Genomic DNA, 63,771 nt, shown 5'->3' on the forward strand with positions numbered 1-63,771 from the left:
AAGAAAGAAAGGAAGGAAGGAAGGAAGGAAGGAAGGAAGGAAGGAAGGAAGGAAGGAAGGAAGGAAGGAAGGAAGGAAGGAAGGAAGGAAGAGAGAGAAAACAAGGTTATGGCCATTATCACCACTTTTTTCCTGTGGCCATGTTAGAAATTTCTTCCCCTTCCCTACAACCTAGCATTCCAGATTAATCATGGTGATCTTTCTCTTCTGAAAGATTGTTGAAGGGCCTCTAGGTAACAGTGGATAGAACTCTAGGCCTAGCTGTGTGATTCTAGATAAGTCACTTAACCCCAATTGCTTAGCCCATACTACACCTCTGCCTTAGAACAGATACTTATTGATTCTAAGACATTATGTAAAGGATTTTTAAAAAAGGTTGCTGATCCCTGCTAAAGGCATCTCTACAGCATTTCTGATTCTGAGTTGTCTATAAAGCCCTCCCCTGGCATTGGTGACATGGGAAACCTATCTCTAATTTCCCTACAGATGACAATGAATCAACCTATCAACAAATATTTATTTAAATTCTTTATAAAGGTGTTTGATGATGGGGGGAAGTCACATCAATAAGTACATATAAAGCATCCTGTTGCTAGGTACTATGGGAAATTCAAAGGTGATGATAGAGTCCCTGCTATTGAAGACCACGTAGGCGCCTCTTCATCATCTCACACCTAGACAATCGCATTCTCCTGTTTATTGATGTCTTTGACACAAGTTTCTCCCCATTCCAGTCCATACTCCACTCAGCTATCAAAGTAATCTCCCTAAAGGACAAGTTCCATCATGAGACCCCCCACCCCTACTCAATAAACTCCTATAGCTCCCTATATAACACCAAGATCAAATATAAAATCTTTTATTTGGCTTTCAAAGCCCTTCATAACCTTGCCCCCTTTTACCTTTCAGGTTTTCTTCCTTCCTTCCACGTACCATATGACCCAGGGACTCTGGCCTCCTTGGTATTCCTCACACAAGACACTCTTTTTCCAGATTCCAATGCATTTTACTGGCTATCCTCCAGACCTGGAATTCTCTCTCTCTCTTGGCTTCCTTCAAGTTCCAGCTAATTTCACCTTCTGTAAGAAATCTTTACCAGACCCCCTTAATTCCAGGCCTCTTCTCTTTGATTATCTCCACTTTTTCCTTTATATGTATTTATATATAGTTGTGTATTTTATTGTCTTTCTCTCCACTACTACCCCCAGTCAGTAGATTGTAAGCTCCTTGAGGACAGGTACTGTTTTTGCCCTTTTTTGTACTCCAAGGATAGTTCCTTGATTAGAGTTTGTGCTTGTAAATGCTTGTTGATCTGATTTGATTAGAATACTGGATTCGAAGTCACACCTGTATTTTAACTTTATCTACAACTTAAAGTAAGACCTCAGTAGAGTCACTCTGCCCTAGTCAAAGAATTTTAAAGTTGGAAGAGACCTTTGAGATCCCTTAGTCTAAACTCCTTATTTAGTAGATGGGAAACTGAGGCACACTCAGAAAGGAGATTAACTGGCAGCTGCAACCTAGTTTTTCTGACTTTTAATCCAGTGTTCCCTATAGCCTACCTTTCTGATCTGACTCTAAGGTCTCCTTTACTTCCTCTTTTTTTTTTTAACCTTTACCTTCTGTATTAGAATAAGGCTAGGCAATTGGGGTTAAGTGACTTACCCAGGGTCACAGAGCAAGGAAGCATCTGAGGTCAGATTTGAACTTAGGTCTGCCTGACTCCAGACAAGGCACTCCACCTTCTGTGCTGCCTAGCTGCCCCAGATCCTTTTTACCTCTAATATTGAGGCAAGGTTTCATGGAAGAGGTAAGATATAACTGGACTTTGAAGGATTGTTGGAATCTGGGTTAGTGAAGACATCTAGCCATTTATGTAGCCCTTTCATAACTTTATAACCAACAGCTCATTTAAATTGATATAATAGTACTAAGAGGAGTTTCAGCATCCCAGAGTTGGTTTTCATAAAATAATATACTTTAAAATCAAGAAAGAGGGACATTGTAAAAATCTTGTTTAATAAAGAGCCTACTGTGACATGTTGCCCAGAAGTTTCCTTCTCTTCTGGTAAATCTTAGAGGGAAGTCTAGACCTATGGCCAAAATTTCTGCTCTGAGTGTGAATGTGGGAGGAAATCTCCAACTCTTCCCTCCTCTCCCCCATTCCCTAGAAAAGACTATTTAGATGTTCAGTCCACCAGCTTACCAAGGGATGGCTCTCTAGGAATGAAGGAATTTTGCGTTGAACATTAATGAATGAAGAATGAAAGTGTATCTTTGTTGTTGTTGTTTTTTATCCTAGGGGTGGTGAAAACTGATGGAGAACCTCTCTCTGGAACCAGAGATCCAAGATGACTGTGGGCCGCCCAGGGCAGCAGGTGCTCCCACAAAGTCCAGAAACAACTTCAAAGACTTGATGGTCAAGCTGACAGAGGGCCAATATGTGCTGTGCAGATGGACAGATGGACTATATTATCTTGGAAAGATTAAAAGGGTAAAACTTGGCACACTCCAGTCCCCAAGACCCAGAGCCCAGTCCCTCAAAATCAGATTCTGAGCTCCAAAACCAGAAAGGGGAGAGGATTGCTGGGAAATCAATTAATCAGCAATTTGATTAAATCATTCCTAATTCCTTATTATCCATGAGAGGTCCCCATAGCTGGAATAAGAATAAAGTAGAACAAACCTAGGTTGTTTATAGTTTTGTACGACTTAGAACTAGAAGGAACATTAGAGGTCCAACCCTCTAGTTTTTTCAAAAGCCCAGGGAGAGAAATTGCTTTCTCAAGATCATAGAGGTAGTAAATGTAAGGGTTGGGAATCCAAACTAAGTGTTCTAACCAAATCTAAGGCTCTTTATACTGTAGAAGGATATCTTTTAGGATAAGATATCTCATCTCACTGGCATAGTCACTTTTTTACCTTTGAGAAGGGAAAGACCTCTGTGGAGAAGATGGAAGAAGGCTTCAATGCCACGGAGAGGATGCCATAATCTATTATTCCTCAGAAAGTCATTGTGAAAATATCTTTCTTATATTTTGACAAGCCCCTCATTGATCAAAGGACAGAAATGTGGCTCAACAGTGAAAATGTGCAAGGAAGCTGAACAGAGAAGTTGTATCAACTGAGGATGATATATCTGAGGAAGTCTTGTATTTGCTTTGGGTTCTTGATGTATCTTTCTAAAGAAAAACCCATATTCTAGGTGTGAAGCTCTCCAGGTTGGAATAATCCACAAATCAGCCCATCAGATAGAGTATGGTATAGTCAAATATCAGAATATAAATTGAGAAATCCTGTTCCTACTTCAAGTCTTTTCTGCTGTGTGAGTCCTAGTTATAGACTTGGCAGAGTCACCCAGAAATCATCTTGATCATTCATATCCTTCTTCTAAATCATTTCAGATTTCTTGGTACTATTTTGTCCAAGGCACCCTTTTGCCTGCCTTTTAGAAAGTTCTCTATCAGGAAACACTTTTTGAGAGCTAGTTGAAATCCCATTTTCTTGGCTAAGCCTTTAAGGTAATCTTTTTAGTCTATACACTGAGCCTTACTAAGGACCAGTGGCAAAGACAGCATAGCATACTGAAGATTGTACTAAATTTGGAGGTAGAGGACCTGGGATAGAATTCTTAATCTGCTGTCAACTCCTTCTAATATTGTCAAATATTTTCCCTCTCTGCCTTTCATTTCTTCATCTACGAAATCAAATGATTTATAAGGTCCCTTCTAGCTCTAAATTTATTTATTTATTAACATCTTTAAAAAGTAAAGTTTATTAATGAAATCATTTTTTAAATTTTTTAATTTTTTAGAATATTTTTCCATGGTTACATGATTTATGATTTTTCCCTCTCCTCTAAACACCCCCTCCCAACCTCCCCATAGCAGATGAGCAATTCCACTGGGTTTTACATGTATCATTGATCAAGACCTATTTCCATATTATTGATAGATGCACTGGGGTGGTCGTTTAGAGTCTATATCCCAAATCATATCCACATCAACCCATGTGTTTAAGCAGTTGTTTTTCTTCAGTGTTTTTGCTCCCACAGTTCTTCCTCTGAATGTGGATAGCGTTCTTTCTCATAAGTCCCTAAGAATTGTTCTGAATCATTGCATTGCTGCTAGTAGGGAAGTTCATTATGTTCAATTGTTCCACAGTGTATCCGTCTCTGTGTATAATGTTCTCCTGGTTCTGCTCATTTCATTCCACATCAATTCCTGGAGGTCATTCCAGTTCACATGGAATTCCCCTGGTTCATTATTCCTTTGATCACAATAGTATTCCATCACCAACAGATACCACAATTTGTTTAGCCATTCCGCAATTGAAGGACATCCCCTCATTTTCCAATTTTTTGCCACCACAAAGAGCGTGGCTGTAAATATTTTTGTACAAGTCTTTTTCCTTATTATCTCTTTGGGGTATAAACCAAGCAGTGCTATGGCTGAATCAAAGGGCAGACAGTCTTTTATTAGCTCTAAATTTATTAAGCTTATTATCCTTATCATCCATGATTCCTTCACTACTTATTCTCCAATTGGACTGAAGCATTGGAAGCCAGCTCAGTTAGGATACAAATGTTCTCTGGTGGTGATACTGTGAACTATTATCAACTAGTTGCCCCTTTGAATGAGTGTTTCTGTGGCAAGTCATGATCAAGAGCATGGATCTGAAGGCAAGGGACCCAGACTGAATAAGTTCAGAGAGAAGAAAAAAAGAAAAGGAGACCTATTCAGGTCAGAGCAATTAAGGAGGGAAGACATGGATGAATCCAGGGCTAGGGCAGGACTTGAGTCTTCCTGGATGCTAGGTCCAGCTCTGCTGCTTTCTAACTCTCTGACATTGGGCCAGATACTTAACCTCTTAGAGTTCATCACAAGGACTTAAACAAATATAAGTAATTCTTATTAAGGGGCTCAGAGCATATGGAAAGAGAGATAGCTTTGTAATTGAGAAGACCAAGATTCAAATATTTCCTGATTCATACTAGCTATGTAGCCCTGGACCTCATTTAACCACTCAATCCCCCAGGCAAAAATCTCTAATATGATAAATTAAAGAAGAGTTGTCAGTCTGCATTAGTAGAGGAAGTTTTCATACATGGAGGTCCCTATGCCAATGAAATCACAAATTCAGACTTCATCATCATCATCATCATCATCATCATCATCATCATCACCATTGTCATTCTAAGGCCAAGTATGAAAGCAGAAGATTCCCTAAGATCATCCTACCTAAGATCAACCTGGGTATACTTGGCAGTTTTGCCTGGGGCTCTCTCTGGTGGGTCTAGACCCTCACTTCTAGTCCCCTTTCTAACCACAGGTCAGCAGTTCCAAGCAAAGCTGCCTTGTGACCTTTGAAGATAACTCCAAATACTGGGTCTTATGGAAGGATATCCAACATGGTGAGTAACCTGAAAGTTTTTCTGTTAGCCCCTGGCCTTCCTCTGTGGACTGATCTCCCAGGATTTCAACTAGGGTTTCCCTCCTGCATTTGTCCTCCCACCTGACATCTTGTTCAATCCCTGGGGTTTTAGGATCATAAAACATAGAATGTTATAGCTAGAAAGAGTCTTATATAGCTAATTCACCCTACTTGTTTTCTCATGATGAGGAAACTAAGGCCTAGAGCTAAGCATGTTATATAATAAGACTAATGATGATAATAATCATCATTATTAAAGAAGTAGAAGCTAGAAGAATGGATGGATCCCTAGACAGGAATTCTGAGCCTGAGAGCCTTCCTCATTTAATGGGTATATATCTAGGAGCTTCACAGGAACAGTAGCACTGAAAGTGAAGAAGTCAGAGGGTTTGCCTAATTGAGGTAGGAGAAGACCTGAGCAGCCTCACTGAGATATATAAAGCTCCATCCCTCCTTCATTCGTTCAACATATACTTACTTGCTAAGGGCTGATTATTCAATTCAGATCACCATGAGGAAGATCATCACCCCGAGCAACACGAAGATTTAGTTTTACATTAGGAAGCTAGAATGGTAGGAGGAGAGAGAAGAGACCGAGCAAAGATAATTCAATGCAGATACTGTCTGATATTGCCTGAGATGCTATGGTTGATGAATGGTGTGATGTCTGGTTAGAGATAGAATGTTAGGTTGGGAAACGATCCAAAAGATGATCTGATGACTTCTAATGCTCTTAGTGATGGAATGGAAAGAGCATTGAATGTGAAATTCAGAAGATGGGTTCAAATTCTAGTTTTACAACCTACTATCTGTGTGACCTTGAATAAGTCACTTCCCTCTTCTGAAATGTGGGAATTAAATAAATTATCACTGAAATTCCTTCTAGCTCTAGATCCTATGATTCCTTCCATTTTATAGTGGAAGAAACTGACACTCAAAGAGAGGAACTCATTTTCTCCAGGATACAAATGAAGTCAGTGCTAGAGACATGACTCCAAACCAAATGTCCTGGTCCCTTAACTGAATCTCTTTCTGCTAATCCATTCCACTCCTAGCTAGTCAGGCACATCAACCTAGGAATCGTATGGCTTACAAAATGTACTAATGGGGGGACTAAGCAAAAACACAACCCCAAAAAAACTGACCCTGAACCACTGGCCAGTTGTTAGCAGGTCCAGTCAGATTCTGAGTGAGTAGAGGAGTGTCTATCTGAAGAACATGGACTTTATACAATCCCTAAGGCCCTAGGCAAATCACTCAACCATATTTGTCTCAATTCCCCATTTGCAAAAAATGAACTGAACAAAGAAATGGCAAACCACTCTAGTATCTTTGCCAAGAAAAAAACAAAGTTTTCATGACCCTTTAAAGGGTCACAAAGAGTTGGATAGGATGGAAACTATCAAACAAGAAAGAAACAGATAATCACTCAACTCAAGAAAAAATCATTTCCCAACCCTTGATCCTACCCTTCACTATCTTACCCCACACCAAAGTTTTTTGCCTTTTTTTTTTTAAATCCAAAGTAATGTTGTTCTCTTCATGTGACTGTAGCTTTTGGAGCTAGAAATAATCTTCAACATCATCTAGTCCAGTTTCTAAACTATACAAATAAACTGAGGTGAAAAGAAGGCAAAGTTGCCAAAGCAACATGTCTAAAGTTTCCCAGCTAGTTAATGACAGGACTGGACAAGAAGGTCAGTCTCCAGGGGTCCCTCAGAGAATCAAGGATTTTATTTTATGTTTTCTCTTTTAAAAAAAAACTTTTTTCTTAGAGTTAATACTAAGTATTAGTTCCAAGGCAAAAGATCAGTAAGAGCTAGGCCATTGGATTAAGTGACTTACTCAAGATCACACAGCTAGGAATTGTCTGGGCATAGATTTAAACCTAGGATTTCCCATCTCTAGGCCTGCCTGTCTATCCACTGAGCCACCTAACTACCCCTACTTTTTTTTTCTTGATAAAGGATACAGATTCATATTATCTGTTCATTTGGAAGTATAAAATAATGCGTTCAAATAAAAAAAACAGATAAAGAGAAAAGACCATTCTTTCCTAACTTTGTCCCAACACTAGAAGTTCACCCTTGACCTTGCCTTTGCTGGGCAGTTGCCTAGGACAAAATGGAGTGGACTTAGTAGATGTAAGGTTGAGCAAATTTGACCCTTTAAGAGCTTCAAGATGATCTAATCCAACTTCACAATGAGAAAATTGGGGCATTTTTCCTGAGTTGTTTTTAATTTAGCATTTATAGGAAACAGGAGTTCAGAAAATACAGTTTAATGCCCTCAGAACCTGAATCTTGAGTTATATCTTCCCTAAAAGATTAGCAGTTCCTTGAGGGTTTTAAAGTTCCATAGCTCCCTAGCAGAGAGCCAGGCTTCTTTTGGTTTCTCTCTTGTCCCAGGGATGGGCATACTTTTAAATGAAAAAATGGGTATTCATTTCTCCATTGTGAGAGCCAATCTAATTTTCAGTTACTTAGAGCCAGATGATTTTGTTTCTATTCCTGGCTCTGCTATTTATGTTATGTGACCTTGAACCAGTCACTTCCATTCTCTAGGATTACATTCATTTCATTTTGTAGGTGGAAAACTAAGCTCTTTGAAGGCTTGGTCTGTTTCATTTTTATCTTTTTAATTCTAGTGTTTACACAAGATATGAGCACAAAATAATTTTTAAAATGAATCAAGATAACGGGTTTAAGAGTTGGAAAAGACCTTAGAGACCATCTGGTCTAACCCCCTCATTTTACAGATGAGAAAACTGAGATCCAGAGGGATACGTGGTTTGCCTGAGGTCCTATAGATGGTAGGATTGGGATATGAACTCAGATACTCTTGACTCTAAATCCAATACTCTTTCAATTGTACTTTGCTGGTTAGATTAAACCCTGTCTAAGTCCCTTTTATCTACATCATTCTGAATTTGCTCTAACATTTGTATTCTAAGGTTCTTTGCAGTTGGAACATTGATTCTCAATGGGAGATTCTTTGTCCTTCATTTCCTGACTCTTCACCGTTATTTTCTCTTTTAGCTGGTGTTCCAGGCGAAGAGCCCAAATGCAACATCTGTCTCGGAAAAACATCTGGGCCCCTGAATGAGATTCTCATCTGTGGAAAGTGTGGTCTTGGTGAGTGACAGAGCTGGAGTCAGAGCTGACAAGGGGAGCAGAACGAGGTCAAATATGGCCTTGTTGAGGATAGAGGGAGCACTCCCTGTAGCTCAGGCCATTCTTTCCTAACTTACTACAAGTCCACCCTTGACCTTGCCTTTGCTGGGCAGTTGCCTAGGACAGAATGGGGAAGACTTAGATGTATAACCTTGAGCAAATTAGATAAATTCTTTGAACCTCAATTTCCTCACATGTAAAATGGGTATAATCATATTGGCATTACCTCTCTCACAAGGCTATTGTAAGAACAGGGCTGTATAAATATTAAGTAGCTACATAAATGTGAACCATTCCAATTGATGACTACACCCCTGACAGGCAAGGTAAAAGAAGAATATACAGAAAGAGACAGGGGATAAAAACAGGTGACAGAATTACAGATGAGTCACATTTCTATAGTATTTTCAGATTTACAAAGCACTTTCTCTGAACAATCCTTCAAAATAGATAGTACAAGTATTTTCCCATTATTCAGAAAAGAAACTTGACACTCAGAGGTTCAATTATTCTCGAGTCACACAGCAAGTAAGTGCTAGAGTGAAGGATTTAAATCCAGGTCTCCTGACATGACATCCAGTGTTCTGTGGTGACCTAGTCCTGGCTCACCTAGGACTGAGGTTGCCATGGTCAGTTCTAATCACTTACTCACATTTCTCCATTTGGTGTAAGACCTCCAGCTCACCAAACAGGTCCCTGTGCTGAAGCCCCAAGATAAGTCCAACCTCTCAGTGAGCTCTCCTGCCAGCCTGGCAACAACCTCAAGCCTCCCATGCCCTCTGCTCCTTCAGAAGGCATTGAAAGCTACCACCAATATGCAGATCCTACTGAAGAAAGGAGATCTCTCAGCCCCAGGTCACCCACTGCTTCCAGGGCATAAGCAAGGGCATAAGATCCAGAGCGAAAAGGTTTTCCAGAGGCCATTTAGGCCAAGGGGCCACAAAAGATGTTCGTTCCGAGGGCCAAATCTGCCAACTGTTTTTGTATGACTTGAAAGGTTTTAAAATGAAAAACCATTCTTAGCTCTCAAGAAGTACAAAAACAGATATTCCAGTTTTATAGATGAGAAAATGGACCGAGAGAGAGAGAGAGAGAGAGAGAGAGAGACAGAGCCAGAGACAGAGAGACAGAGACAGAGAGACACAGAGAGAGAGAGAGACAGAGAGAGAGAGAGCAAATGACTTGTCCATGGTCATACAGGTAGGAAGTAAAGTAACAAAGCCAAAATTGAAAACCAGGTCCTCTCATTTTAATTCTAAACAAATCCTCTTTTGACTATGCTATATTGTCTCAGGTTAGCCCTAGGAGAGAACAGAAAGCCGAGGAGGTGGAGGTACCCATAGGGAGAACATTTTAACAGAATAGAGAAGTACCAGAACTTGAGTCATTGCCTAAAAGTCTCATAATGGAAGACTTGGGCTCCTAGGGAGGAGGCATGGACATGGAAGAGATAGAAGGAAAAAAGAGGAAATTCTCCCCCTCTACCCCATTTAGCTGGTCTTGGCTCTGCCCCCTTTCCTTCCTGCCTGCCTTCCTTAGCACCAGCTTTGGGCCCTCTTGAGACATTATAGGTTGGGTTCTCCTGAAGAAAAAACTGAGAACTGGCCACCTAGGATGTGAGGTCCTGGCTATCAAGGTGTGAACCAGCTTCTTCAATCTTTTTCCTTTCAACCCCTTGCCTGACTCGCCCTGGCTATTCTCTCTGGCTGTCTGCTCCTAAGCAGAATGTATCTCCCAAATCGTAGCCAGATCTCACCAAGCCCCAGGGACCTGGAGATGACATTGAGATCTGAGGTAGAGCAACCTGGGTGAGGAGAAAATACCCAGAACATAATCTGGTGACTCTGTGTATATATGGCTACATACATGTGTATGAGGGTGTATATATATGAGTAGGCTTGTGTGTATGTAAGTGTATATACAAATGTGCATGGATCTGCGCTTGTACTGTGTGTGGTGAGGGTGTGGAGGGCAGAAAATTGGAACAAGTGTGGGTAAGAAGGTGATAACCATCTACTTAATTTGGAAGGATATTGCTTACCCACTGCCCAGAAATGGGTGAGGTGTGAACTGAGTGGGATTAATAATTTCTGGCTTTGTCCAGAGAAGCCCCAGAGTTGGGTTCTAGCTCATCATGGTAGCCAGAGCCTCTGTTCCCAGAATGGTGGTTCCATGAGGAGCTGCCAGCCCATGGATTCCAGCTCCTTGGGGACACTCTCTGCCTTTGCCCCTCCATAGGTTACCATCAACAATGCCATATCCCCACTGCAAGCAGCACTGAAGGGCCCCTGCTAACACCATGGTTCTGCCGACGCTGTATCTTCGCTCTGGCTGTTCGGGTGAGCCCTCAGGCCTCTCTTCCTCTCAGTCTTTTCCTGTTTTCTCTCTTTATTTTCTTCCCCCACTATAAAACCAGAGGGTTGAGCTCTTTCTCTAGGCTCTGACATTCTATGTTCTAAAGTTCTCTCTGGCTCTGATATTCTTTAATTCCATATTTTCTCTTTCCCAGTCTTCTCTTTTTCTGTCTTTCTCTTCTGTGGTCCCTCTCAAATACCTTTTCTCTCTTTTTCCCCTTTCCCACACACAGCGTTGATCTGTGACACTGGTGATTCCCAGACCCCAAGTCTCATTCTTATCATCTCCTCCCCAGATAATCTGGCTCTAAAAGAAGAGCCAACAACTTTTGGGTGGGAATGAATTAACCATTCCAGCTGCCAGCTTTTGAACCACATCTCTTTTATCCATGTACCAATCTCTCCAGGAGATTCCTTAGCATTATTAAGTTCCTCAAGAATGCGGTACTCCTAGATGGCTGGATTGTCCCATCTTCTGTAGGAAGTTTTTTCCTGGTGTCCCCTACTGCTCCGAGATTATCTTCCATAGTACATTTATAGTTGTTTGCATGTCTTGTCTTCCATTAGAATATGAACTTTTCAGGGCAGGGACCCTGTCTGTCTTTTTTTGTATCCCAGCACTTAGCACAGTATCTGGTACATGGTAAGAATTTAATGAATGCTTATTACCTAACTGACTGACTGACTGGCTGACTGACTGACTGACTGACTGACTGTTCCATACATTTGCTGTTGACACACTTGCTAGGGAGGCTCTGGGTTCTCTTAGAACCCTCTGGGGTCCTTGGAATGATTTGTATGCCTTCTCCCCATCTCCTCCCCAGAAAGGTGGTGCGCTGAAGAAAGGAGCCATTGCCAAGACCTTGCAAGCAGTGAAAATGGTACTCTCTTACAAGCCGGAGGAGCTAGACTGGGACTCCCCACATCGGACCAACCAGCAGCAGTGTTATTGCTACTGTGGAGGTCCTGGAGAGTAAGGGCCTGGCCACCTTCCTGGTGACAGCTGGGATTATCGGGAATTTGGGATGGGACTCATGGAGGAGACCTAGCATAAAATAACACTTGGTTGAACTTAGAGCCACAGGTGTTGGCCACCCAAATGCAGAGAAAGAAGGGTTAATGACTGAGATCTCAGGAGGTGCTAGTCCTACTTGTCCTCCGCAGTGGTCAGACCCTCTCCAGAGAATTATTCCAGTCCTTGGCTTCTGAATTCTAATAATCTAGAGTCTCTCCACAAAAGAGCAAGTAGAATGGGTTGAGGACAGAAAGAGGTCTAGAAAACATGTGACATAAGGAAGAGGAAGTCTACATCACTGGAAAGCTAACACCTAGAACAGAAAGTTAATAGAGTCTGACCAGGGGAGAATCTGATTCTGACTGTTTGGAGAACAAGATCAAAGGCACCCCCAAATCCTGTTTTCTCTTTCTCTACCAGATCATACTGACTCTTTTCCCAAGATATTTTTTTCTTCCGATGGTTAGGGAGGGATAGGAACTGGATCTACTTCTATAGACCTTAGTTCTACAAGAATATGATAACCTGAACTGGTTGTTGGAGGAAAAAAATGTAATGAACACATCAAACAAGTATTAATTGATCATCCATAGGTATGCAGGGGCCTCTGCTAACAAGGTAGTGTGTCTTAAGGAATAGAATACAAGAATCTAGAATTGGGAAGAACTTTGAATCCTACTTCTTACCCTAATTGTGTGCCCATTGACAAGTCACTTCTGAGCCTCTTTCCTTACCTGTAAAACAAGGATAACGCCAATACCCGTAACATCTCCTCACAGTCTTGTTGTAAGGCTCAAATGATGTAATCTTAAAGCGTTATATGCAGTCGATTTATGTTGTTACTTTCAGAAAGTAGAAGGATTGTAAGGAAGTAGCACAGAACCTAAATTGAAGACTCAGACTCTTAGAAGAGACCCTATAAGACCCATAGAAACGTTAACCTACGGGACACTGCAGTTTTAAACCTCAGCTGCATATTGTCACCTAGAGAGAGAGGAAAAAATGAAAAGATTGAAGCCAAAGAGATCTGGCTTCTATTCCTTGCCCTATCACTCACTTACTCTGTGACTCTAGGCAATTCAATTCCTTTCTGTGTCAGTTTATTCATTTTTCGAATGGGGTTAATGATATTTATGCCACCAACATCAATGGGGCATTATGAAAAAATCAGATGAAATGAACAGAAAAGTGCTTTTTAAAAGTATAAAGCCAGGTAAGATGTTAGCTTGTAAGAGTAATTATTATTGCTTATTATTGTATTCCCAAGAAAATTGCCTTGGCCCTCTCCTCGGAAAAGGTATCTCTTTGAAGAGAATTTTGGTTACCAAAGCTTCCTGGTATAGATTGGCCGTGTATTACCCAGAAAGGAAGGAATTAAGAAAAGATTTTTGTTTGGGGTTGGAGAAAGAAAGGTTATCCCTGCCCTCACAGCCTTGTCTTTCCCTCCATCCTCCCACCTTATTCCAACTCATCCAAGAGGCAAAAAGCAGGAGGCTAAAGTTGACGTGGGCTTCTTCTCTTCCTAGGTGGTACCTAAGAATGCTTCAGTGTTACAGATGCAGGCAGTGGTTTCATGAGGCCTGTACCCAGTGCTTGAATGAGCCCATGATGTTTGGAGACAGGTAAGAGTTTTTCTTAGATGATCCCTGCTTGCCCCGCCACGGCAGTGAAGGTCCTATATGTTTCCTCCTTTGTGTGCTTCTTTCTCTGGGCAGTTGTGTCTGTGTATGAATGATCTCTGCTTTTCCCATATGGATGTATTTATTTCTCTTTGTACTTTGTGTGTTTATGCCCATGCAGCACTGTGTATCTGCATATCTATCTGTGTATGTATGTATGTCATTGCCTATTTGTGTGATTATTTGTGCGTGTGGTTTCACAAAACATGAACTGTCTTCTCTATGTTCTAACTCGGCAGCCAATCCCTGCTGGAATTCAACAACAGAGACTGAGTGGGAGCTGATTCTAAGGAGAGCCATTAAGTCAATGTGTAGAACTTGTTGATTCCTTGAGTATATTCATTTGAAGTTTCCAAAAAAAGGCTACTCTGCCTCATCTTTTTTTCCTCTGACTAATTTAATTCCTATGAGGCAGCTAAGTGCCTCAGTGGATAGAGTGCCAGACCTGGGGACAGGAGGTCTTGGGTTCAAGTGTGGCTTCAGACACTTCCTTTCTAAGTCAGCCACTGCCTAGCCCTTAGCACTCTTCTGCCTTGGAACCAATACTTAGTATTGATTTTAAGACAAAAGGTAAGGGTTTTTTTTTTTAATTAACTTCTGCCTCCTTGTTCTCAAAAGTCTTTGGGGGCAAGAACTTTTAGATTTCTGAGCACTCTTGGAGCGGACTACTGGTGCTCAGAATGCCAGTCAGCCCTTGCTGACTGGAGGAAAAGTCCCAATGGACTTTTGAAAACATGAAGCAGGGGTTAGACTGAAGGAGCTTGGTCAACTAGTCAGTCAACTAGTATTTATTGAGTGGCTACTGTGTGCCACGTACCATTCTAAGTGCTGGGGATATAAAGAAAGGGGGGAAAAAACTAATCCCTGGTGTCAGAGTTCAGTCTTCTGGGAGCCCATATGCAAACAACTGTATGTGCACCAAATATATTCAGGATAAACTGAGGTGAGTCTTAGAGGGAAGGTAATCTTAGGATTAAGGAGGTCTAGGAAAGGCTTCTTATAGAAAGGAGGACTTTAGCTGAGACTTGAAGGAAAGCAGAAATGAAAAAGGAGAGCGTGCCAGATCAGATACAGATTCTTAGATGCTCAATTCTGCACTTTCTCAGCTCTTCCTTACCCCGTCTCTCCCTTTTTCTTGCAGGTTCTATGTGTTCTTCTGCTCAGTGTGTAACCAGGGCCCAGAGTATATCAAGAGGCTACCTCTAAGATGGTGAGAGTAGGGTGTGGTTGGGTAGACCTCAGTTTCCCAAGTGTAAAATGGGGAAAACAATAGCACCTACCTCCCAGGGCTGTTGTGAGGATAAAATGATAAAATAGGATTATATTTGTAAAGTACTTTGTAAAGTTTAAAGCACTGTGTAATGCTAACTATTGTTATTGTTAGTCTTATTAATTTGTGGGTCAGGACAAACTTAGCTTTCTCCTGGAGAAAAAAAAAAAAAAGATACCGTCTTTGCCTTTATCCCCTTCTTCTGGCTAAGATGTTCCCATCAATACTCCGGTTTAGGACATGACACATTTCTCCTAGTCTCTCTCTTGGGAGTGGGCACGGGCCTGAAAGGATAATCCAGTTCTAAACCTTTTTCCTTCTATCCCCAGGGTGGATGTGGTTCACCTTGCCCTCTACAACCTGGGGGTACAGAGCAAGAAGAAATATTTTGATTTTGAAGAAATCCTAGCCTTTGTCAATCACCACTGGGATCTTCTTCAGCTTGGCAAGGTACCAGGGTTGGGGATGGGAAAAGAGAAGGCAAACAGTGACTGGGATGTGGGACAGAGAATAGAGAAGGAAGAAAAATAATGTGTTGGGAATCAGTCTGCTAAAGCTGGAAACAACCCAAGAAGAGAAAATGTCAGAATTCTAAGAGGATCTTAAAGAGCAGCTACTCCAACCAGTTCTTTTCACTGTGGAAGAAACAGAAGCCTATCAAGGAGAAGTGACTTCTTGCAAGCTCACACAGCTAGCTAGTAACTGATCCAGGACCCTCAGTCCAAGATTCTTTCCATTGCATGTTTGTTAAGTTGAAACAAAAAAAGAATGTAAAGTTCAAAAGACTGTTTACGACCCAGAGATGCCAGTTTCAGGAAATGATCCTGCTAACCCAGTTCTGCCTACCTTCAGTGGTCTGGGAGGGAGTCTGGAGTCCACAAGGAATGAAAAGAAGTAGCGTCTGAGCAGTTCAGGGAACTGCTCTTTTCGCCCGAGACCGCTGGGTTCTGGGGGAAAACTGAGGCAAGATTGCTCCCTGCTGGTTAAATTTTGAATAGCATGTTTTGGTGAAACTTCTGAATCTTTTTCATTATTTTGCTATACATCAGTGGTTCCCAAACTTGTTTGGCCTACTGCCCCCTTTCCAGAAAAAATATTACTTAGTGCCCCCTGGAAATTAATTTTTTTTATTTTAATAGCAATTAATAGGAAAGATAATGCACCTGTGGCCATCGCCGCCCTCCTGGATCACTGCAGCACCCACCGGGGGTAGTGGCGCCCACTTTGGGAATCACTGCTATATATTATGAAGTATTAGGGTGCTCTCAATTGATCCGCACAGCATCACTGAGGCTCAGGGACTTACCCAGGTCCATACAGCTAATAAACAGCTGAGCCAAGGCTTCTCCATCCATCTTCTTAGCTTCAGTTCCAAAATACTTTATAAATCAAGTGGATCCTATAAGTAGCCCTGTAGTAAATATAATGCAAAGACTAGTACCCTATTTTACAGATGAGAAGACCATGGCTCTGAGACATTAAAGCTTAGACATCTAGATCTGGAAAGGTTTTTCTGAGATAATTTAGTCCAATCCCCTTGTTTTTACAGATAAGGACACTGAGACCCCAAGAGAGAAAAGTGACTTATCCAGTGTCACGTGGCAGAGTTAGGACTCAAATTCTGACCTAAAACCCAGGCTCTCTCTCTCTCTCTCTTTTTTTTTTGTCTCCCCTCTGACAAAAAGCACTGCTCTAATTGTCAGCTATAATCCCTAGACCAGAGATCTAATCAGGTCTCTGCTGTCACTGCCTAGTTAACAGGGTTCAAGGAACTCCATGCTTTCCTAAAAGTTGAGGCTGGAGTTAGTGCTTAGGGATATACCTTGAAGCAGTAGAGGGGAAACAACTTGACCCCAGCCTAAGACTTTGCAGGTGTCCCATGCTGAAGGCAAATGTTCCCGTTTCTCCTTGAGATCCAGAATTGTTTCATTTTAGTCTTTGTGACTCTAGCACCTTGGGGCAGTACCCGGCACATAGTAGGTGCTTAATGTGTAATTGAATTCCTTCCTCAGCTGACCAGCACCCCAGTGATAGAACGAGGACCCCATCTCCTTAATGCACTGAACAGCTACAAAAGCAGGTGAGTGGGGGACGATAGTGGGAGAGACCAAAAGAACCCTAAGGCTCTTCCTGCCTCTGCATCTTTAGCTGTGTCTTTCCCTCCTCTCTTCCCCAAATCTGCCCGACACCTCCTAGCTAAAAAAAAAAAAAAAAAAAATGCTCTTTTCTGCCTTTGTTGTTGTTGTTGTTCAGTCTTTCAGTCATGCCCTACTCTTCGTGACTCCATGGATGATAGCTATCCTTGGGATTTTCTTGGCAGCATATTGTGGTTTGCCATTTTCTTCTCTAGTGGATCCTTTTGTCATGCAATAAGAGATTAAGTGGCTTGTCCAAGATTCTGAGGCTGGATTTGAACTCAGGTCTTCCTGATTCCAGGTCTAGTACTCTATCCCCTGAGCCACCTAGCTGCCTCCTCCTTTCTGCCTATATAAATCTAGGCCATTCTGCCTATATAAATCCAAATTATCAAGGGCAGCCAGGTGGCTCAGTGGACTGAAAGCCAAGCCTAGATGTGGGAGGTCCTATGTTCAAATGTGGCCTCAGACATTACCTATGTCTTCTGCCTTGAAATCAAAAGTGGTTTTGATTCAAAGATAGGACGTAAAGATTTAAGAAAAAAAATAAATCCAAATTAACTTTCTACACCTTCCCGAATGACCTCGAAGTTATAGAATGTAGAAATTAGATTAAGACCTTAGAACATGAGACATTAGAGCTAGAACAGGTCTGAGAGGTCATCTCTAGTCCAGCCCTTCATTTTTTAGATGATAATGATGATAATTCACATTGATGTAGCATTTTCTAAATCGATAGCTCATCTGTGAGAGCATCCATCCTCAAAAGGAAGGGACATCCAAAATGGAGCAGGCTGAATTGTTTTGGGGAAATTGAGGAACGCTTTTAGTGATTTAAGCTTCTACCTGAAACAAAGGATCCGCTTTCTAACATCCACTCCAGTGATGCTCTAGGGCTGTAAGTCATGATTATGTTACTGGCTCTGAAGAAGTATAGCTGATGGTCATCCAAAAGGCAGTGAACAGAGAGGCACATGCTGAACCTGAGCAGTTTGGACCTGTCACCAGCCAGGAGTTCCACAAGCAGAGATGTCCTTAAGAAGCCATGTAAGCAGGAAAGGTGTGACAAGAGGGAGGACTAACCAGTGGTCAGCCTGTGTATCCTCTAGAAACCACATTTGGAGAACTAAAGGCTACACATCCTTTCCCCTCACCAAGTTCAGTTGTTTGGAGTATTTATAAGTGGAACATGAACAAGAGTTACACAGAATGGGAGGACCCAGATGAATTGTGATCTCTCCTGGTAGGAGTGTGGTGGTGCGCTGGGTAAAGCACTAGACCTGGAGTCAGGAAGACTGAATTTAGGGGTCAGCTGGGTAGCTCAGTGGATTGAGAGTCAGGCCTAGAGATGGGAGGTCCTAGGTTCAAAGCAGGCCTCAGACACTTCCCAGCTGTGTGACCCAGGGCAAGTCACTTGACCCCCATTGCCCACCCTTACCACTCTTCTGCCTTGGAGCCAATACACAGTATTGGTTCCAAGACAGAAGGTAAGGGTTAAAAAAAAAAAAAAGACTGAATTTAAAATCCAATGTCTAATCCTTCTTAGCTATGTGACCTTGTATAAGTCACTTAACTTCTCTCAGCTTCACTTTCCTCATCAACAAAATAGGGATAATAATAGCACTTGCCTTTCAGAGTTAAAATAAGTATCAAAAAAATCATTTGTAAATCGTTTTGTAAAACTTAAAGCACTACATAAGTGCTAGTTATTATTATTAATTGTATCATGGATGGAAGGAACTATCCATCGAGGTCATTCGATCAACAACTCTTTCTTGAGTACCGACTATTTGCCAGGTACTGGGCAGAAGGTACTGGAGCTCCATCAAAGACATGAAGTATACTTTTTCAGGTTTACAAAATACATTGTTCAAAACAGCCCTGGGTCTGTTAGCTATAACAAGTATCAATAGAATCCTCATTTTGCATCTTGGCAAATGCCCAGTAAATTCCCAGTTCTTTCAAACTTGGGCAGGTAGATAACACAGTGAATAGACCATCAGGACTAGAGTCAGGAAGACCTAAGTTCAAATCCAGCCTCGGACACATACTAGGTTGAATGACCTTGGGCAAGTCACTTAACCCTGTTTGCCTCAGTTTCCTCATCTGTGAAATGAGTTGGAGAAGGAAATGGGAAACCACTCCAGGATCTTTGCCATAAAATCCCCAAATGAGGTCATAAAGAGTCAGACCTGGCTAACACAACCAAACAACAACAAAGTTCATCTGACTTTCAGTCTAGTTTTCTCTTCATCATACTAAACTGCCTCTCTTCCCATTTAGACCTTGAATCTTAGGATGGTGGTATCTTAGCATTTATCTACTCTAGCCTCCTGCAAATGCAGAAATGTACAAAACTATAGATGAGCCCTTCAGCCCCGACCAGACACTTCTAATGATGAAGAAATCACTTCTTCAGGAGGCACCCAGTTGCCTTCAGAAATGACTATTTTACTTCCTTACACCAGACCCAAATCAACCTCTCTTTCTATAACTTCCCATCATAGGTTCTAGTTCTCCCCCTCAAGCCAAGCAGGATAGGTTTAATATCTCTTCCACATGAAAATTACCATAGATTGTCCTTGGGACCTGCAGAATATCTTGTAGCCTTGGGGAGGCAGTATGGTCCAGTGGAAAGAACACTGGATTTGGAGCCAGAACCTGGATGAAACTCCTGGTCATGGCCCCTTGTTATCTCTGACATCAGGCAAGTCTCTTATACTCTCTCAGCTCTTTGCTTACTCATCTGTAAAATGGCAATATTAGACTAAATAATCTCTAAGATTCCTTCCAACTCGAAATCAATGATTCTTTTTTTTTATGGTATCTTTTTTTAGCCCTTACTTTCTGTCTTGATAACAACTGTAAGACAGAAAGAGAAGGGCTAGGCAAATGTAGTTAAGTAATTTGCCCAGGGTCACACAGATAGGAAGTGTCTAAAGCCAGATTTGAACCCAGGTTTTCCTTACTCCAGGCCTGGAGCTCTATCCAGTGAGCCACCTAGTTCCCTGCTGTTTTTAGTGTCTTAATTTGTTCTTTCTTGCATTTAGCACAATTCTTGGTATATGGTAGGTGCTACATAAATGCTTATTCCCAACTGGGGGTGGGAGGGAGCTACTTTCCTTGCAGTCTGAATGTTCTAATCTCCTTATCTCCTTGAAGGGCACAGTGTCTTCTCTTACACGTTCTTGTAGGATTGAGCCCGAATTCTTGATAAACTTGTTAAAGTGAACATTAGGTGAGGGGGAGATTGGAGACATCATCACCCAGTTTCCTTAGGCACTTATCTTTGTTTTGAGGACTCCCTAAGATAATTCCTGGAATCCTTTCCAGGCAGGTTGTTTAACAAAGTCAACCAACTTTTCAATTTAAAACAATTTTTAGTTACCTGCTATGTCTAAGGAACTGCAAATACAAAAATGAGAAATTGCATCATTTCTGCTTTTAAGGCATTTACTCTCTAAAAAGGAAGATATAACAAAGACACAAAGGAGTAAGATACGTGAATTATAGGACGAGAAATTATTACTCAGTAAACTCCATGAAGGCAGGGTCTGGCTTAGGTAACCTCTTCATCCCAGTGTTCCACATATAGAAAGTACTTAATCCATGTTGAAGAAATGAAAGAATGTGATTGGGGTGAAGGTGAGATTCAGCCATAATGCTAGAAGAGGGCAACTTCTTGCGGAATAGAGTGACCAAGGAAAGCTTCAGTGAGGAGGTAGGGCTTGAACTGGACCCTGTAGGATGAGTAGGATTTAGCTGCTTAGAGGAAAGAAGATCCAGGCATTCACTAGAAGCCAGTGAAAGGAGCCCTGAATCTGGAGTTGGGAGGTATGGAATCATGTTACATCTCTTCCACTGCCTACTTTGGGGGCCTAGAGCCACTTTAACCCCATAGCCTCAGTTTCCTCATCTTATAAAATTAGGCTAGACTAAGTGACCTCAGGGTTTTCTTCCATTTCTAAATCCATAGCAAGAGCCAAGTTTTGGGGGATAGGATGTCAGGGGTGAGGTATAATAAGAAATAGTCATATCTTCTAGGAAGTTCTCCATGATTTCCTGGGCCTGTGATGACCTTCTCCACTTAGACCTCACTGTAGAATTTTCTTTGTACCCTTTTAGTGGTCTTTGCTATATAATGCACATTATAATACATGTTTCTGGTTTTGTGTCATTGATCCTATTGATCTGCAAGTTCCTTGAGGGCAAGGACCATACCTAATATAAACTTTATCTTTTTTATACAGTGGCTGGCACAATATTCTAGAGCAGAGATTCTTCTTTTTTTCTGATCTGTTTGTTTATTTTGGTTTTTTTTTATATATTTTATTTTACCAATTACATGTAATAAATTTCCACGTTTTCCCAAGTTATATGATCCAAATTGTCTCCCTCCCTCCCTTCCCTCTCCCTTCCTGGGAACTGCCAAGCAATTCAGTCTGGGTTATACATGTATTATCTTGCAAAACTTATTTCCATATTTTTGTGAGAGAATCATCTTATAAAACCAAAACCGCACAATATATACCCAAATAAACAATAAAAAATTGTATGCTTTCATCTGCATTCTGAGGCCAACAATTCTTTCTCTGGAGGTGGAAAGCATTCTTTGTCATAAGTCCTTCAGAAGCGTCCTGGGTCATTGCATTGGATGAGAGTAACTAAGTTTATCACAATTGATCATTCCACAATATTACTGTTACTGTGTACAATGCTCTCCTGGTTCTGCTTATTTCACTTTACAGCAGAAATTCTTCATCTTTTTGGTGTCATGAAAATTTGGGGGTGGGGATGGGCTGGTGAAACCTGTAGACAGAACAATGTTTTTAAATGCATATGATACATAGAATCACTTTTAAAATGCAGTTACCAAGATTTTTTTTTTAAATAATAAGTTCATGGTGGGGGGTTAGCTAGGTAGCACAGTAGATAGAGCACCAGAGTCAGGAGAATGGGTTCAAATTTAGCCTCAAATACTTCCTAGCTCTGTGACCCTGGGCAGGTCATTTAACCCCAATTGCCTAGTCCTGACCACTATTCTGCCCTGAAATTGACTCTTAGTATCAAGTCTAAGGAAGAAGGAAAGAGTTAAAAAAAAAAAAAACAAAAAAAAAAAAAAAAAACTCATAGACCCAGGTTAAGAACTCCTGTTCTATAGAAAGAATAGATGCTTAACAAATGTTTATTGTACTTTTACACCTGATAGGGTCCTCAGTTCCCTAGGAAAATTGAGGCTCATAATGGTATTGCGACCATCTCTTTTGGACCCAAAAGGTGTTTGGGTCTGGGGTTCAGATTAACCTCAGACCCCAGAGATAAGGGGCTGTGCTAAGTCTCGAAGCATTTTCTCTGCCCTTTGCCCACTGCCCCTCCTCAATGCTTGCCTTAATGCATGGTGTTATATACATGAAGACTGTTTAATAAATGCTGGCAATTTTGCATTTGTCCTTTTAGGTTTCTCTGTGGCAAAGAGATCAAGAAGAAGAAATGTATCTTCCGACTGAGGATCCGGGTCCCTCCTAACCCCCCTGGTAAACTACTGCCAGACAAGGTGGTGTCCCTGAAGGAGAATGGCGGCACCTCCTCTGACCTACAGAAGAGAGGGAAGAGCAAGTACCAAACCAAGCATAGGTCAGTGCCCTAGAAGGGCTCCCCGCACTGGCCGAGGGGGCTGGAGCTGCAGCAGTGGTATTTCTGCCCTCAGATCCCAGCCTGAGAAGACAGGGAAGTACAGTAGACACTGAACTTCCCCTCCCTTATCCAGTCCCTGTTCTTCCATCCACCCTGAGACTCCAGCCTCAGCCCTTTGCCCAATGGACTCAGCTTTCATCCTAATCATGTCGTGCTGTCTTAAGAGTTTCTTAGGTCCTTCCACGCCTGTGTTCCCAGCCTTCTCAGGACCCCCATCAGCCCCTGTCTTCCACCTGCCTCTGATCCTACCTCCAGTCCTTATTCTGTCTCACCCCTGAAGCCACAGCCTCTCCATGATTCCAGCCCCAACTTTCCACGGTGTCATGCCCCTATCCTTTTCCACTGCTAAAATCTTGTGAGTCCAGCCCTTCCTCTGCCCATCTGCCATGATCCAAGCCCCTGACCTTTTCCTGTGATCCCTTCCCTTCTCCATGACCTGAGCCCCTGGCCCTTTCTGGCCAGTACTCAGTTCTTTCCACAGGATGGAAGGAGCTGAATCTTTGCCCTAGCCTCTCCCTTCTCGGATATCCAACTGCTCAGCCTCCCCACATTAGACTCCTATTCCCTTCCCCTCTTCCCCATGGTGAGGGGGAGAAGAGGGGAGGCTCACTCTCTCTCTCTTTCTCCCTTTTCTGTGTCCACAGTTCGGTGCCTCATGAACAGCAGAAAAGGCGAGTTGTTAGAAGAAAAAGATCAAAATTTTTGTTGGAAGATGCTATTCCCAGTGTTAGTTTCTCACTGTCTGTCTTATTCTCCACACCTTTACTTTCCTGGGTCTGTACAAACCAGCAAAACTTTATTTAAAAAAGAAATATACCTTCTCTTCCTCTCACCCCTAACTTTGGTGACCATCTATAACTCACCCTGTCTTGGAGAAAATCCCAGTAGCTTTGGTGAGAATAATGCCTCCTCCATTTATACAGTGCTTCACACTTCTCCAGGCACTCACACATGAGCCACCTCATTAGATCCTCATCAAAAGTTGTGGTATAATGATGGGAAGAGCCATGGATACGAAATCAGAATACTACCCGAGTTCAAATCCTGGCTATATAAACTCAGGCAAATCTCTTCCCCTCTCTAGACTTTGATTTCCTTGTCCATAAAATGAGAGTCTAACTAGATAATCCAACCATCTAGGACCATTTAAACTTTAAATTCTGGAACCTATAAGCCTTGTCTGAGAAGCATGGCAGAGATCGTTCATATTTTATAGGTGAGGAAATCAAAGCCTAGAGAGGGTATATAATATGTGCAAGGTCACCTAGTGGGCCATCCACAGTCTTGACCCAGAGCTCATGGGTGTTAACTCAAGCCAAGGGCTCCTTCCAGTGTTCTATTTTTTTTAGAACATTGCACCTCTAATGTTACCTTCTCGCCTCTGAGCCCTGGCATCTATGACCAGGGACCAGACTTAAGGAACAGGACATCTTCCCCCGTCAATTTCAGAGGACAGGGCAGCTGGAGGCCAAGTGGTCCTTTGCAATACCAAGTCCAAGTGGCTCAGAATCAGGTGAGGGATAACAGTGATGCTAAGACCAGGCTAGGTTCACCCATCCTGGGAGGAACTTGGAATGCTGCTTACAAAGTCTACTTAGTCATAGTGCTGAGAGATTTGTTGAGCAACTATTACGGAGCTCTTGACCCTCTTCTTCAAGGATGTAGTAAAAAGGGCACTGGACTTGTGTTCAAGCCTTGCCTCTGCTACATATTATAATTAAATGTGAGTTATTCATTTGATTAATCAATTTATTTAATTCTTATTAAATAAGCAAGTTATTTAATCTCCCTGAACCTCAGTTTCTTCATCATTGCTAAAGTCCCTTCCATTCTGAGTCTGGTACTTTGCCTTCACTACCCTGATGCTTAGAAGGCTCTGAGAAAGAAAGCAGTACATCTATTTAACAGTCTGTTCCTATTATGGGCAGAACTCTGTGGTTTTCCTGTTCCTTAAATCTGGTCTCTGCCTCCAGCAGAGAAATAAAGGTAAAGAAGATATAGTCCCTGCCCTATAGTGCTGATAGTCTAGGAGGAAATATGTTGAGCTTCCTGGGAAACCAGAAATGACCAATGTCACTAAAGCTACTAAGAGCCCCATGTTTCCAAAGCACTTTCATCAAAGTTCTCTCACAACATCCTAAGGTGGTAGCCCCATGACAAAGAAGGAAACAGAGACCTTAGAGAGGGCAAGTATGCCCAAGTTCCTACAGCTACTCAAAGGCAGAGTCAGGATTTGAACCAGGTGTCCTGACTCCACACCTAATCTTCTTTTCACTATACCTCAGTAGCTTGAACCAATCAAGAACTAAGTACTGGCATTATAAGAACTCACATCTCTCCAGTACTTTAAGGCATTCACTTTAAGGCATTTCTCTGCAACAACCTCAAGGGGTGGGTAGAAGTAGTATTCCTATTTTGCAGGCAAGGGAATTGAGGCTCATGGAAGTTAGTCACTTGACCAGAGCTGCAGCCCTAGGCTAGGGGTTGCAGAGTATCTAAGGGATGATGAGGATAGGCTTCCTGCCCTTACAGGGTTTATGCCATGACTGAGATGCAGGGCTCTCCCAGGTCTTTTGAAGGGAGGGAGGTTAGGAAGAGAAGAGGAAGGCTTTCTAAAAGAGGGTGGGGAAAGGGGACAGGCGAGTGCCAGATGTTCAGTGACTTTCTTCATCTTTCTTCTGTGCCCTTAGAGTGACTTCACTTCAGCCTGGAGTACCAATCACCACTTGGCCAGCATATTTGACTTTACACTAGATGAGATTCAGAGTTTAAAAAGGTAATTGAGGTGAATCCCCACCTCATACATTTGAACACACCAGATGGGGTGGAAGAGGGTAGGGAGGAAGGGAAGATGTTACCAATGCCCTTGACTAAGGCAGGAGACTAATGATCAGGGGATCTAGAGCTGGAAGGGAACTGAGAGATCATCTGGTCCCACGCCCTTGTTCTAAAGATGAGAAAACTGGGGACAAAGAAGTGCTGTGACTTGTCTAAGGATACACAGCCAACATCTGACCAAGCTGGAATTACATTCTGGGTCTTCTCTTCCAAAATCTAGTGTTCTTTCCAGTAGGTCATGTTTCTTGGTCATAAGGGTTGTTGACGGGGAGGTACAGGGTGGATAGGGTGGAGGCGACTACTTTAATAGAGAAGAAGGAGGTGACTTGGAGTCAGAAGCTACACAAAATGTGGGAGTTAGAAGACTTGCTCATTTGTGATTTTAGACTAGTCACTTCCCCTCAGTAGGCTTCAGCCTCCCCCTTCCTAAAAGAAGAAGACGGTTAAGATGATCTCTAATGATGCCTCAATGAAGTTTCATGAGCCCTTCTAGATCTAATGTTCTATGATCTGGATGGTGGCATGCCTTAGCAACCTTTAGTTGGCCAAGATGAGAGAACTGAGCTCCCACTTGGAACAAGGACAGTATTACCTTTATCCCCCTTCTCTTTCAGTGCCAGTTCAGGCCAAACATTTTTCTCAGATGTGGACTCCACTGATGCTGCCAGCACGTCTGGCTCAGCTTCCACCAGCCTGTCTTATGAATCCAGGTGAGCCACAGCAGGAGCCGTTCTGATGCAATGATCCCAAACCCTGGCTTTACCATAGTATCAATCCCATGGGTCTGTACTCTCTAGATTCTAATATCCTACGCTGTAAAGTCCCTTCTATCCCGAAATCCCCAGGGTGAGACTAAGCGTCTTGGGGGTGGGGAGTGGTTAAACAAATTTCGCTTCTTTATGGAGTAAGTATGCATAATGTGCCCTCAAACAGTCATAGCCCCTCTACCCCCTGAGTCTGACCCACCCAGCTCCCCATCCTCAGCTAGAAGTCCCATCATCACCTTCTACCCCTCCTGGACAGGCGGACTGTGGGCAGCCGGAAGAGGAAGCTGGCAGCCAAAGCATACACATCCCTAGGGGCGAAGCGACGGGCAACAGAGCCTGGTGGGCGCTGCACCTCAGACAGCAGTGCCGAAGGGGGCTCGGGCCCTGAGCGACCCGATGATGGCATTGATAGCCACACTTTTGAGAGCATCAGTGAGGACGATTCATCCCTTTCCCACCTCAAGTCCTCTATCACCAACTATTTTGGTGCAGCTGGGCGGCTGGCATGTGGTGAAAAGTACCAGGTCCTTGCTCGAAGGGTGACCCCTGAAGGGAAGGTCCAGTATCTGGTGGAATGGGAGGGGACTACCCCATACTGACTCAATGGTGGTGATGGGGAGGGGGGGTTAAGGGGGGAGCAGGAAGGCAGTCTTTAAAGGGTCTTGTTAACCAAAGGAGAGAAGAGGGAAGTCAATCCCAGGAGCCTACTGAGCTCTTGGGCTTCTCTCTATCCCCAGGGGCTTCAGGGAGATGGGATATAGGGATGCTCAGCTCTACAAGTTCATGCCTTTTTGAAAGGCTAAGATGAAAGCTCTGGGGTGGAAGCTCCCATTGAGTGTTTGACAGCTCCTAGCTAGGACTGACTTCTCTCTTCTCATATTCACTCCCTTTTGTGTCTTTAAAAAAAATTATTTTCTTTGCCTCTTTCTTTGTTTTTCCCTCCTTCCCTAGCCCTTCTATTTCACTCTTTCTTGATGTCTGTCCATATTTCTCTCCTCTTTGTCTCTTTATCTATCTGTTCTACCTCTGTCTAGCTGTTTCTTTCTGTTCCATGATGTAAGTCTGCCTTTGTCCTTTTGGTCTGTCTTTCCTCATCTATTCCTTTCTACCCCATTCCCTCGCCCTTCCCCAAGCTATATTATTTTAGTAGCTGAATATATGCAGAAGGCAGTGACTACATGCCCTTCTCTGACCTCCTTGGACAAGATGTTTGCATGGTATCAGAGTGCCTTTAGCATAGTGGGAAATTGCAAGGGAGTGAGGGGATGGGGGAGGGAATTCATCTCTCTGGAGTCTGAAGGAGACCCTCCCCCCTGGCTCCTTCCTGCAGCTGTACTCTCACCTCCTATCCCTTGGTGGGGTGAAGATGAGGTTGAGTGGCCAGGAGAAAGACATCGATGCAACCTCATGTTGTCCAACTTGTGGGGGGCATCTATTGTATGAGAGGCCTACATAGCCACCATACCCACCCAAAATGGACAGAAAGGGTCATTTCTCTCAATTGTATTTATTTCTTACTTTAATGGAATGGCATTTAAATTTGAAGAATCTTCATCTCCCTCTTGCTATAACAAAAACACCCCATTTTCTCTCCCCAAACTTTACTGTGAAGCTGGGATAGAAATCACTTGGCCAGCAAGGGCTTTCTATTCTCATGGGAGTCCTGTATCAGGGGAAGGAAGGAAGACAAAAACTTGACCAAAGGCAATGCCCCAAACCCAGCTTCTTCCCTTCTCAGGATCCTAGACACACATCAGAAATACCTTTTCATGGGGACAGTGAGATGGGTTCATTACGCATAGCCTTTCCTGGGAACAATCCCTTTATCCGGTTCCTGAAACAGGAAGGCTGGGAGATGGAGGTGGATGTTGGATATATGTGTTTTTAGGGCTAAAGATGCTATAATGAGGATCGTAAGACTTGAGTTCTCAAAGAAACCTCATAAGGCAACTAGTTCAACCTCACTTTTTACAGATCAGGAAATGGAGAGGTAGTATAAGAGAAGAGCATTAGACTGAGAGTTCAATGATCTATAAGAATGCTGACTCTAAAGTCATAGGACCAGGATTCAAATCCTGCCTCTGTGACCTTGGACAAGTCACCTAATTTTCTTTGATCTGTTTCCTCAATGGTAAAAAGAGACCAGATGACCTCTCATTTTCCTTCCCTTTTAACTCTACTATCCAGGTTTGAATCCTGTTTCTATTATTTATAACCTATATGACCTTGGGCAAGTCACTAAATCTCTCTGAGCCTTAATTTTCCTCCTATGTAAAATGAAAGGGTTGGCCTTGATGATCTCTTCCTTCTATTTCTAAATCTGCTAAGTGACTTGCCCAAAGTCACAAAAAATAGTAAGTACCAGAGCTGGAATTTGAACCCAGATCTTCTGACTTTAAAGGCTCTCTGCACTTCTACAGCCTTCTGGATTGATTGTATGTATGTACATATATATGTAATCCTACGAGTGGCCTGCCAACGGATGCCAAGCTAACAGGCTAAAGGTGGCAGTAGGGCTACACTTCATCCAGATGGGGTATTCTCCTCCCCTGAAACTTTGACAATCATTTTTCCAGGAAGCCCAGTGCTTGCACTGTTCCCATTCTCCTATGAGGAGAACTGAGGAGATGGGGGATGGTGAATGAGGGTGGGAAATAAGCAGACCTCCTCAGACTGAGAAATACTGCCTTGGTGATCAAAGAAACAACAACAAAAACAAAAGGAAAGTTCTAACCAAACTGGAGGTTCCCAGGAGAACCCCTCCCCACACTTTCTCCCTAGAAGAGGAATCACCTGTGTTGTAGGACAGTGGGAACTTCCTGGTCTTGCTGCTTTTATGAATAATCAAAACCAACTCATAGAGAAGGGAAAACAGAGCTGCACATAGTTCTTTGTACCACAGAGTACTCACCAGTTCTACCAAATACTGTTTGGGGAAGTTAGGGGTGGAGATGGGTAACAGGGTCTGCAGCACTTGTTGAAGGCTTAGATCTCTATCTGAATGAGGCTGACCCTGGAAAACTGCAAGAAAGATCAGGCATGTGATGAAGAAGGACAGCCATTAGAAGTGGCCAAACAAGTTTCTGAGTAGATCTTAAGATATGTCTATTGTTTTACCTTGCTGGACCCCAAGCCTTAATCTCTGTCTTCATGCCTTATAAAGAGCATCTCTGATCCCAGTGAGGGACTTAAATCCATACTTACAAACCTCAGAACTGACAGTGCCTTTCAAACTGATTTCCCCATGCCCTCTCATCCCCACAAAAAAGTGCCAACACTCCACTGACTTTACTGTTTAACAGGAAAAACCATTTTCCCTTAGAGTCCATGTCTCTGAGGTCTTGGTTGGTGTCCTCCAAGACACTGCTAGGTAGTCTCTGGGCCCTAAGGAACTAGCCATGGGAGAATATCTAAAGTAGAAGCCTCTTTTCTTGACTCAATGGGCCCAAGAACATTCACAGGTTAAAGCAAACTCACTCAAGTTGACCCTGGCTCCAGCCTTAGGCAGAGCTAATGGTTCCTTTAAGAAACCTGGAGCGAAGGAGCAGGGAATTCAGTAGGGCTCTTTGGAAGTTCTACTAGGGTTAAGGAGGGGGATAGGGGTGGTAAATGGACCTCCTTTATTTGACCCAAGGCCCTGGGTCCTGGGATCTCCCTGTGAATAACCTAGCTCTGAGCTGGGTCCTGTACTGTCATTGAGGACACTGGCCAAGCCGGGACCTTAGGACAGGTAACCTTTTAAAGGTTTTGCCTCACTCCCTGACTATGTATGCCTTTGAGCTGTCGGGGCAGAGGGGCAGCTAAAAACATGGGAAGTATGAGCATCGGTCTTCATCTGTTGGAGTCCTCAGCTGTTCACAACTCAATTCTCTGGCAACTCTAGAAGCCATGTGATCTGAGGAGAAAACTGAGCAGCTGTCCCAGATATATAGACATCTTCCTATGCCCTGGGTACTTTTTGGCCCCCTAAAGTCACTATATGTGGGTGGTTGAGAACCTCCCCACTCAAGTGACAAGTGCACTTCCCACCTCTTGAGAGTCTCTTGGGTCCCTACCTGGATACAGGGAAGCTTCCCCTGGCCCTTCACCGGGGCTGGACCCAACTTTGGCATTCTCATTGGACCCCTGCGGGTATTGAACATTAGTTCCAATAGATCCTGTAATGACTTTGTTGTGCACCTTTTTAAAAGATTTATGGTTTCAAGTTGCTGCTTTTAATAACCAACATTTTATATTAAAGTTGTAATTAATGTTTGATGTACAATTAAAATCTCCCCTTGTAAAATCGCATGCTTTTTTTCCCCATCCATCATTAAGCAAGGGATCCCCTTGTTGGAAGAGACCCTGGCAAGGGCAAAATAAAGTGACTGGCTTCTTGGTTGTGCCCCATTAAGACTGAGGAACAGTAACCTAAGTTCTTAATACCATCACCAATAACACCTCCCATTTCTCTAAGTGTTTATGGTTTAGAAAGCACTATCCTAACAAACCTATGAAATAGGCAGTATGAATTGTTATTCTCATTTTATACGTGGGAAAACTGAGGCCCAGGGAGTAAAGTGATGACAAAGGTCATGCAGATAGTGTTAGAGATGAAACACAAACCCATGCTGTGTTTGTCAAGTCTATTGACTTGAAGTCCAGTATGAGTAAATCTGCTTTTCACCTTTTTTATCTCTGTCTCTCCTTAGCCATCCCTCCTCCTGCTCCCTCTCCCTCCTCCAGCATGTTGTATTATTTTACTAGTTGCATGTGTGCAAAGGGTATCTAGCAGAAAACCTGGCCTTCGTGGTCTTAGAATACCCTAAGAAAAGAGTAAAGTCACAAAGTCTTTGATGGCTTCCTGCAACAAAAAAAGGGAAGTCATGGCGGAATGAGCATTGGATGTTTTGACAAAAATTTCAAGAGATTGGTTTCTGGGTAAGAATATCGATTTATTGATTAGGCTAGCACTAACCAACAAATTAATTGGTCTGTGATCAAAAGAACCCAAAGTCTCCTTGCTTAGGTCCATAAATACAGTTTGGGAGCTCATTATTCAGTCCCTCCCCTGGACCTCTCAAGACATCTAAGTGGTAAATAGCCAATGGGAAGGTGGTCCATCAAAACTCTCAACCCATTCCCATTCCCCAGATGATGACTCCTAGTCTAAGCCAGGTCTTATTTACTGAGCAAGATAAGCTTCATTATCTCCCCTTTCTATTTAACAGTCTCTGAGAAAGGAAAGGGAGCAGCATTCCTTAGAGTTCCTAAGAACAAAGGAATGGAATGTATGCAAAGGTTAATGGACTGATTTGAACTTCTAATTTAAAACCCAGATAAAAGAAATAATTCAATATAGAAACAACCCTCTTAATTTAAACTCAGAAAATTTGGATTAAAATCCCAACCTTGGACTTCACTTCACCTCTTTTGGCCTTGATTTCCTCTCCTAAAATAAAGGGGTTGAACTAGTTCCCTAAAATTGTTTCTTCCTCTCAACCCTATGGTCTGTGAACTCTTGACACTGCACCATACTCTGGGTAATCTGCTACAGAGCAGAGAATAATGGAAGCAAAATTCAAGATTGCTGAGCTAGAGTTGGAAGGGACCTCAGAGGCCATCTAGTTCAACCATCTCATTTTTGAGGAAACTGAGGACCAGAAGATAAATGACTTACCCAACATCACATAAGAAACATGAAACAGAGAAGGGATTTGAACCTTAGTCGTCAGACTCCAGAAGCAGCCCATTTCCCATTGTACCATCCTTCCTCCCAATGACAGCCTTCCTCTGACTACCCTTCTTCCCCAGCTAAACACCCTATACCCAGTGCAGTGAATCTGTCAAACAACTGAGTGGAAAATGCAAAGCTCAATGCTGAGCCTTGTGGACACAAAGGAGGAAGAAGGAATAGTCCCTCTCCTAAAGGAGCTTGATCTAGCAAAGGAGATAGGACTAACACATATGGATGGATTTAACACTGCAAAATAATTTTAAAATACAACACAGGTAGGCACTTAATAAATATAGAACTGTAGAGCAAGAGGGGCTAAATATGGTCCTAGCTTGGTGCAATAAGGGCAAGATTGCTATGGGTTACCACGATCAAGGAAGGTTTCCTGATGAGAAGGCACTTGAACTAGACCTTGAAGAATAGGTGATTTTGGGATAAGGGAGGACATCCCCAATCAAGAGAACCAGGCAGGGCTTGAAGAGCCTATGTAGAAGGCAGTGAGGAAACAAGAGAAGGGTAGGCAATGAGGAGCAAAAATAATATAAAACTGAATTCTTTGCACCCAAATGGGCACCCTCCAGAATGTCAAATTCTTTCAACAGGATCTCTTTCTCCTGGGTCCCTAGACAGATTGTTGACTCCCTTTTCTCCTTTCTCATCCTTAAACGTCCTATTAATGAGCACACCTTGTTTCATCCAAACCTCCACTTCTTAATGACAAGAAGTTGTATGCCTGAAATTTCTTATTAAGCTACTCTATCTGCCAATGTCTGGGCCACTAAAACCAGGGATGGATTTCTCAGGAGTCTATCTTGTGAATTTTGGTTGTGGATTTTGACACTAAGCTACACTTTTCTCTAATATCCTAGTTACCAAGAAGAAGAGAAAAGGTTTCTTTTTATTTTTTTAACCACCTTCATTTCCAAATGTATTATCTGTTCCTCCCCTGCACACATACACCCAACAAGCTATTTGTTTTAAAAAAGACTGGGTTGGGGGAAGGAAAGGAAAGCAGTTTGCCAAAACTAACAGGTCAATAAAGTTTGAAATTATATACAATACTTCATCCCTGTAAAAAAATAAGCAAGATGGGAAAGAGAAGTGCATTTTTAAAAAATCTCTGATTCAGATCCAGTTTGATCATCTGTAACTATATAAGTTTGTCTTGATTTTGTTGTCAGTGTTATTTTCCTGGTTCTTATTTTGCCATTTTAGTTCATATCAATTTCCCCATTCTTCTCTGAATTCTTCCTTCATTCATTGTTTCTTGTGGTATAATAGCATCCTGGTACATTACATGCATATGCCACCCTCAATTTGTTTATTCATTCCCCTGATGAGGGGCATCTATCTATTTTGTTTCCAATTCTTTGCCAGGGAGTTGATTTCTTAAAGAGCTGTTTCACCTGAAGATTCTTTCTTTCCCCCCTTCTAAATACTCTCTTTTTATTCTTTGAGATGCAGTTTATAGCTATTTTCTCTTCCAGAAGTAAAGTCTTAAAAACATGAGGTGAAAATCTCTGAAACTCTTCAGATTCCTCTGTATAACTAGATACATACATAACCATGTTGATGTATATACACAAATAAAAAGAGAAACATATGTTTTTAGTCTTTTTAAATTTCAGGACATCTCTTACTGAGGAGATCTTTGCATGAAGCTATTTTCTACTTTTTTACCAAAAAATTCTCTTCATAATTTTCTTACATGTCTCAGCTTAAAGAAGTCACAATGGATTTCAGTGATAAGCCCACATAGGAAAGGAATCCCTACTATTTATATACTTAATAAATACTTAATAAATTTTATCCAATCCTGTTCTTGAAGAACTCTCAAGATAGCCCAATTTACTTTTGGACAGCTCTCATTGAAGGAAAATTTCCCTGAAATTGAGTCAAAATTCAGGAAGTTCAGAAGAAGAATAGATTTGCCATCCATTCATCTGTACCCAAATGTCCCCCATCATGCTTCTGTGCTCAGCTTCCTGGATTTCCTTAGAGGAGTGTAGCTTTTTAATAGACAGTGCTATCTCACCCTGGCTTTTCCTTTTTTTTCCATTTTGAATAATATACCAACCCAAAGCCATGTTTTAGTCCCAGGTCTTATACCTCTATGTTTTTATTATCAAGTGAGAAGTGGTCCTATCCTTTCTTTGACCTTCTTGTGGCCAGAACACTTTTTCAACCATTTTTTTGTCCTTAATCATGTCCATCATTAGCTCATTTTCAGCTTTCATTCTCTTAATACTCTTCTTACTGGATTATCTTGTTACTTTTATGGGCACAAATAGTCTCTTTCATCTTAAAAAAGTTAATACCATGCTCTTGAAAGTTCATGTTTTCTCCTTGAGAGTCTCTCTTTTAAAGAACAGAGGAAGCCTTCCTTAAGAGCTCCAGAACTTCAAAAGAATTCACATGGAGCTGATCTTGAAAGCTAGGTGATGGAACTATTAGAAAACTCTTGGAAATCTTAAATCATCCTATTGACTAATTCCAAGTGGAGTGGTCTCAATTAGTATCTTGTTCCTATTTTCATTATACATCTTTTAAAACATCTATTCATGTAATCATTAGTACACAACACAAAATAAAAGATTTTGCAGAACAGGAAAGAAAAAATTCAAATTGATATACAAAATGAGTTGGACTTAATTGACCATCCAATTTTGTCAGGTAATTTATTAAGATACTTTTGTATTTTTGTAATCAATGCCCCAGAGCTGGAGTTCTGTGTTTATATGTCCCAGGCTTAATATTTACTGCTTCTCACTAATTATACCCTTTGGCTCCTGCCCTGACTCAGGGTTTTCCTGGGAACATTAGAATGTGATATGTTGCCATTCACCAGCGGGTAAGTAGTCAAAGGATTTGCACAGATGGTTCACAACCATATGAAATATTGTTCCAAGTCACAAATGGTAAGAGAAATGAAATTGAAACAACTTGGGGGATTCAACACATTCTCACCAATTTGACGAAGATAGCAAATGATGAAAATAATCGATATGGAAGGATGTAAAGATCTGCTGGTAGAGCTGTGAATTATTCCAAAAATTATTAAAAACAATTTGGAGGGGCAGCTAGGTGGCTCAGTGGATTGAGAGCCAGGCCTAGAGACAGGAAGTCCTGGGTTCAAATTTGCCCTGAGACTTCCTAGCTATGTGGCCGTGGGCAAATCACTTAACTCCCATTGCCTTAGCCCAATGGTTCCCAAACTTTTTTGGCCTACTGCCCCCTTTCCAGAAAAAAATATTACTCAGCCCCCTGGAAATTATTTTTTTTTTAATTTTAATAGCAATTAATAGGAAAGATAAATGCACCTGTGGCCATCAACGCTTCCCTGGATCGCTGCAGCACCCACCAGGGGGCAGTGGTGCCCACTTTGGGAATCACTGCCTTAGCCTTTACTGCTCTTCTGCCTTGGAACCAATACTCAATATTGGTTAGCGTTTTTAAAATTTTATAATTCTGCTTTTAAAATGTGATGAAAATATCTATACTCTTTGACCTAGAGAGACCATCTATAAGGCATATATATGAGATATATGCTATATACCATGAGATATGTAGATATAGATATAGATATCCTAAAATATTCATAGCAGCATTTTCTGTTCAAAGAGGTAGAAATAAAGTAGATTCTCATTAATTTGGGAGTGGCTAAACAAATAAAATCAAATGAATGTGCAAAAATGACAGTGAAGACTTCAAAGAAACATGAGAAGACATACAAACTGATTGAGAGTAAAGTGAGTAGAACCAGAAAGATGATATACCAACAACAATGGAAATGGAAAGGACAAAAAAGTAAACTGTGCTGTACAATTATAATGTCCATGTTTGGCCCTAAAGAAGAAATGAGAAAAGCATGTAAGATTTTTGATAAAAGGAATGTGGTTCAAGTCTAGATCTCTTCAATTAAAGGGTGAGGAGAGCCCTCAACTTCCATTAAGTGTTCGGCTACAAACTAAAAAATTTAGGTTAAACTTTATCTTGCCCCACAGAAAATACAAACACTTGCACTCAAGCCAACTAAATAGGCCAAGATTATTCTCCTTCTACCTTTAGCTTTCTGGAGTCTCCAGTTTCTCTGGGGAGACTTGTAGTTTTCAAGACTTATTGTACTACCTTGTGGTTGGGCTCCCTTCCTCCACTACCAAGGAGACAGTATTTAGGGTTCTGAATGATTCAAGGAACTCTCCTTTAACAGTCAGTCCATCACTTGGATGAATCGTTTTTCCAACTTGTTCCTTGAGATTGAAGTTTCCTCTCCCCAGTCCAACCTCCAAGAGGAAAGGAATAGAGGTTACCAAGGAGTCAGGCAGCCCACTCCCCAAAGGATTTTTATATACTGCCCCAGGATAGGAGACCTTTATCCTAGGGGAAAATATGCAGGGTTGCTAGAGACCTCTCCTCATCCCTGTCCTTTCCAGTCCAGAAAACTCAGTACCAATGAAGAGCAAAGTGAAGCTTTGCTTTTCACTTTGCATTGGTGTCCCTTGCTATTCCTTAGCTCTAGTTCTGCTTGCTTCTAGTATCCTCCACTTGGTTCAGGAAATAGGGCTTGTTCCAGGGTTTGCAGGTTTGCCCAAGAATTCCCAAGTCTTCTACCCCTGCTGCTCCATTTCTCCTGGCTTAAGATCCTACAACTCTCAACTCCACCCCAGAATTTACCACCCCACAACTGCCTCTGTTCACTGCCATTTCTAGGAACACATAAATAATTTCTTAACTCCTTGAAGTTGTCATAAGCCCATGTGAATTTCCATGGGAACTGGAGTTTGCCTAGCTTCTCTGGCTCCAAGGTCTGAGTTTCTCTCTCTCTGTCTCTGTCTCTCTCTTTTTCTCTCTCTCCCCCCTCTCTCATAAGCATTTTAGCATTTATATAGAACTTTACTATGTGCCAGGCACTGCGATAAACACTCTACAAATATTATTTCATTTAATTTTGACAACAACTCCAGAAGGTGGTGCTGCTATTATTTCCATTTTGTAGTTCAGGAAACTGAGGCAAACAGAGGTTAAGTGACTTCTTAGTAAGTGCCAGAGGCCAGATTTTATCTAAGGTCTTCCAGACTCCAGGACCAGCACTCCTGTCACTGTGTTACCAGCTGCCTCTAAAAGGAAGGCCAAGTCCAAGTGCTTAAGTGTATGAACTAAATAAGACTCAGCAAATCACTGTTTATGTTGAACCAAATGAGCTAATGTATGTTCACATCAGAACAAAGGATTTATTCCTGTCAGGGTCAGAGGATGGCCTTGCCCTTCTCCATATCTTGATCAAATTGTTTGAACAAAACTGATCAATATAAGCAAGTACATCCCCCAAAATACACTTCCTTTCCAATTTTAAACAAAATAACACCAAAAATGTCCATGACAGAGTATAGACAAATGTGGCTTTACAATATGTTTTTTGCAATTTAACACATTTTTTAAAGAATATGTTTTAACTTGAACAAATCTATTATGGAGTGCTGTCTTCCTCCTATCTATATAGAGTTGGGCTATGACTTTCTGTTTCCAACAACTTTTGCATCACTAAAATGGTCATCCCAGTCTCTTTCAAGGAATGCAGGCTCAAGGAATATTCCATGAACAAAACCAATAGGGCAGTAATAAAACAGAGCAATGTCTTTGTAACTGGGACTCCCTCACCCAGCACCAATTATTAAGGGTGATGCCAATACTTATGTGAGGTAAAATCGACAATTACCTAGAAACACAATTTATAAAAGTTGCCTTATGGTAGGCAAGGTGTAGAAGGAAAAGCAGAGGGGTTTTTTTCTGGCAGGTTATTAATTTTCCATTTCCTAACATATAGGCTGGTCTCTCCACAGCCACTGGAGTCATTCCACAATCTTCTCTTTCTATTGCTCCACTTGTACTTTTTTATATGAACCGACTCTATCTGTGCTTGAAAGAGGGCACCACATACACAAAACACTTATTCACCTCCAGATGACAGCCTCAGTTGCTTGGGGGCATATCAAATCTGTCAAAAAAAAAAACACCTCTCTGGCTGACCTTTGGAGTATTTCCTTTCCCACTACCTCTAAAACAAGAGGAAACAGCCATAAGCAACTATTTTCTGAATGGCTGAGAGCAAATAGCAATCAAGAGAAGAATCAACCAGCAAATTCAATGATTTTTTTTCCAAAGTACTTATGACAACAGAAATTAGTCAACTCCAACTATTTTCTTACCAACATTTTTCCTCTAAAGTTAAAGTACTCCCAATTTTTCAAATTATGACCTCCTTACCTACTTATTGTATATCATCATTGAAAGGGTAATTTGACCTAATGGACTCTTCATTCACCCAATTATGTGTAACACAGGTCTTACATAACTCAGAAACCTCTCACTACAAACAGGTTCAGTATGGTTATTTGTAGGTAATCAATTACACAATTTATGGCTGGAACCCTTATCAGCTCCTTATCACCGTGGACATACAAGAGACACATAAATCCAACAATCAAAATATTTCATTAAGACTCAAAAGGAGGAGAAGCTAGGTGGCTCAGTGGATTGCAAGCCAGCCTAGAGATGGGAAGCCCTGAGTTCCAATCTGACCTCAGCCACTTCCTAACTATGTAACTCTAGGCAATTCACTTAATCCCCATTACCAAGCCCTTACCACTCTTCTGCCTTGGAACTAATTATTAATCAGTATTGATTCTAGGAGTAGGGGTAAGGTGTTATTTTTTTTAAGACTCAAAAGGAACATAGAGAAGAAAAATCAAATAAAAAATAGTTATTCCTTATCTTATATACACAAATGAGTGAACTCTCCTATGTGTATTCAGAAAGGGCATGGAATATGAAACCTGCCTAGGAAAACTTACTAGAGGGTGAAGAAATTGCTAATCAGTCAACATACTTTTAGAGATCACGATAGAGAACTGATAACACCCAGGGGTCAGGCAATAACATTTTCATTACCTCTTTCTCCAAGTTCAGCTCTCTACTAACTGTTCAGAAATGCCTCAAGATTTAGAAAATTCAGCTATTTTGAGAAAGAATCTCCTTGTCCATTACTCTTCTTCTAACCCCTCTCTGTTTCTTTTCTTCTCTCTCAGAGTCTTGAGACAACTGATAAATGTGGCTTGATAAGTTACCATCAACCAATGTTCTTTGAGAAACTGTAGGAAATGAAAAAGAGGTGCCATAGGATGAGATAAGGGAAAGTATCCCAACTTTCACAAAGGGGGAAAAGGATGAAATCTACAAGCTATAGAGCAGGAAACCTGACTTCTATATCTGGCAAAATTCTAGAATACACTATCAGAGTCATGGTGTGCAAGCATTTGGAAAGGGAAGTAGTGCTTACTACAAGGTAGCATGGCTTCATCAAGGACATATTGTGCAGAATGACTAAGATGATGTAAATAAAAACATCATAATGACCAAACTCATTATCAGAGAACAAATGATAAAACACACCCTTACTTTCCTTTAGTAAAGAGGTGTGGAATGTTGCAAGCAATCAGACTCTTTGCATCCATACGATTTTGCTTATTTGTTTTAATTACAAAAAAAAAGAGTTTAATATGTGTGTAAGGGGAGATGAAGCAAAAACAAAAGGCGTCAATCTAGCATGTATGTGTACAGAGTACCTAAAAAGTCTTAGAACTAGTATCTTTGAGCCATTGAAGCTTAAAACTTAAACCTCTTTCAGGCTATGAAAACTGAAACATTTTGATTATTTTATTTATTTTATTTTAATTAATTAAATTTAATTTATTAAAACTGAAAAATGCTAGGACTTTTGGGATGTCATATATATAATGTGCGCATACTATATATACACATGTGTATGCATACCATACACACATATGTATCGCATATATGTGTATGTGTGCATGTGTGTTTATTTACATCATACAGGATATATCAAACTAAACTAATTTCTTTTGATGTGATAATGAGACCAAGAGAATACTAGAACAATGTTATAGCATACCTAGATCACAAAAGCCCTGAACAAAATCTCTTATTCTATTGATAATGGACCAACTGGAGAATTATTGAATAGATTAAAAATGAGTGGAATGACCAGATTCAAAGAATAGTTGATAATTAATCTCAACTTGGATAGAGATCTTTAGCAGAGTGCCCCATAAATCTGTCCTTAGCCTGGTGCTGCTATTTGACATTATTATTAATTATCTGGATGAAAGCAGAGATGGCATGCTTATCAGGTTTTCCCAGGACATGAATCTAGAAAAGACAACTAGTACCTACGGTGATATCCCAAATTATCTCATCAAGTTAGAATGATGAGTCAAATTAGATTTGATTGAATTACATATTATGTGGGTGTGGGTAATTGGGTATGGAATATGCATGTGTATATAAGGGGAAGGGGGGGCAGGAGAATCTATGATCAGCTTAATTTATTTCCTAGTTAACTTGAGATTATAGAGAATGGCCTTTAATTGTATGGAGGCATCTGAGGGACATGTCTTTATGGAAGGCACATTCACTGATGTCTTCCAGGGATGACACAGAGAACTTTGATTGGTTTCCCAGTGACTAGAGTCGCTTCCACAAAGATTAGCAACTGAGAACTGGGAGATAGAGGGGAAAAAAGGAGCCAGCCCTCCCTTGCTGATTTAAATCAATCAGTCTGGTTGGGATACATACACACCTGTACATGTATATATCTTAATATGTGTGTATATATATCTTCTATATCTCTCTTATACATATGTAAGTTAATTATATCTTTTGAAGAAAAGAGAATGTGCTTCAAAAACATCCTCCATCTTTTCCCCTTGTGCTGTCTTCCAGAGTCCAAGAGTGAGATAAGGGGAAGATTTTGCCTTCCTCCTTCCCCCCAGGTATAGCAGAAGAGCATGGTAATGTGCATGTGTTTGCAAATGGTCCGAGAGGGAGCGTGTGAGTTCCTGAAATGAACCTCTTGAATACAGGAACATATTTTAAATCCTGAGTCAATACATCCCCAGAATTCAGCTTTCTAGCCAAGGAGTGGAGATTTCCTGAGCAGCACCAGCTTTAGGAATTACCTCCTAGGTAACTCCAGATTCTAGAATTCCTGTGCTTAAGAGTTTAGCAGTTGACAGGGCAGCTGGATGGCTCAGTGGATGGAGAACCAGGCCTAGAGATGGGAGGTCTGGCCTCAGACACTTCCTAGCTATGTTACCCTGGGCAAGTCACTTAACCCCCACTGTCTAGCCCTTACTGCTCTTCTGCCTTGGAACCAATACATTTCATAGATTCTAAGATAGAAGATAAGGGTTTAAAAAAAAAAAGAGTTTAGCAACTGAGCCATCTAGAGAGAGAATTTCTGATGTATCATGGAGAAAGAATAAAACAGTGTTTTACATAATTCCAGTACAGTTTCCTAAATGAAAAACAAAGCCATTTGATGCAAATCCAAGTAAAAGAGGATTGCTTATTCAATAGCCCCCAAATATGGTTATCTTCTGAGGGCAGCCCAAACAACAGGGTAGCACAATGAGTCTAGAAAGGGCTGTGTATGGTTGTGGGAGAAATTTCATCAGAATGCCAGAGTATTATTCTCATAGTCAGTCAGTCTACTATGTACCAGTCACTGCAGATACAAAGAAAAGCAAAAGAGGCTGATCTCAAGGACACAGTCCCAAGTTCATTTTTTTTAAACCCTTACTTTCCATCTTAGAATCAATACTGTATATAGGTTCTAAGGCAGAAGAGTGGTAAGGACTAGGCAATGGGGGTTAAGTGACTTGCCCAGGGTCACATAGCTAGGAAGTGTCTGAGGCCAGATTTGAACCCAGGAACTCCCATCTCTGTGCCTGACTCTCAATCCACTGAGCCACCTAGCTGCCCCCCTCCCCAAGTTCATTTCTTCTGGATGTTGGGCAGATATATATTTCTGTATCTGTACATCTTTATTTGCATCATTAACAATTTTTTATCTTTTCCTTTTTCAGTGAAATTAAATAAAAGCTGTCTCATTCCAAATATGAATTGGGAGTGGGGATAAGGGGCAGGGAAGTAGCTCAGTGGATTGAGAGCCAGACCTAGAGATGGGAAGTCCTGAGTTCAAATTTGGCCTCAGAGGCTTCCTGACTATTTGACCCTAGGCAAGTCACTTGTCTAGCCTTTACAGTTCTTCTGCCTTGGAATCCATACACAGTACTGATTCCAAGATAGAAAGTAAGTTGGTTTTTTTTTTTTAATTCATTTACCCAATATGCAGGCCATCTTTCTGCCAAACCTCCAAGGCTACCACTCCTATAACCTTCCCACAGGCACTATGCTTCCCACTTTTAGTCCCTTGGGATTGGCGAGAGATCACTATTTCGAGGAGGCTCCAGCAACCAACGTGTGCCAATTTCTTGCCATGCTACTACTCAATATCCACCTTCCCCTAATTCCTCTTCTCTCATCTTACTTTCTGCTTGCTGTCCTTATTAAGAGTAATCAAATCACTTCATTCTTCTGGGAAAAACGCATAATTTAACTGCCCAAGACTCCACACACCACCTCTGACTTGCTCCTTCCCTAGTTATCACTCCCTTTGTCTCCTCATATTATACCAAAAACTCCTTGAAGTTCAGAAATATCTTACACTGTATATTTGTATCCAGATTGGCACAGTGCCTGGCACATAATGAGCCTTCTCATTCATTCATCTTGCCAACTAGCTTTGTCTCAGCCACTTTGCACTTTGTGGTCATGCTCCTTAGCAGAGACCTCTAGCAAACCTTCTAATGCTAGGGTAGAGCGGGAGGTGACCTTCTTCCCATAAGAGGTGCAACAAGGCATTTCTCCTTGGCCTTGGAAGGCGCTATGATTAAAATTCTCTGGAGACTGTATATTGTTATGATTATTTGTTAGTAAAAGTTGGAGTAGGGGACAGCTGGATGGCTCAGTGGATGGAGAGCCAAGCCCAGAGATGGGAGGTCCTAGGTTCAAATTTGGCCTCAAACACCTCCCAGCTGTGTGATCCTGGGCAAGTCACTTAACCCCTATTTTCTAGCCCTTACCTCTCTCTCTGCCTTAGAACCAATACATAGTATTCATTTTAAGATGGAAGGTAAGGGTTTTTTTAAAAATCTGGAGTAAGACAACCTAACTAATCTGAATTTGCTGGGCTTGTCTCCATTTTCTAGCCCAAAGCACCCACACCAGGAAGAGTCTCCAGCCCACGAGAGATAGATGCTTCTTCTTATCCCTCTCTTAAAATTCTCAGTGATGTCACTTCTCCTAAGTCTCTCTGGTTGGATAGACTTGACCTCAGTCTATGTCAGAGCCTAGTCTTCTTGGACACCAAGAGTCATGTGGAACTAGGGACCAGGGAGCCATGAGGCTTCTGGCATCCCTACTATAGTAAGGATGCATGCCTAGTCAAAAGGTGGAGCTGAAACTAACCAAAATGGGTTTTCAAAAAGAATAAGAGGTACAATTTATATTAAATTCACAAAGCAGGACCATGGCACCTGTGTCCAAGTATCTGAAGAACTAAAGGAATTTAGATTTATCCTGCTTTACCCAAGAAGACCAACTAGGAGCAATGAGTAAAAAGCACAGAGAAAGATTCTTAATTTAGGCTGGATATAAAGGAAATTTCTTATCTTTAGAACTATTCAAAAGTAGAAAAGATTCCCTCAGAAATTAATAGGTCCTGCTAGGTCTATACCCCAAATAGATTAAAGAGAAAGGAAAAGATAATTTCTTAAATAGAAGTCTCATATCTAAAATATGTCAAATTTATGAGAATAAGAGCCATCTCCAATTAATAAATGATCAAAAGATAAGAATGGACAGTTTTTGAATGAAGAAATCAAGATGTGTTTAAGTATATGGAAAAGTACTCTAAATCACTATTGATCAGAGAAATACAAATCAAAAATTTTCTGAGATATCATCTCACACTTAAAAGATCAACAAAATGAAAAGTCCTCTCCATACCCTGCCCCTGACTCTCCAGACTTCTGAAATATTCCCCTAAACTGGATATTTTCAGAGCAATTTCACCCCCCCATTCTTCCCTTTCTTAGCTGCCCCTTTTAAGAAAAATTTAGTTTTTTTAATTTTTTAAATTACATGTAGAAACAGTTTTAAACAATTGTTATCTGTCATTTTGCAATTCAGATTCTCTCCTTCCCTCTCCCCTCCTCCCTGAGGCAATAAATAGTCTGATGCAGATTATATCAGTGATGTCTTGCAAAACATATTTCCACATTCCTCTTGTTATGAGAGAAGACAAAACCTGTGTGAAAGAAAAGAGTCACAAAGAGTCACATGCTTTGACCTGCAATCAGACTCCAACCATTCCTTCTTTGGCTAGGGGTAGCATTTTTCATCATGGATCCCTTGTCTTTATCTTGAAACCTTATACTGCTGTTAAGTACTTCATAGTTGATCACTATATAATATTTCTGTTATTGTACACAATATTCTCCTGGTTCTTTCCAATTCACTTTTCATCAGTTCATATAAGTCTTTCTGGGTTTTTCTGAACTCAACCAGTTCATTATTTCTTATGGCATTAGCTTCCTTTTGTGTGCTGTCTTCCTCCATTAGAATGTAGGTTTCTTGAGGGCAAGGGACTGTCTTTTTGCTTGTATTTTCATCCCCAATACTTTGCACACCGTACCAGGCATATAGTAATTGCTTAATAAATGCTTTTTTTGTTCCTTCTTACCAGTCATTGTTTTTCCCACTCTATCACATTGCCTTCTTGATGTGATACACACACATACACATGCATATATATATATGTATATATACATGCATATAAGTATACACATATATAATGTATAGATTTACTAAGAAAAATAAATTATTGTTACTGCAATTCTGTAATCAAGACAAGCCAACAAACATTTATTAGTGCTTACTATGTGCCAGGAAGCACTGAAGATACAAAGAAAAGTGAAAATAGTCCCTGCCCTCAAGGAGCTTACAATCTAATGGGGAAGAAAACATGCAATATCTATGTACAAACAAGATACATACAGAATAAATCGAAGGGAATATCAGAAGGGAGGTAGCTACGTTAAGGGAGAGTGAGAAAGGTTTCTTATAGATGATGAGATTTTAGCTGGGATTTGAAGGAAGCCAAGAGGCAGAGATGAAGAGAGTGCATTTGAGACATGGGGTACAGCTAGTGAAAAATACATGGATTCAGGAGATGGAGAGTTTTTTGCAAGGAAGAGTGTTGAGAATACTGTTACTGGATCATAGAACATGGAAAGAAGTAAAGCAGAAAAAGACTGGAAAGGTAGAAAGGGACCAGGTTATGAAGGACTTTAAGGCCAAATAGAGGAGTTTATAGTTGATTCTTGAAGTAGAAGGAAGCCACTGGAATTTACTGAATGTGGTCAAGATCAAATTGGTTGGTAGCAGGGTGGGTGGGTGGGGATAATACAGAAGTCCAGCCAAATATGATTGTGGGAGGAAGTCCAACCTGGTTTGGGAGAGCTGACTCCACTAAGGAATTACAGGTTCACAGCAAATCTTATAAATAGAGACATTTATTAGGAGAAAAGATTAAATGGCCAGGAGGCAGAGTGAAGGTGAAAACTGCCTCCCCATGGAATAGGAAAGAGGAACATATGTATATATTTACAGACAAAAAAGGCTATGTGACAAACAAGGAGTTTACAGAAAAGTGGGGAAGAGGAGTCTGAGATTTTTGAGTAATAGTCTGTCAATGACATATCTATATGAAAAGATTTGATGTTTGGGATGTAAGCAAAAGGTATATACCCATTTGAGGGGCTCAGATCATAAATGTATGGGACATATATGCCATCTTTTCTCTTCACAGACCTCAGTGTTTACACAGCTGTCCCTTGAAGGCACCAAGGTCACTGTCCTTCAGCCACACCACATTCCTGGGGTTAGAGGCTAAGCTGCTTCTCACGTATCCCTTAGAACTTGGGGTCTCTAGGTTTTTCTTAGGGGTTCTGCGTTCCACTACAAAACGATACTTGGTAGAAGAAATATAGTAATAGCTAATCAAAGTCAATAGGATCATATAAAAGAGTAATACAGGGATTGATAAAATGGAAAGAAGAAATAACAAATTTTAAGAAATTATTATTCTAATTTGGTCTTCGAGATACATCTCCTTTGAACTATTATTTGAATATTTTACATCAGAAGTCACTTATGAATTGTTGACTCTTTCTTTCTTAGCTGACTGGAAGTTGATACTGCATTTCAAGAAATTATGAATATAAAGTATTCTGTGAAGTACAGGAAGACATGTGAATTGATGGAAAATGAAGTAAGTAGAGCCAGGAAAACAATATAGAGCAATGGAAATAAAAAGAAGAAAAGGAAACTGAAGAGCGTACAAATATCATAATCAAGGTTGTAAGAAAATGTACTACCTTCCTTTCTTTGCAGAAGTGAGTAGAGTATGAGGGTAGAGCATGGCAGATACTGTTAAACTCAGCTGGTGTGTTGTTTAGTTTTGTTAAACTTTTTTATTCTTTATGACAAGAAATGACTCTGTGCCTGGGAAAAGGAAAATATATTTGGAAATGAAGATGCTATCAAAATTTTTATTTAAAGAAATACAGGCAGTCAAAAACTTCCCCCAGACATATTTGATATAAATTATATTTAGTTAAAGAGATAAAACAGCTTTGGTCATTAAAAAGGTTAGGTATAGAAAGCAATAAGAAATCTTATGAAAATGATAAATAATTTTAATTAGAAGGCGCAACACAGGGGACAGTTGGATGGATCAATGATTGAGAGCCAAGCCTAGAAACTGGAGGTCCTAGGTTCAAATGTAACCTCAGGCACTTCCTAGCTGTGTGACCCTGAGAAGTCACTTAACCCCCATTGTCTAGCCCTTACTGCTCTTCCTCCTTGGAACCAATACACAGTATTGATTCTAAGATGGAAGGTAAGGGTTTAAGGAAGAAAGAAAGAAAGAAAGAAAGAAAGAAAGAAAGAAAGAAAGAAAGAAAGAAAGGAAGGAAGGAAGGAAGGAAGGAAGGAAGGAAGGAAGGAAGGAAGGAAGGAAGGAAGGAAGGAAGGAAGGAAGGAAGGAAGGAAGGAAGGAAGAGAAAGAAAGAAAAGACAGCACAACACTAAAAATGCCAGAAATTACCAATGAAAACATTCATGACAAAATTTCCTTTGTGTGATATAATTTATGAATTTTTTCAAAGATTACTCATTACTTGGAGCAGCACTAAACTCTGTCTCTTCTTTTCCCCCTGCCCCATTCTAGTGTGAGAAATAATTTGACTCCTATCCTATTTTTGGTAGACCCCTGCCCATCTTAAATAGAAAATTATATCCTGATAATTCAATGGAAGGTAAGGGTTTAAAAAAAAGTGATTTGGAGCATTTTTTCATGTAACAATAGACAGAATTACTAATGAGGCCTCTCAAATGAGGGCACACTATTGCAATCATGTTACAAACAAGCCATTGAGAATATAAAGCTTTGTCAACCAGCCTCTGCAATGTAAGCCTTTCAAAGACTCATAGGTTTGGGACTGAAGGGTATCTTAGAGATAATTAAATGTACTCAAAGTCTCACATGTTTTAGGTAACAGAATTGAGACTCAAATTCTTTCTTCCAGGTCCAGTGTCCTTTTTACTATGCCATATTGCCTTGGACAATTAAGGCTCCAAAGAGATTACATAAATCACTATCTATACTGGGATGGGATGAGATCATCTGGTCTAAATGGGACAATCACAGAAGAGTAGTAATTCGAGGAAGTACTAGAGTGAATGACTATGAGAGGGAATAAACTGAGTTGTGAAATAGAGAAAGCCTGTCAAAAGGTATATTCTATTGGTTATGCCCTCTGGTCAGCTATACTTTTATCTACTTATTCCCTATTTTTTTCCCAGTAATGCCAATCTATGCCATGCAAGTTAGACCAGGGAGACCCTGAAAAAGCAAGCACCAGTAGAACGCCAGAAATTGGTCCCATATGCAATAAAACAACTGAGACAGAGCTCAAAGCCAATAACTGTTTATTAGAGGGACCTGGCCTCCTCCAACAAATAGGATCCAAGACTTTCCTCATAGTCCGAGACCCCTTCCTTTTCCAGATTACAACTTTTAGTCCCTTCAGTGCCCACTCCCATCCTTTCATGCTTGGTCAGGGCAGGTATCCAATGAGTGATCTTAACCCTTGCTACTTCCCCTGATCACACACTTGCTACTAAACAGTAGGTAACATGCAGCTCTTAGCACATTCATCCCATTTTATGCCATTCACTTTATCATCAGGTCTGCTTTTTCAATAGACCTACTTTAGTTTCTTGTTTAGGTGGCCCAGCTTGCTTAATAAGTGTCACAAGGGAAGCAATATTGGGTGGAAGGCCTTTTTTCTATATTTAATATATCGTAGGACTTTCCACGGTTAAGAAAGAATTAAAATTCTCTTTGTCTATTTTGAGTTAATCAATCAAGAACTTAAAGTACTCCTACTTAACACTGAGTAAATCACTAACAGAAAAAGTTCTCAACTCCAAAGGCCATAAGTACTGCCCCCTGGTCAGTGTTAGGCAAATTGAAAGGCCGTGATTGGTTGCTGTGAAGAGGAGAAGAGACAGGAAGTGACATGGAAAAAGTGGTTTAAAAGGCGAGACCCAAAAGAAGATCAATTCATTTCTGGTCTTTTGGGAGAGAACTTTCTTGTGGATGGATTCCTGGGTTTTGTTATGACCACAGAGGGTGGTCTTATTATTAGATCTTCTTTCCCTAACTACCTCACAAGCGAATCTGTTTCCTATATTAACCAGGAATAAATACAAGATGGTTAAGAGTATCTTGATTGGAGATCTATAGATTCAGGTTTTGTTGGGATACTGCTAGCTGGATTCCTATTCGATAGTCATCTAAATCAGAGTGTGTGAGACAGTTTTATTGATTTCCAAAATGGGTAAATAGCTATATTCCACCAAGCTCCTTAGGTCAGAGTTATGCTAGACTTCAAAGAGAAGTAGTAATCCCACCACCTCATCCACCCAGCACCCTCTCCCCCAAAAGAGTGAGTCACGCAAGCTTGGGGTGCTGCTTTTATACCCACATTCTTAACTGCCCTAACTGTCCCTCTCTTGGGATTCTATGGAGTAATTCATCCCACTTAAGATTCCTCTGGCTATAAGGAATGTTGAACAGGATGAGTTCAGAAAAACCTGGAAAGACTTATATGAAGTGATGCAAAGTGAAGTAAGCAGAACCAAGAGAATATTGTACGCAGTAACAGAAATAATATACCATGATCAGCTGTGAAGAATTGTCATTATCCGCAAAACTAGGGATTCATAATGAAAAATGCTATCCACAGCCAAAGAAGGAACTGCTAGAGTCACAGATCAAAGCATGTCATCTTCCACTTTATTTTCTTTATGATATTTTTATTGTATGTGTCTTTTATCCCATGAGCAATATGGAAATATGTATTGTATGAAAACACTGTTGTGTATGTCAGTATATACTGACACAACAGTGTTTTCATACAATACATATATATACATACAATACATACATACATACATATATATATATATATATATACTGGCATATAAAATATATCAGACTACCACCTGGGGGGAGGAAGGAAGGAAGAAAAAGAAGGGAGAAAATATGAAACCTAAAATGGCAAAAAGCAATTGCCAAAATTGTTTATGCATATAACTGAAAATAAATAAATAATGTTTGCCATGATCAAAATAATCCGGGAGTGGGCAGTTAGGTGGTTCAGTGGATTTAGAGCCAGACCTAGAGACAGAAGGTCTTGGATTCAAATCTGCCTTCAGATGCTTCCTAACTATGTGATCCTGGGCAAGTCACTTAAACCCTATTGCCTAGCCCTTACTGCTCTTCCGCTTTGAAACCAAAACACAGTATTGATTCTAAGATGAAAGGTAAGGGTTTAAAAAATAATAATAATCTGGGATATGAAATGTCAATTAAGAGTTGAGTGGTAACTTTTCTTGGCCCATGCTCCTAGAAGCTGCACAGTTAGTTAGCCCCTAGTTTCCTCTTCCTTTGGACAGGGGACTCTAAAACTGAGTACCAAGACCAGAAGAATTCCTCATGGATGAAGACTCCAGATCAGACTATAAGACTAAACAGTCACTCAAACAAGGATTCCATAACACTAATCTGTACCTCATTTTTGGCACCTTGGGACAACCTTCTGATTTTAAAGCAAAAGATTTTACTTCTGAACCTCTGAACTGTTTTTCTCTGAGGCGATGGGTGGAGTCCTCCCTACCATGCTAGAAGCTGCTGTATCAAAGACCATGTGGTGACTCCTGGCACCTGGAATACTCATCTCTTGTCCAGATTGAGATCAGAGTCTTCTGAATGAAAGGGACTCGGGAAATAGAAATCACAGGGAGCATAAATTGGAGTAGGGGAAGGAAGTAGATGTTTCTGACCTTGGGATCAAAGACAGAGAAGGCATCTAAGAAAGCGCTGGTATGCCCCTTACCTGGCTGTACAGCTGTCTTGGGGGAGGGAGGGAGATGGCTAGGAGAGTGCCAGCTTGGATGGTCTGACTAGGAATTGGCTAAGAGAGTGCTGATGTGTCCAGGGTCTGGCTGGGAGCTGATGTAGCTGGCTCAAGGAGGAGGCTGCAAAGGGAATGGCAGGTCACACGTGACTGGTGCCTTTTCTTTCTCTGGCCATATTTTTATTATTTAATAAATCATTATAATTTTAAATCGTCTCCAGAGGATTTTAATCATAACACATTATTTACACAAAGCAGCTGGTTCCTGTCAAAGAATGGCTAAATATAGGCAGTCAGGTGGCAGAGTAGATGGAGTATTAGAATGGGAGTCAGGGTTTCTATTCGGATTCCTGAGGGAATGAATTAAATTTTTGCTTCAGATATTACCTGTATAATCCTGAGCAAGACATCTAAGTGCTCTCATCCTCCATTTCTTCATCTGTAAAATGGGGATAACAATAGCACCTACCTCACAAATATATGTGAGAATCAAACGAGATAATATTTGTAAAGCACTTTGCAAACCTTAAAGAGCTATATAAATGCTAGCTGTCATCATCATCTTTATTAGTTTCTTTCTTGCTATTTATATTTCTTTTCCGTCATAATTAGATCCTTTGCTACTGGATTTGTATCTCTTGTCTGGGAATGGAAAATTTTACTGCATCAGACCTAGAGCTAGGAGTGGCACAGCTGATTACCCAAAACAACCTGGCTGGATCTGCTGTAGTCATGTGAGACTTGAACTACATACAAACAGGAAAGTGAAAAACACCTAGATCAATTTACCCATTAAACTATCAGATAGAAGCCGGGAAGTCATAATTTGACACAATTTCGAAGTGCTTACTATTATGATTAGGGGGGAAAAAGTCAGGATGAATATTGTAAGAGCTAATCTCTCTCCCAAAGCTTTAAATGAAAGGCAATTCCTGAAGCAAACACAAATAATCATAGAACCTCAAAGTCATTGCTTTGTTAAAGATACAAAATTCATTAGGATTCACTTTTAGAGAATAGGATATTTTAAGTGTTAAAAGTTAGTAAAGACCACTGATGTTGGTATACTCAACCCTATTGCCCTCCTTTGTGTAGCTAATGTATTCTTTTTTTTTTTTAACCCTTGTACTTCAGTGTATTGTCTCATAGGTGGAAGATTGGTAAGGGTGGGCAATGGGGGTCAAGTGACTTGCCCAGGGTCACACAGCTGGGAAGTGGCTGAGGCCGGGTTTGAACCTAGGACCTCCTGTCTCTAGGCCTGACTCTCAATCCATTGAGCTACCCAGCTGCCCCCTAGCTAATGTATTCTTAAGGCTAGACTTCCCCACAGTCTCCATTCCCCCTTTTATGCAAACTTTAAGAATTTTATCTGGGAACCATGTGGTATAAACTACAGTTATGTTAAAGAGTGGGAAACATGTTAGATTTTAAGTCAGAAGACCAGGATTCACATTCTAGCTACCCCACTTACTACCTGGAATTTTTTTTTTTTTAAACCCTTACCTTCCATCTTAGAGTCAATACTGTGTATTGGTTCCAAGGTAGAAGAGTGGTAAGGGTAGGCAATGGGGGTCAAGTGACTTGCCCAGGGTCACACAGCTGGGAAGTGGCTGAGGCCGGGTTTGAACCTAGGACCTCCTGTCTCTAGGCCTGGCTCTCAATCCACTGAGCTTCCCAGCTGCCCCCTTTTTTTTTTTTTTTTTTTTTTTTTTTTAACCCTTGTACTTCGGTGTATTGTCTCATAGGTGGAAGAGTGGTAAGGGTGGGCAATGGGGATATCAAGTGACTTGCCCAGGGTCACACAGCTGGGAAGTGGCTGAGGCCAGGTTTGAACCTAGGACCTCCTGTCTCTAGGCCTGACTCTCACTCCACTGAGCTACCCAGCTGCCTTTTGGACCTCAGGTTCTTATGTTATAAAATAAGAAAACTATTGAGGATGAGCTCTAAGATATCTTCCAGCTCCAATTTGATGTCATTTCAGTTTAGATATTTTAATAACCTTAATTTTGTTTCTAAAATTCATGCAATATGTCATTGCCAGCAAATTTTAGCAGGGGATGATTTCTAAGAGTAATTTTACAAATGATGTTATTTTGTTTTCTCCTAATTATATAGAAAACAATTTTAATATTCATTTAAAAATTTTTTAAATTCCAAATTATCTCCCTCCCACCTTCTCTTTCTCACTCTCCTATTCCTCCCCCTACCTGATATCAATTTTACATGTGCAATCATGTAAAACATTTTCCCATATTATAGTCACTTTGTGGAAGAAATCTCAAACAAAATAAAGAAACAGAAAACAGTGAAATATAATATGTTTTGGTCTGCATTCAGACTAGTTCTTTCTCAGGAAACAGCATTTTTTGTCATGAATCTCTGGGATTGTCTTGGATCATTGTATTGCTTAGAATGATGAAGTCAATTACAATTGTTCATCAAAAAATATGGTTATTACTGTTTACAATGTTCTTCTGCTCATTTCACTTTACATCAGTTCATTTAAGTATTTCCAGGTTTTTCCAAAATCATCCTGATCATCATTTCTTATAGCACAAGAATATTCCGTTACAATCATATACCACAATTTGTCCAGCCATTCCCCAATTGAAGGACATCCCTTCCATTTCCAATTCTTTGCTACCACAAAAAAAGAGCTACTATAAATATTTTTTGTATGAATAGGTCCTTTTCCCTTTTTTTGATCTCTTAAGAGTTATTGAAGTTTTATTTTTGTCTTTAATACTTTTGTTTTGGCACAGGTTCATTGTAGTATACCTCATTGTTTTCCAGTTACCAAAACTGCTAAATAGTTTCTTCGAAGTAAATATGATTGGAATAGTTTCTTTAGACAAATCTATCTGGCTAAATGCCATTAAATTAAGAAATTATATGGAAAAATAAATTACCATCAGAAGTGGTTTCTGAGGTAGGTAAAAGACATAATTACAGGAAAGACATAATTCTGAAAGTAGTATTAAAATAATAATTTCCTGGAAGTTGTTTAAATGGTAATATTTCTTATTTTTGGTGTCTCTCCTGTAATCCCTTGCTACTCTCCCAATGATTTCTATTTCCCAAGACTCTCAACTGTCTTTCTCCCTGGTCTTTGTTTATTCTAGTACAATTTCCTGAATGTTTCCTGAAGTTCCTAAAACAGATGTAAGTGTTCAAAGACAACTTCCAGCACTTCCAGCTCAGCTTCCTGCCTAAAATTGAAACTACCCACCACCCTAGTTCTTCTTGCCCTGTAGTCTTTGTTTCACTGTTCTGTTAACTTTCAAAGGTTGATTTTAATTCTTTTTCCAGCAAGAAAGAACTTGTTTACCCTCTTCTACCTCATGGCAGCATGTCTGTTCCAGGGGCTAAACATATTATTCCCCAAATAAGAATGACTTAAGATTTCCTCTCCATCCTGGTCACCTTACACCAAAAAAAAAAAAAAAAAAACTCCATCCTAATGATGTCTTTTAAAAAAATATAGTGCCCAGAGGTGGCATAGTGCAGTAAAGAACCCTGAAATTTGCAATCCCCGGACCCGAGTTCCAATCCCAACTTAACCACAAGCTTGTGTAACTTTAGGAAAGTCACTTAATCTTTTGGGACCTCAGATTCCTCATCTAAAAAATAAGATTAGATGGGCTAGATGACTTATTAGCCTTTTCTAGTTCTAGATCTCTGATTCTATTTGGTCTGACCAGAGCAGGGAATAGTAAATCTGTTTACCTTTTCCTGAACAATATGCTTTTATTAAAAGCCTGAGTCTTCCTTTGGAATTTCATCGTAAGGTATGGGTAAACCTGAAGTCATGAAAGCCATGAATCTAGTAGGTCCTACCAAACCAGAAAGAATTCGAGTATAACCTAGGATCTGTTAGTTTCAGTCCAGTCCAAGTTAGGAGATGCTCATGACCAGAAATTTATTAACAGGGTCTCATGAAGACTCTTTCCTGCAGCATAAAGAGGTTCCAGACTACAAAAGGATTAATACCAATGCAGTCAGTAGACTCTTTAAATAACAAAATATCAAAGATTATGTATGTGTATTGTGTTTTAAACAGTGATGCTACAATGTTGGCTTTTGAACAATCAAAATTTACTTTGGGAGAGTAACAACTTTCTTAGGCAGTTTCCTCATCCAAAGTCTTAAATAGATCATAGAGATGTTGTGGGCTCAGATGAGATAGTGTGGCAAAGCTTTGACAAATGCAAGGTATTTAGATTATAAGGCCACACGTCTAGACCCGAGACATCAAAGTTTATAGAATCAAACAATTAAAACTCAGAAGAGACCTTCGAAGCTACTGAGCCCATCCCTTTCATTAGATGGATGAGGAAAATGAGATGCAGCTAGGTTAAATGACTTATCTTAGTTCACACAGCTCAGTGGAGAGTTCAGATTTGACCTCAGATACTTCCTAGTCCTAGCTGTACGACCCTGAGCAAGTCACTTAAATTCCGTTTGTCTTAAATCTTCTGAAGAAGGAAATGACAAACCGTTCCAGTATTTTTGCTAAGAAAACTCCATATAGTGACACACATTATTTTTTTAAACCCTTACCTTCCATTTTGGAGTCAATACTGTGTATTGGCTCCAAGACAGAAGAGTGGTAAGGGATAGGCAATGGGGGTCAAGTGACTTGCCCAGGATCACACAGCTGGGAAGTGTCTGAGGCCAGATTTGAACCTAGGACCTCTCGACTCTAGATCTGGCTCTCAATCCACTGAGCCACCCAGCTGCCCCCTAGGATCACAAATGATTAAGTGCCTGAACAAGGAATTTGCTTAACTGAGGACTCTGAACTATTGGGGTTCTATTATTAAGTTTTTATCTTATATAAACTCTTTAAAACGTCAAAGAATGGAACTACACAAATTCAAGCATCATTCAGTAAAAATAAAATAAAATTAGCTAATTATCATACTAAAGTTTGGCTGATGCACACTGAGGGAGGGGCTTCATCGTTACTTGTTTTGTTTTGACTTGACCAACTCACCTTCTTTTCTGGTCATACACAGAATCATGGGATTTGAGGATGAAAGAGATCTTCTGAAACAGATAGTTCACACCCTTTGTCTTACAGATGAAAGAACTTAAAATCTAAAGTCAGACAGGCTGACTTTAGTATAGTAAAAGCAGAATCCAAACTCAAATTCTCTGACTCCACATTTGGTGTTTCGCTATTCTATGTTGCTTGATGGTGTTTCTCATGCCGCTTCTCATGCATAAATCACCACAGATGGCAGACGTAGCCTGCTTATAGCCACCATGAATCTTGACATTGCCTTTTAGATCAACTGCATTTTCTACTTTTTGGTGAATTGCTGTTATATGATCCTAGACTGTAGAGCATGACTGGGGAAAATACTGGTCTTTAAAAAGATGGAACTTTTACAATAGGGAGCAATGTGGAGTTAATAAAAGTACCAGGCAGTTTCCCAACTCTGCCTTTACCTCAGAAGCCTGACCTACATCCCCTCAAAGACTTCTCCCAACTATAAACTTATGATCTACTCAGCTCTGGGCCCAGACCACTGAAGGTTCCAGTTTCAGTACAACATACACATTTATATCTATGTCTACATTTTTATATATACATATGTTTATATAAATGCCATATCTACAGATATAGAATCATATCCACTATATATAACATATAGCAGTAGTATATAGTTTATATGCTATAGATATAATCGATATATGCCTATATACGACAAATATACACTCATGCATGCATGCATGCATACTCACACACTCACAAATATACACTCATGCATACATACTCACATACTCACATATGTATACATACCATATACATCTGCCCATATGTTTCGTTGTGCTTGTTCTCATTTAGTCGCTTTCAATCATAGCCAACTCTTTATAACCCCATTAGGGTTTTCTTGGCAAAGATACTGATGTGGTTTGCCATTTTTTTTCTCCAGTGCATTTTATAGTAAACTGAGGCAAACAGGGTTAAATGACTTGCCAAGAATCACACAGCTAGGAAGTATCTGAGGCCTGGTCTTCCTGACTCCAGGCCTGGGTGCTCTAACCACTTATACCACCTAGCTATTCTATTATTATTTACACACACATATGTGAATATATGCTATTTTCATATATGTATTACAAAATATGGAACAGCTCAAGGGATATATATAATCCTATAGCAAGCATTTTTTATCCTTACAAGTATAAGGCTAAAAAGCAAAAATAGCAATAATAGACAAATTTAAATTGAAATGACTGTATGAACTTAAAATATATTTTGTTGAAAATTCTTGGACTTTATTAAAATGCATATTTCATTTTTGGTTACAAGGGTAACTCTCTACCGGATAACAAAAAGATTTATTCAGAAATAAAAGTAATTTAAAAGTAAAAGATATAAGTAAATTTTTAATAGCATTTACTTTAAAATATAAATGAAGGTTGAACATGCCACCATTCACTCCCATTCATCCCAGACCAGCTCATCTCTTTGGCTCATCCTTTCCCTTGGCTAAGAGAATAAATACTCTGGTTATGCTTGTTGAAGACACCGAGGCCTGGAGTCTATAGGAGAGTGGCTCCATAGCCTGTTCATTTTAAGGCACATTTTAAACATTCTGGAGGGTAATCAGCTAAAACATGAAACAAGAAGCTTTCATGCCCCAAAGATCTAAGTGTTATAGAGAAAACAGGGAACTGGGGAGGGTTGAGCTGGAATTCCAACAATGTCTTTAACAATCAAACAATCCCTTTAACAATCAAAAGACATCCCTAAGTAAAACCTAGATGCAGCAGAGTCTGGCTAGGAAGGAACTAAAGAAAGTGGAAGATCTCAGTCCAGATCTTGCCTTTCATACCTAACTAGCTATGTGGCCATGGATAGGTCATATCATATCAGAGCCTCAGTTTCCTCAATGTAAAACAAAGATAATACCTTCGGTACATGGTTGCTTTGAGGTTCAAGTAAAATAATGTATTAAAGGACGCTACATATGGTAGAGCATGAAGGGGAAGAGAGGAAGGACAGAACCCTTGCAACGAGCCCCTTAAAGAATTCAACTTTCGTTGTGAAGGGAAGGGAGAGGCTGAAATATAATTATCTTCTCTTCCATTCAGAACCGTTTCACCTCTTCTGCTCATTACTTGGAATGGGCAAAAGGCTGACATAAGCATCAGAATCCATAAATTAATTATCTTTTAAATATGTTGCAATCCAAGAGAGAGCAATTGTCTCTCCCACCTCCTGCCAAGCTCTATGCAGGCTTCTCCCCAATGGGAAAAACAACAATGTAAGATTGGTCACACCAGAAAGCAGAGAGGCCTCTGCTCAGTTTTCAGCTACTCCTTCCTCAATCCACTTTAAATAAACAGGGTTTCCTTGGTCGATGGGTAGGCTGATGAGCTCAGGAATTTCAAAAGGATGAACTGATCTAAGGGAAGAGAAAAATGCTGAGTGAGTGTGGTTGGTAATATCTCCTGAGAAAAAAGCCCTGAGATCTTCATAGATGTGTATGCTTCATCTAATGTCCATGAGCAAAGAGCAGATTAATAAATGATGCTGCTGTCTTTTGCGTTTAACCAGTGGCCTCTATCCTCATTAAGGGTCTTGATGCACATCATCATGGAGACTTTTGTTCTCTAATATTTAAAAGGTCTATAGTTTCATCACTGGAGCCAGTGTGGATCATAGCCCTTTGACTTAATAAATGAATCTCAGAGAGTGGTTGGGCCTCATAAGGCTGAGGTAATTGCCCCCACAGCTAGTTAATGTCATAAGAAGGTTTTGAAGTCAGGTCTAAGTCCAGGACTCTATCCATTCTACCATATTGTTTCTCTTTGATTTAGGTATCACACACACACACACACACACACACACACACACACACACACAAAACCCTAAATAGAAAGCTTGTTGCTAATGTTAGCTTACTTGGGGGAATACTAGCACCTTTGATATCTCACTCTCTATACAGAGTCAGAAGGACCTGGGTTCAAATCAGACCCCAGATACTTCCTACCTGGTCAGCCACAGCAAGTCACTTAGCTCCAATTGTCTGGCCCATTCCCTTCTTTTTATACTTGTTACTAGGATAGATAATAAGGATTTAAAATAATAATAATAAATATTCATATAGGGGAACAGCTGGGTGGCTCAGTGGCTTGAGAGCCAGACCTGGGGAAGGGAGGTCCTGGGTCCAAATCTGGCCTCAGATAGTTCCTAGTTGTATGATTCTGGACAAGTCATTTAAACCCCCCCGTTGCATAGCCTTTATTGCTCTTCTGCTTTGGAACCAATACACATTATTAATTCTAAGATGGACAGAAAGGATTCTTAATAAATATTATACATATATTTATATACATACATACAGAGAATCCCCTGAAAACTATTCAACACCATAGTTCCTTGCAGCCAGCCTCCCAATGACTGTGTAATTCCTCATCCATGTGGATTCTCCCAAAGGGGTATGGTTGATACCATGCACAGGCTCAGTTAAGCATCCTACCGTTCACTATTTCTGGAACATTCATTGGATTCAGATCTTGACCCAACAACTGAGGAAGAGGACCAGAAACAGGCTGACATACAGAGAAAAGTCTCACCTGATGTAGTTAGAGAGTTCATGTATTTTTGAAGTCTTCGTTTTCACTAACTGTTCAAGAGAAACATCAATGTTTCAGAAATCAATTTCCAGGTCATGTCATGTGATACTGCTTTGGCCTCTGATGAGCTGGTGAGGGCAGGTTTTTCACCTAAAACTAAGGATTTCCACTGAGGTCATCAGAAATGAGCCAATACGTTGTACATAAAACTTGGTAAAAATGGAAATGTGCCCCTTCCTCATCCATCAAATGAAAAAGGATCACATGAAGTGATCCTTAAGGCCCTTTCCTTCCTGCTGGAACATTGCATGTTCTAAGGCCCATTTAAGCTCTGACATTCTATGTTCTAAGGTCCCTTCCAGACCTAACATTTTGTGACTTTAAGGAACTTTTATTTTAAAAATTGAAAATGACCAAAATGAATGGGCTGTTTCTCTTCCCTACTTACTCTACCTTACCCCAGACCCATTAGGTCTAGACTGGTACCCACACTTACCAAAAGTATTTCAGTGGCTTCTTCAATCTCTCCCTTCCAAAAGTACCTAGAAGAGTTGGTAAAATTATGGAAAATGCTATCCTTATTTAAGGTTGAGCTGAGATCTCCTGAAATGCCATTCCCCTGATTCTATACCACTAACTCATTCCCAGCTAGTTAAAAGTGACTAAGGTGAAACAAATTTTAAAACCTCTTCTCTCTCCTTTATCAAGGATTTCTTTTTTTTTTTTTAACCCTTACCTTCTGCTTGTTTTGGAATCAATACTGTATATTGGTTCCAAGGCAGAAGAGCTAAAAGAATTAAGCAATGGGAATTAAATGACTTGTCCAGGGTCACCCAGGAAGGAAATGTCTAAGGTCAGAATTGAACCCAGGATTTTCTGCCTCCAGGCCTGCCTCTCAATCCACTAAGCCACCTAGCTGCTCCCATCAGGAATTTCTAAAAAATAAGGAACTTTCTATGCTCTAACCTTAGAGAGGTAGAACATAAAATCCTAGAAGCTCGGGGCCAGAGGGGATGAATTTTAACTTTTTCTCTATTTGGGAACACCCTATATAGAATCCATGACAAGTGCTCAGCCAGCCTAAATCTCGATACTTTCAGTGACAGGGAACTCACTAATTCCTGTTATGTTTTTGGACAACTCTTAGTAAGTTCTACTTAAAGGAGCCAAAATCTGCCTCCTTTTGACCTCCACCTATTGTTCCTAGCTCTGAAACCATATCAAATAAAGGAACTTATTCCTTTTTCCACTGGATAGCTCCTTCCCATACTGAAAGTGAACAATTCTCTTTCTCACTTTTACCCCACCTCCCTCTTCTTTAGGCTTCTTATTCTAGCCTTCTTCATGGGTTCTTTATAGGACATGGTTTCCTAGGTCCCTCACCCTCCAGTTTATTGCATCTCTCTTTTTAAAATTCCTTTTTAATTTTAATAACAAATTTCTACATACATTTTTCTATAGTAACCCTCTTAAAGTGTGTCATTAAGAGATGAACAAAAAGGTACAAAGTCAATGTGGAAAATTAGTTTGGCCGTGGTGTCAAGGACAGATGGGATAGGAAATAAACTAACTGCAGAGCACCCAAAAGGCCCTGAGGTAGAACAAAAGAGGAATAAATAATTGGTTTTAGAATCAGCAAATCTGAGCTCAGATACTGGCTCAGCTGCTTTACTATGTAACCTCTCTGAGTCTCAATCTCCTCATCTTAAAGAAAGGGAAGGGAGTAAACTAAATGATCTCCAAGATCGCTTCCAGCATAAACTCCTATGATAAGGATATAGGTCTCTTAAGATACTGTGCACATTGGCCCTACAGGCATGTCTTGCGTTAATTGGTAGAATTGGGTAAACTAATGGGAGAAGTGGATAAAGGGAAAATGATGCCACAGAGTGATGTGAGCTTCATAGGAAAGAACAATGTTAGAACCACGTGACTGGGCAAATGACCTAATACCGAGGTTTAATTATAACCAGAAATATGCTAGAGTCAGCTCAAACTCAAGTGCAGATTGTTAAATTTTCAGTAAAAGCAACAGATTGTTAAATTTTTAGCGAAAACATTTACACTTCAGAAATTGACCAATGCCAAAAATCAAGGCTGGGATTTTTGTTGTTGTTGTTGATTGACTATACTTAAGAATGTAATTGAGAAAATATTAATAATGCAGATTAAACTTAAAAATGTATCTTGCTGCTTTTTTCCCCCCTGAAGAGTTGGTTGTTAAACATGGAGGACAGTGAGGATAGTGGATAAGTGGATAGACTACTAGGCCTAATAACAGGAGATTCTGAGTTCAAATCAGGCCTCAGATACTTCCTAGCAGTGTGACCCTGGGGAAGTCACTCAACCCTCTTGCCTAACCCTCACAGCTCTTCTGCCTTGGAACCAATACACAGTATTGACTCCAATATAGAAGGTAAGGGTCTAAAAAAAAGCCATTTACCAGCACACCCTTGGTTATAATATATTAACAACTTCGTAGTGAAATTACATCAATCAAAGCAATGATATATGGAAGAGCCTGATTATAATTAATGGTGAAATGTGTGATTTGGGTAATAAAAGTGCCGAGTTCTAAAGCAGAGGAAAATACCGAAGGCTGTGCTAGAAAGGGAAGGCTGTGTGGAAGGAGGATCTGAATTGGGCCTTGAGGAATACAGAGGGAGTAAAGAGAGTATTCTAGTATGCATTCCAGAATGAACCAAGTGGCATGCGTGGGAGGATAATGAAAAGATGCCAGTTTAGATGGATCAGAGGCTTCACATAGGAGCATGCTAGGAAATAAACTTAGCTGGTCTATGGAGGACCTTAAAAGCCAGGGAAAGAAAATAACCATTCTGTGGGAAAGGAACCTAATTCCTCAGTAATGTGCAAGATTCCCAAAGTGTCATAATTCATAGATTATTAAAGCTGGAAAGAACTTTAGAAATTATCTAGTCCAATAAAAAAATGTTTATTGATATATTTCATTTTTACATTATCTTTATCCTTATTTTTCTTTCTCCCCTCCCAAGGGGGCTATTCTTTGTCACAAATATATATATATATATATATATATATATATATTTTTTTTTTTAAAGGGAAAAAGTTCAGCAAAACTAACCAACACATAAACTGAGTTTGACAGCATACCCCGAGCTTCAAACCGACAGGACCATACCTATCTCTGGAAGGAGAAAGAGGAAGATAAGGAAAAAGAGGAGGAGGAAGAGATACATTTTCTCCTTTTTTTAAGGACATTATTGATCATCAGATTTATGTGGCATTCAGGGGGCAGCTAGGTGGTTCAGTGAATCAGACTTGGAAATGGGAGGTCTCAAAATCTGACCTTAAACACTTCCTAGCTGTGTGACCTGGACAAGTCACTTAACTCCCATTGCCTAGTCCTTACTGTTCTTCTGCCTTAGAACCAATATTTAGTATTGATTCTAAGTATGAAGGTAGGAGTTTAAAAAAAATTACATGGCATTCAGCTTCCTTCCTCTGCCCCCCAGCATCCCTTTTGGGTGCTCAGAAGTTAAGGGGCTTGCCCAGTGACAACAAGTTGTTAGCAGGTCTGGAATGGAAAGCTGGTCCCTGACTTCTGGGTCAGTGCTCTCTTGGTACAGGGCCATCCATTCCTCAAGTTTCCCAAGGGATTACATTGCCTTTTATTTCCATATATTCAGTTACTTGGTTCAAATAACCAGTCCAACATCAGATGGCCACTACAGTCCAAACAATGGAACATTTTCAAGAGCAACAATGCTAGGGAAACAATTCGGTGGTTCAGATTATAGGGGATCTTTTATCTGGTTGGAGGGCAGCATAAAGTACTGGACTTGCAATCAGAGGATCTGGGTTTGAGTCCAGAATTCTGCACGTACCACCAGTGAGCTCTATGGCTGATAACTTCATCTCTTTCAATCTCATCTTTCATTTTGTTCATATGAGGAGAAAGAGCAGGGTTCTTAACTTTGGGTCCATAACCTTGTTTAAAAACCTATTTTATAACTATTACCATATAATTGTTTTCCTTTGTAATCTGATGTACTTTATTCTGTGCATTAATAGACGTGCATGGGCTTTTCCAGACTGCCTCAGGGAGTCCATAATGCAAAAAGGTTTAGAATTCCTCTCTGACATAGACAATCTCTTCTTCTAGTGGTGTCCTTCCAGCCCTCAATCCTGTCTTTATCTTGTGAGTGATGGGTTTGTAGTAAACAAGTGCCACAACAAAAGGATCAATTCCTACACTAGTGCTGTTTTAGGGGCCTGGGATAAGTTTCCCTGGGGTGCCCTGGGGTGAACAGTGAGAGACAATAGCACTACCACAATAGAACAGGCCTGCCCATAACCCTTTCCCCATTGCCAAAAATGGAAACCTGAAGGGGCAGCTGGCCCTACTCACAGAGAAGAGGCCCTTGGCAGGATATTCACACAGGCAGCCAGCTTCTTATCGAGAATGGTCCTGAGGCAAACAGAGAGAAGAGGATGAAAAGTGAGTGATTGAGAAAACAATTCTTTGCCAAAATCCAATATCTTTGTCCTCTGGACTGGCCTCTTAGGGATAAATTTTGCTGACTTGAACTAACTCGCTGAAGAGGAAAAAAAAAAAAAAAAAAAAAAAATATATATATATATATATATATA

The 63,771-nt window shown here is 40.5% G+C and overlaps 2 protein-coding genes across 3 annotated transcripts in view; one reads left to right on the forward strand and one right to left on the reverse strand.

The window, feature by feature from the left end:
- Positions 1-2,317: 2,317 nt before the first annotated feature.
- Positions 2,318-26,957, forward strand: PHF19 (PHD finger protein 19). Its single transcript, XM_044659770.1, has 14 exons — positions 2,318-2,494; positions 5,332-5,413; positions 8,472-8,567; positions 10,845-10,945; positions 11,785-11,933; positions 13,502-13,597; positions 14,796-14,864; positions 15,254-15,374; positions 16,937-17,004; positions 22,517-22,693; positions 23,398-23,479; positions 25,444-25,529; positions 26,206-26,301; positions 26,615-26,957. The coding sequence occupies exons 1-14, from the start codon at positions 2,318-2,320 to the stop codon at positions 26,955-26,957; spliced, it is 1,743 nt and encodes a 580-aa protein (XP_044515705.1).
- A 29,860-nt stretch (positions 26,958-56,817) lies between these two features.
- Positions 56,818-63,771, reverse strand: part of LOC123237379 (protein CutA homolog) — a 17,959-nt gene continuing 11,005 nt past the window's right edge. Inside the window, exons 3-6 of one of the 2 annotated variants that reach the window (XM_044664266.1) lie at positions 63,530-63,589; positions 59,636-59,681; positions 59,140-59,189; positions 56,818-57,965 (exon numbers count right to left, since the gene is read on the reverse strand). In XM_044664266.1, coding sequence (XP_044520201.1) covers positions 57,863-57,965; positions 59,140-59,189; positions 59,636-59,681; positions 63,530-63,589 — 259 coding nt within the window. In that variant the 3' untranslated portion in view covers positions 56,818-57,862. The remainder of the gene's footprint in view (positions 57,966-59,139; positions 59,190-59,635; positions 59,682-63,529; positions 63,590-63,771) is intronic. The other variant, XM_044664267.1, reaches the window with a different exon arrangement.

This window comes from Gracilinanus agilis, chromosome 2 (genome assembly GCF_016433145.1).
Source record: "Gracilinanus agilis isolate LMUSP501 chromosome 2, AgileGrace, whole genome shotgun sequence".
Taxonomy (NCBI): domain Eukaryota; kingdom Metazoa; phylum Chordata; class Mammalia; order Didelphimorphia; family Didelphidae; genus Gracilinanus; species Gracilinanus agilis.

Bases quoted from the DNA above. Each gene is read 5' to 3' on its own strand.
- PHF19 (XM_044659770.1), top strand. From the start codon at position 2,318: ATGGAGAACCTCTCTCTGGAACCAGAGATCCAAGATGACTGTGGGCCG. The intron at 15,375-16,936 runs GTACCAGGGTTG...TTCCTTCCTCAG, and splicing joins ATCTTCTTCAGCTTGGCAAG to CTGACCAGCACCCCAGTGAT. The intron at 26,302-26,614 runs GTGAGCCACAGC...CCTCCTGGACAG, and splicing joins AGCCTGTCTTATGAATCCAG to GCGGACTGTGGGCAGCCGGA.